Raw genomic sequence first — 72089 nt, forward strand, 5'->3', positions numbered from 1 at the left:
TGTTTGAGTATTAGTAGTTTTAAACATCTTGTGATTCAAAAGTACTTTTGATTCAGTTGGTCTTAACACATATAAGTTGTCTTCTAATTTAGCTGAACAAATAGTTACACCATTTTCATAATGAACATTTCATTTGAATTAAAAGAAACAGAGTATGATTGTTCAATTAAAAAGAAAATAGAAACAAGGTTCCTCCTCATTTTGAGAATAAGGTATAAGTTTTCTAGAAACAAAAATATACGTCCAAAAAACAACTTAGCAGCTCCCACTACATGAGCTAAAATCGCGTCTCTTGTTCCAACCTTGAACATCATTTCACCATCTTCGAGCTGTTGGAAGGAACTAATTCTCTGTAAAGAAGAACAAACGTGATTAGTGGCTCCTAAATTAAGTATCTAGGCATCATGGTCATTTTCCACTAAACAAGTTTCCACAACAAACAAATCATATTTACCTTCTTTCTCTTTTTTCTTCTCAACAACGTACTTGGGGCAATTGAATTTCCAATGACCATCCACATTATAGTGGAAGCATTTGCCCTTGTTAGCCTTAGCTTTGCCCTTGCCTTTTCCAGCAGCGAAAGCCTTCCCCTTCCTTCATTTCTTTTTCTGGATCTTTTTAAAACCAAAGGTCGAAGGAATAGACTCAGTTCCAGAGGATGAACCCTTATGGAGCTTTTTGGAATGGGCAACATTTACCTCTCCTTCTACTGGTCCTTTATCTTTCAAAAAGGAATCAAAGGTCTGTAACTTGTTTAGAAGCGTAGTTAGATTGTACTGTATATTTTTTTTATAACCGCATAGCTATGGAATTGAAGAAAACTCTTCGGAAGAGATTCTAAAATAAAGGACACCTAACTTTGCTCGTCAATGACCGCACCGTTCATTTCAACGACATTGAACTGGACCATCAGGTTGAGAATATGTACTCTCACTGATGGGCTTTCTTTCATGCTCACATTGTAAATGTACTTGAGGGCCTCGTGCCGGATCTGAATGGACGGTTGTCCAAACATCTCCTTGAGGGACTCCATGATCTGACATATAGACATCATGGCTTCATGCTTCTTGGTATTAATGTCAGACAGACTTGCCAAGATCTAGACTCGGGCCTTATTATTGGCCTTCGTCCAATGGTCATAAGCATTATTCAACGCTTGGAATGTATTTCGAGCAAGGACTGGAGGACAATCCTCCGTCAAGACAAATCGCAAATCATCAATAACCAGAATCATATCCAGGTTAGATTTTCATGTGGCATAGCTTTCACCGATTAATTTCTCATTTTTAAGCAAATATATGATTATGGAAGACATGTTGAAACATACAACAATCAATTGACCATATTAGTTATATTTTTCATATCCCATTACTTAATAATCCAATTAATTTAGCAAAAATATATGTAATCGTATAACCCTAATTAAACTATTAATTTTCATTTTTGCAACGATGTTTTAGAGGTTTAGAGCAACAGCTACTGAAGCATGATCGGCTACTCTTCCCCTGAATTGAGACAATCTCAGCCAATCACTAACACTAGAATAACTCTTATTCCTATAGCTTTTAGCTACTGTTGTTTTGATCAAGGATTCATTAATAAGTCCATTAATAGAATTTATTATCTATGAGTTTTAGGGTATAAAACCCAACAATCATATCAACAATTGCTGGAAAAGTTGCAACCCGATTGAATAGACATGTCATACCTTGATTCCCGAGGTGAGAGTGCACATACTCCCCACCAACCAAAAAAAATACAACGAGATGTGTTTGAGTCCAACGAGGTTAGTGTATTACATTAATATTTTACTTGGATTTAAGGTTAATGTTACATATCACTAACAACTTATTCGTTGTTTTGTAGAAACGAGGATCACACTCACACCACTGATCATGTCAGATAGGGAGAGGTGGTTAAGGGACACTAGGGTTGATGAATGACCCGTATACGAGTGCATTAGAGCTAAGACGAGCTCCTTAGAGACACATAGATCTGTAGGGATCGGATCTCTTAGCGAAAACATTTCGATGAGGAACGCCTTGCATCTTACGATTTGATTTTACATTAAACAAAATCGTTACACTAAACAGAATAAATAAACACGTAAATTAGCATGCTTTTAGGGAAAGGATTAGAATGATTCTTACATTTGTAGATTCCTTAATACCATGAATAAGTCTCTCTAAAGTTCCAATGAATGGATCTTCAAATGGGCTTGATCACGAACAACTCCTTGAACAATCTCGAACAATACCAGGAGAGAAACCTCGTTATTCTCTTAGGATTCTAATAGAGGATATGTGGTATCCAACTATTGAGAGAGGGAGGGAGAAGGTGTTTTTTGGGAAGTAGAAAGGCTTCGAGAAATTTCTGCACAATAACACTAGGGAGTTGTATATTGTCAGAGTTTCTCTATAATGAGACTGTATTGTGTGTTTTGTAAAGGGCCATAAAGAGGTCTTTATATAGGGAAAGGCCAAGGTCTTTTCCTAATATGTATTTTCCTTTTTTTTGTAATTAATTAAATAATATTTATTTAATTAATTAGTTCATTTAATTAAATAACACTTATTTAATTAAATAGCACTTATTTAATTTGTACAATTAAATAGAATTTATTTGATTTTAATTTGCACAACAATTAAATAACCAGTTATACATTAATCCCAATTTAATGTATATATTTAATTATCATATACATCATATATATATGTGCAATACCTCTCTATTAATTAATTCTTTATGAATCTAATCATTTGAATTAATTAATTTGAATCTTATTCAAATATTACTATCCAATTTAATTATAGATCATATCCATAATTAATTATATATTAATCACATTAATATATAGTTTCCGTAAATTAATTTGAACAATTCAAATTATCCTTTTTAAGTATCCTCTAGTGAGCTAACGAAGGGACCTGTGGACCTATAGGTCAGAAGCTTCAATGATATGAAGTTAATTGGCTAAACTCATTAACTAAATTAATCAATATTAGTTAACTGTGAGTACACTTAACTAAAGACCCACAACTGCACTCTTCTCACTACAGATATATTTTTGTGTCCACAGATATAGACCAATACCATCAAGTTAGTCCTTCACGAGTGCTTGTAACACCAACTGGGTTAAATTATCGTTTTACCCTTGGGTTACCTCTGACTCCTTAAGTACCAGTGATCCTCTAATGAACAACCTCTTTATGGTCCAACCAATAAACAAGAACCCCTCAGCTAATGAGAGGGTAGGGCCCTTTGTTCAAGTCCCGGATACATTACTTAAGAGAACACTCATCTACTTACCCTTAAGGCAAAAAAGAAGTGAATTCCATCTTGTATCACTATGTTCCTAGCTCCTCACTCGGTCTATTCCCCAAGATGGTAGGCATATTGGGTCGGTGATCTGGCCACCCTCATCTATACAAGTCAAAGGACAATCCCTCCTGAATAGAAGCTTGTAATATACTTAGGATTAAAACTAAGTTGCCTAGGTCATCTAATTGAAATAGGAACCTAACTAATTAATGGTGTTACATTTAGTGGTTACTAGTTTGCGGTTCTGTCTTATGCAAACTCATTGCATAGGATACCCTCACTCTCGTGTCATCTACATAAACGCGTTGGATCATTGCGTTTGTATCAAATGCCAGGTGGGTCATATCTGTAGTGTTACCAAGATAAGGTACCCAACCTTATCCCTATACTATAGACCCTTTAGGTTGTATCTTGAACATGGATCCCTATATGTTTCCACATAGAGTTCAAGACTTATAGGACAACCTTAGATGTTAGTTTATTGGATTTAGGGTAAGACAAAATAGACAAATAACATAAACAATAACCTTTACTGAAGTAACATCAATAACTCTTTATTTATGATGGTCAATTAATAATGTTTACTATCTACGAGTTTTAGGGTATAAAATCCAAAAAAAATCCACTTGAACTAAAACCCTAGTCAGGGGGTTGTACACAATCCAAAAGATGGATTATTGTAAATAAATACAATAAACTAAGGCATCCATATACCCATTACACATCTCCCACTTTCCCTAGATTATACAATATACATTTCTCGTAGACCTAAACTCTTATAGATGACCCTCAAACACTTTAGCCGAAAGAGAGTATTCATAAATGGATCAGCAATGGCTATTGCTCTATTGTTGTCACAGTATAAGGTGATAGGCAAGTCCATATTTAGAACCACTTCCAAATCGATTAGGAACTTCCTTAGCCAAAGTTCTTCATTTTATGCTTCACAAATAGCCACATACTCAGATTCCACAATGGAATTTGCAATGCATCCTTGCTTGGTGCTACACCACACTACAGCTCCCCCGTTGAGGGTAAACACTGATTCTGACTTGGATTTCCTAGAATCCTTGTCAATCTAGAAATTAGAGTCAGTATATCCTGTAATGATTAAATCCTTAGCTTCATACTCTAGCTTGTAGCCCCTCGTTCTCCTAAGATACTTGAGGATGTTCCCAACCGCTGTCCAATGGTCTAACCCTGGATTTGACTGGTACCTACTAATTATTCTCAATGCATAATAAATGTCTGGCCTAGTGTAGAGCATAACATACACTAAGCTGCCCACAGTTGAGACATGTGGAACATATCTCATATCCTCAACTTCTTGAAGCGTCTTAAGACACTATTCTTTAACGTAAGTAACGTACTCTACATCATTCCCAATGAGTAGGATATCTCCACAGGAAAGCTACTTTATCATTGATGAATTTCTTTTAGATACAAGGTTCATCAAATTTAATGTTCTAAGATCTGAACGTTGTATTAAATCTAATGTTCCAAGATCTGGATGCCTGTTTGAACCCATAAATTGATCGATTCGACTTACAAACCTTTTGCTCTTGACCTTGGACTATGAACCCCTTGGGCTAAGACATAAAGATATTCTCCTCAATATTGCTATTCAGAAAAGCAATCTTGACATCCATTTGCCATATCTCATAGTCATAATACGTGGCTATAGACAAGATAATTCTTATACACTTAAGCATCAATAGGGGAAAAAGTTTTCTTATAGTCAACCCCTTCCATTTGGGTATAACCCTTTTTCTACAAGTCTAACTTTGATGGTTTGTACCTTTCCAACTACATTTCTCTTTCTCTTATAGACCCATTTACACCCTATGGGTTTGACCCCTTCAAGAAAATCTACAAGCTCTCATACTAAATTGGAGTACATGGATATTTCAAGGTCCATGGCTTTTACCCATTAGTTCTTGTCTACATCATTCATCGCCTATTTATAGGACAATAGATCCTCAACACCATCATTTGGTATGACAACCTGAGCTACAATCAAACCCAAGTAACGGTCAAGTTGTATCACAACCCTCCCATTTCATCGAGGCACTCTCAATGATTGAGAAGGACGAGACTAATCTGAAGTGTTAGATTCTTCATTAACTCTTGATGAAAAACCAGCTTTATCAACAACCCTGATTGATTCTTGAGTAGCTTCACTTAATACTACTTTGTTACATGGTTTATGATCTTTTATGTGGTATTCTTCTAAAAATGTAGCATTTGTCGATATAAACACTTTATTTTCTTGAGGGTCATAGAACAGTTTCCTTAGGATAACCAACAAATTGGCACAATCTTGAATGAGGTTCTAACTTCTTAGAATTTGTCACTAACACATGTGCAGGACAACCCTAGATTCTGAAATAACGTAAACTCAGTTTATGCCCCTCCATAACTTGAAAGGCGTTTCAGATACACTCTTCGAGGGAACATTATTCAAGATATGAACTGCAGTCTCTACTGCATGCCCCCAAAACGAGTAAGGCAATTGAGCATAGCTCATCATAGAACGAACCATATCTAATAAGGTTCTCTCACTCCTTTCTAATACACTATTTTGTTGAGGTGTACCAGGTATTGAATGTTGGGATTGAATTTCATGTTCTATCAAATAGTCTTGGAATTCTAAATCCATGTACTCTCCACCCTGATCAGATCGAAGTGTTTTAATTGTTTTACCTAATAAGTTTTTAACTTCAACCTTATACTCTTTGAACTTTTCAAAAGATTCAGACTTATGCTCCATTAGGTATAAGTAATCATACCTCGAATAATCATCTACGAAAGAGATGAAGTATTTGCACCCTTCTCTAGCCTTCACATTCACTGGACTACAAAGATCCAAATGTATGAGCTCTAAGGGCTCTTTGGCTCTGTAATATTTTCCACTAAAAGGTCTTTTAGTCATTTTTCCTTCAAGACAGGATTCACATAGAGGCAATGAATCAACTTCTAACTTGCTTAGAAGTCCATTATTTACCTAGCTCCCCATCCTATCGAGATTTATATGGCTTAATCTCAAATGTCAAAGGTATGTATCATTGTTATTTAGATAAGTTCTTTGCCTTTTAGTTGGAGTATTAGCTGTTTTAAACATCTCATGATTTAAAAGTGCTTTTGATTTAGTTGGCCTTAACACATATAAGTTGTCTTCTAGTTTAGATAAACAAATAATCACACCATTTTTCAAAATGAGTGCTTCATTTGAATTAAAAGAAACGGAGTATGATTTTTCAATTAAACAAAAATAAAAACAAGGTTCCTCTTCGTCTTAAGAACAATGTATAAGTTTTCTAAAAGCAAAAATCTATTTCCAAAAGACAACTTAGCAGCTCCCACTACACGAGCTAAAATGGCATCTTCCATTCAGCCTTGAGCGTCTTTTCATCCTTTTCTAACTGCTGGAAGTAACTAATTCCTTATAAAGAAGAATAAACATGATTAGTGGCTCCTGAATCAAGTATGCAGGTGATAACTTGTAGAAATACAAGTCATTTATGCCACCTTATCTAGATATTGCGGCCAAAAAGTTAGTAATTATGCGCCAATTGTATGAAGATTAGCCCAGTATGACAATAATTACAAATGTTTGCGCTTACACTCACTAACGCCAAAAAGATGGAAGACAAGCCAAATTTTACTCTATTTTGCAGGAGACCAAGTCACCGCTTGTGCTCAAGGCTCATGAGAAACTAATTAATGCATCTCTGCCACATTGCGCCCATCAATCAACCATGAAGAGACGATTACTGAAATAATGGCACAATGCAACAGTTGGTCCAGAGATATGCTTCAACCGCATGCGGTAATAAAATCAAACACCGCATGCGAACCTATGATCGAAAGATGAAACTGAGCAATGCGAGAGCAAGGGATTAAGACACGTGTACAACTAACGGTTGTGCAGAATTGATGGTCTGATTGCATAATAGAAGGAATAATATCCCTCCATCTGCGAATTTACCACAACCATCAAGTGGGGACCCCAAGGCCGGAGTCAAAGATCTACTCCTATAAATACCCCATTGATTTCAGAGAAAAGTATGCTATTTTGATACAGGGCTAAGTGCTGCAAGATTTTAGAGAGAAAAGGTTGAGCTGAATGCTGAAGAGAAGAAATCCGGGAAGATAATGAGATAAGGTCGAGAGGTGAATCTCAAATCCGACCTACCATATACCCAATCGAAGCTTTGTGTAGAGACCCCTGCTACCGGTGGAGCAAGCCTGAGAGGGAAGCTTTTCCTGCTATCGAAACCATCCTATCCGACAAGCAGATCTCCATCGAACCTATGCCAAGACATTGGCACTTGTTTGTATATGTTCTATCTCTCTTCCATTGTATTCCATAGTTTCTTTATCTCTTCATTCACACATCATGTATCAAACGCTTAGTAGAAATATTAAATATTTCGATAGATTCCATTTATCATTTTCTGTCTGTTTCCATCCACCCATTAGTCATTTTCTTCATGATGTTTTCTTAATCTTTTGATGAGCAATATGAATCACCAAGAACTTAATCTGTATTAAAGTTATAAATTACGTTTAGCTAAAGCATGCTAGACGGCATCCTCACCTGTGAGAGTGAAGTGAAGATGCCATTTTAATCTATCGAGAGAAGGTCAGAAGAGTGTGTTAACTAAAGGGAGTAGTACTTTCAGACATGGAAGCAACCTTGTGTTCATTATTCTAGACTCTGTTTCACCACAGACATGTGGGGAACACGACCGATCACTGAGAGGTGTACGCCAAGAAAAGAGCAGAACAGTATTTATACCTTCAAATCCAATTAAGGTCTTGCGTTGTTTGTAATACTTATCTTTCTCTTTCTATTCTGTTCATAAGACTTGTCGCCGCATCCCACATCTTTGCACAACCTTCACAGCCAGCCTTAATCCTAGCATCTTGTACATGAAGTTTGTATCTTGTAACATCTAGCTTAGGTTTACTGTATTTTTATGTTTTATTGCATCTTTATTGCTTTCCTTTATTTTACTGTAATTTACTTATCTGTATAAACTCCTTTATAAAGAATTGAAAACTTGGTCGCATATACCATGAACATACCGCAATAACCGAGACCATTTCCCTGTGTTCGACCTCGGATCACACCGAGAAACTTGCGGTGGAATTACACTTGGTTCCATCGTAAGGAAACTTGTGACAACGCAGAGCATACTATATGAACATTTCAAATTAACGCATAAATAGAAGTAGTATCGCATCATCATGAGCACTTAATATCATACATCCCAAAACACATTACAAGTTTATGGCGTCGTTGGAATCTGGTTAACGATTTATTGTTTGAGTGGTTTTTGGTATTTTGCAGGACAGATCTCTTTGTACTGACTGTTCAACGCGGAGAGCAGTTTGACGACTTAGGAGTGCTGGGGGTGATGTGGTAATTCTAAATGGACCTAGAGATCAAGTATATTCTTCGTGGAGAGTTCATCAGGGCTGAATTAATTGGTGAAGAAGTATGGTTGAAGAGAATATGGCACCTGCTGGAAACCTGAAGGGAGATTTGCTAGTGCAAGATCCTATTTTTCTTACCGCTGACCAGAACATCCCTATGAGGGAGTATGCAGCACTAGATTTTTACAATTTTTCACCAGGGATTTCAAGACCAGTAGTTGAGGGGAATGCAAGCTTTGAAATAAAACCTATCATGCTGCAAATGATTCAGAATGAGGGACAATTCGGAGAATTACAGAGAGAAGACCCACACGAACATTTAACTAACTTGCATCAAGTAGCGAGTAACGTGTAAATTTAATCAAGTATCAAATATTTATCAGAATGTCTTTACTTTACAGAATGAACAATATAATGCAGAGTAATAAATTATAAAGTATTTATTAGAATGTTATACATTATTTGACATCGATTGTGTTTGGGTCTCTTGAATCTCGGTCCTTGCCTGTTTGTTGTTTTTTGATGTATCAAGTGGTTCGTCACACTTTTATCTATTATGTCTCGATTGGCTACACTGTCCACATTTTTTTAATGTGACATGTTCTCCAGCAGATGGTATCCTATTTACCTTTCATTTACCAACCTGTACCACTCTTTTCGGTGGGAGTATTTTTACCTTGGTATACCTTGATGACTTTTTCCATTCGAATACATGGCCAAACGGGTTTATTGACTCCGCGTATGCTAGCAATAGAGAATCAACACTATAAAATCTGTTGCATAAGGAATCAGAGCTCTGTCATTTTCATTATCAACAATTGCATATGCCAATTGGTACAATTGGTTATTACCGTCCATTGCAACACTAACTAGCATTGTTCCCTTGTACTTACTCCTTAGATGAGTATCAGTATAATGATCACGGGTCAACAACTCTTAAAATCTCTTAAACTCACACCTAGTGCCATGAACATGTATTTGAAATATTTTGATTCTTCAAGCTCAATCTCAAATACAGTTCCAAGATTTTCTATCTTCAATGCCTCATCATATACATGCAATACCGCATATTATGTTGGGAATGTCCTAGAACTCGCAGTTCGTGTTAAACATTCTATTTATCAATAATAATGACTTGTTGATTTTGCATTTTATTATGGAAATCCAATAAACGTATCCTTGGCTATAGTCTGAGTACTATAACTTTACGTAGTGACATAAACAGGATCAAGTTGACAGTTTATAGCCTAAATAGTAGGGGTGTTCATGGGTTGGGTTGAAATACTTTTTAGACTCAACCCAATTGTTCGGGTTATAAATTTCTTGAACCCAAATAACCCTATTAAAAAATGAACCCAACCCAACCCAACCAAGAAATATTTGGGTTAGTTTGGTTCGGGTTAATCGGGTCCTTTATTTAAAATTTTGTTTTAAAAAGAAACAAAATTTAAATATGTAAAAATCTAGTTGAATTATTTTCATATATTGAATTAAGATTAACTACTCAATTTCAATTTATATAGTGAAAATTTTCTTTCTAAAGTGCACAGAAACTACTTCTAAGAGTTATTGAAGAATAAATTATTCAAAAAATATTGGAATTAGATAAAATTAAAATCAATATATGTATAAATAATTGTGTTATAAGTAACAAAAAATATACGTTTTAAAGTTAATAATAAATTTGGGTTGGTTTGGGTTATATTAGGTGAACCCATGAACCAACCCAACCCATAAAATTTTCATTTATTTGAACCTAACCCTACCGAAATGAGTTGATAACCCAACCCAAACCGCACGGGTGGGTTGGATTGATCGGTTTTTTCGGGTCATCAGGTTTTTTGAACACCCCCTACTAAATGGTCTAACAAGTATATGGATGAAATTGGGTATCCCATCCTGGTAACACTATTGGATGCGGCCCACTCTGTAGTTGTTACAAGAAGTTGTAAAGTGCTACAAACGATGTGATCCACAAATCGTTCATGTTGAGACTTGTGAGTGAAGGCATCCTATGCAATGAGTTTGCATATACACTGGACCACAAAAATAGTCACTTTTCTTTTAACGTCTGTTTACTGTTAAAACTAACTATTTCATTTATCAAATAACCTAGGTTAACTCGATCTTAATCCTAAGCTAGCTATGAACTCCTGTTTGTTCGGGATTATCCTTTGATCTGTAAACGGTGAGAGTAGTCCAACAGCACTGCTCAATAAGCTTCCCATTTTGGGGATAAGACCGGATGAATAGCTGGGGACATAGCCTTGCAAGATGGAATTCACTCCTACCTTATTTAGAGTTAACAGATAGGTTGTTCTTTTAAGTACTGATTTCAGGTCTTGAACAATCGGGGCCCCGCCTTCTCACGATAGAGAAAGGACTTGATTCATAGAGATTATGAATCAGAATTGTTCATTAGAGGGTCAGTAGGAACTTAAGGAACACGATGTATTCACAGGGGTAAAATGGTAACTTTGACCTTGTTGTGATTATGAACAACCTGTGAAGGATCGACTTACTGATTATGGTTATTAAGTGGACATAATATATCTACAGTGAGGGGAGTTCAAATATGAGCTATAGTGGAGTGTCCCATTAGTTAACGAATGGGGGTTAGATCGAATTAATGAGTTTAGCCGATTAATCTCGAATCGTTAGAGCCCATGATTTATAGGTCCGCGAGGTCCCCCTACTAGCTCGTAAATGGTTAAGCTTTAGAGTTGCTTGAGAAATTAATTTGAAACGTTCAAATTAAACGGAGTAGGAGAATATATATTTAAATATGATTTAAATATATGAAGATGATTATTGTGCAAAAATAATTTAATATTTGATATTAAATTAATTAATATTTTAAATTAATTAATGAAATTAATTTTAGAAAATTATTTTTCAATTTTATAAATCAAAATTTTATTTTAAAAGAAAATGGGAAAATCGTTTTGCATGCACCAAAATGGAAAATTTTGATTTTCCAATATCATCTTCTTCATACTCACACAAAGTCCATTTCTTCTTCTTCATTAATACTCCAAGCATGAGCTGTAAGTCATGCATTTCTCTTCTTTGCATGTTCATCTGCAATAAATAAAGAAGTTTGGAGTGAATTGAAGGTATGCCCAATACAAAAAATTTTGAGAGAAAATTTCAGTGAGAAGAAAGTGTTCTTCGAAGTGAGCTGCTGTGAGTATCACTATGTTCTTCATCGTTTCAAGCTGTTATTGAGTCCCATAACTCGGTCTTAAAGCTCCAAGAGGATAGTGGGAAAGATCTTGAGGTAGTTCACAGTGATCTTTGGTGAAGATTGTTGCTGATTGATCAAGTTCTTGAAGAGTTCTTCAAAGGTATGATCTTAAAACACTTTTTTTAGAAGAGCATGCTTTAGTTTTTGCCAAAATTAGTGAATTTGAATGCTTATGGATCCTTGATACTTCCGCTGCATGTTATCTAACTCTTACATATGATTCCTCTAGCGTCCCTCTTACAAGAGCAAAAGCAGTTTCTCTCGCACGATATGCTTTGTCATAACTAATATTGACATTGTACTGATGTCCCATATCCTCAATAATATGGTGTAGGTTGTCCCCCTAACCAACACTAAACTTGTCCTTTTGATTAAGTGACCAATAACAAATGTGTTAGCTTGCCTGTGGTCATGATTAAATACTTCAATCGAGCATGTGTGATTGGGCGTGCATTTTGTGATCTTGAAAATATCACATCTGTCCATTTTAATTGCTCGAACAACCCACTTATATGTCGGGTATAAACACCGAATAGTATATAATTTTTGTTCAATTTTTTAACCCACAACTCAAAGTTGTTCTTAATGGCCAACATTGCTAACCTCATCTTCATGTCATTCTTGCTAAAGAAAATTTAACCTACGTCAACGGTATCCACCAACCCTATGGATGATTGTGGTTGCATGATCAAGTCCCTCGTTCTAGCATTACTACTGGATGGTACATTGCACGGATTTTAGCAAGGCACACTCCTAACAAAATAGTCAAAATCATTTTATAGAATTAGAGTTGGTTGTTCTTCATTCACAATAAAAGGACCACTCCCTAAAACAACCTGGGTTGGATGTTTTTTTATTCCCAGCCTCTTCCCTTTCTATCATCAAATTCTCATTTACACATGTCCCAACCTCTTCTATTGTCACATTCGGATGCAGTACATTCGCTATAAACGTTGATATTGTCATTTTCCAGTGAGACACTCGATGGACAAACATTATGCTCAATGACATCCGCTCCACACATAGGTTGGTCTTCTCTCTCAGTAATCAAATGTTGCCTCACGATGAATTTCTTCAATTTTCTCAAGAGTTACAAATACCTGCAGTCTAGCACGGTCGTACTCCGAGAGGAGAAATTTCATCATCCATTAAGCATACTGGAAGAGAATCAATATACATCTTACATGTCACCCTCATTATAATCTTGAACTCTGTTGAACTAACTTGCATGATCTCATATACTAGATTTACCAGCTCATTATACGTCAATGTGCTCGGAATTAATAAACCCTTCAAACGACCTTCAATATAGTGTTCTTCTGTGTTGTCACATGTACCACAATAATGTAAGAATATATACTTCTCCATCTTTAAAGAAAAATAATACACAAAGTGAGTAGTTAGGAAAATTGGTTACTGTTAAATACTCATTATACTCGATCCTCGCTACACGCTCTTTGCTACGCTCAGTTGAGCTCAGCAATGCTCTTTGCGGTCTATTTTTCAGCTCACCCACAATTTTTCCCATTCGAATTTCAAGATTTCTAATGGATGTAGCTTGATTCTGGAGCACTGATTCGTTTTTCTCAATGTACTACTTCAACAAGCTCTCTAAGGACGAAGATTGCGGTGATTGTGAGCTACTAGTTTGGCTATGCGCTGGACTATTGTCTTGCGGGAAAAACCCGGGTGGCCTTTCTTTTTGTGTCACAGATTGAAAGCTTTGTTGCTGATTTTTCCATGCAAATTTTAGGTGGTTTCGCCACCCGAGGTTATATATGTCGGAATAGGGATTATTTCTTATGAAGCATACCGACTACGGGTTTGTTAGGCATTCTTTCATCGGGTGAGCATCTCCGGAAATGACACAACTTGTGGTCGTTTGAGTAATTGTACTGACCTGCCCTTTCTTCGCTCTCGTGTTATTAATTGCGATGCCTTGTATCAGACTCATCATCGCAGTCATTTGATTTTGCAGGGATGCGATGGCCCCATTGTTTACGTCATCATCTTTTATTCTTAATCTCTGATCACTTTCCCGTCAATCCTTGTGATTTTTGAAAATGTGATCAAGTATACTTTTTGCCTCCTCTTATGTTTTGTCGAGCAGACTACCAGCGGCTGTTGCATTGGTAGCGGTCTGCGAAGAGGGATTCAGTCATTGGTAGAAAATTTCCATTTGTAGGCAGTCTGGTAAGACATTATGTGGACAATCTCTTACCAGCCGCTTGAACCTCGCCCAGGCATCACTTAGCAATTCATCATCTTCTTGTTCAAAATTTGTTATTAATTTTTGTTTCTTAGCATTCTCGGTTGGTGGAAAATACTTCTTTATAAACTTTTCCACCACCTGTTCCCATGAAGTTATCTCTCCGGTTCGAGAGAATATGCCTATTTCCTCGCCTGATAACACAAAGAAAATGGAAACAAAGTTAGTCAAACTTCCTCGATTGAGATATTCGGGAACACAAAAGTGTTGTAGATTTCTATGAAGCTCTGGAGATGGGCGTGCGGGTCTTCGCCACGCCTTCCTCCAAACTGCCCAGTAGCCTGGATCATCTGCAACATTATCGGCTTCATTTCAAACCTCGATCCATCTAACGCCGCCCTCATGATTCCTGGAGAGAAATCATAGAGGTTAGGTGACGCATAGTCTCGGATGGGTCTATTGTGGTCATTCGCCAGAAGGATGAGGTTGGCCATTATATTATTCGTGTTAGCGGCCCTTACGTCTAGTTGCTTCGCCATTCTTGGTGTTCTCTCTTGTTGTTGTTGGCGGTCTCTTAATCTCCGTCTAAACATTATCTCAATCTCCGGGTCGTAATTTGCCAGAGATTGAGAATCTGCAAAGAAATCAAAAAAATTACCGTTAGCACTCTATTTTGTCGAAGTCCCCAGCAATGACACCAAAAACTTGATACTTGATTTTGTTGAGTGAAAATGTGGATGATATGCGATGGTAAAATTGCGTTGTGCACTCAAGTTTCCTCAGCAGAATCCAAGTGTAAATTCCACTGAGTTTCTTGGTAAGTCTAGGGTCGAACTCAGGGACTTGTGAAAACAGGTTGCATTGGTAATTTTTATGGAAACTTTGCGGTAACCGAATAAATAAATTGTTGGTTTATTGTTGATTGCGTTAATGAGAAAATAGACAAATGCGACGGATTTGAGAAAATTTAGTTGTGTGAGAGATGAACTGAGTATGCGATGAACGGGTTGAGAAGATCTTTAGCTAGCGTTACTTGGGAATACATTAGACTATGCGATCATGCTACAACCATGCACAACAAGTCATTTTCCAATGCAAATGTGATGCTCCTAAGTCTAGGACGCATGTGTTGAATGCAAAAGTGTCCATAGCGCTTATCCTAAGTCTCTACTCTTGTCCTATGCGATGATGCAAAATGCATAAAAGCAAGATGACCGCATACAATCATATCCTATCTCTAGGATGCATGCGATGCGTTAATAGCAAACAATGCTTATTCCTAAGCTCCTATCTCTTGCTTATTCGTTCTAATCTGACTCTCCCGAGCCTAGATTCTAATCTGACTTTCCCAAGCCCAGATCCTGTCCTTAGACTACCCTCCCGAGTATCCCTAATGGACGAATGAAGCACTCATAATATAAGATAATCGCATAGAGTGAAGATTCCCTAGTTGTGCTAGCTAAATGCTTCTCAACCCATTCAACTAATTTAGCTACCCATACGTAAATAACAGAGAGTGAACAAATATAGAGAAGTAGATTCCATTTCAATAAATGAGTGGAGTACAAAATAACAATGGAATTTAAAGGTAGAGAGCCTTGTAGCAATTCCTTGCTGACCAAGGCTTTTACACTGTAATCTCTATTCGATTCTAAAGATGTTCCCGCTTCTGCAGGCGTTGGCCCTCTCTCTATCCTTGAAGCTTCTGGCGCTCTCCCAAGCTTACCGGAACGATCTATCGACACAACCTCCTCTCTCACGTCCACCTTAAAATGAAAGAAACTATGAACAAGAACTTGCGAACCGATTAACTCGTTGGAACTGCTCAACCCCTTTTCTGAAGGTCGCCATTGGTATTTATAGAACATCCAAGGTGAACGACGGTTTCTCTCTCATGATTACACGGATGGGACGACTTTAATTCTCCCGATTGATGCGTCGAATAATTGTCATCGAAAAGTTGGATGTACTTGTGATTGTTATCGACTGTCAACTTAATTCGGATTCGACTGTCATCAGCTTTTTGTTCCATCGCGATTAATTAGCCTTTCACCTAGATGCCCACTATGTTGCGCTGATCAAGTTGCGGCGATCCTTCTCGGACGAATGTTTGCGAACATAATCATCGCAAAGGCTTGCGGTGAAGTTGCGCTCGACTAATGATTTCCTATGATCGTAATTTTTGCATTGCGTCAACGCATATTCTGCATAAAAACACTAAAATCAACTGTTCCTATGCGATGAATGCATGCGACCGCAATATTATGAAATTGATGCTTGATGGACGCAATTTAACATGTTTTATCAACGCAATCCAGCATTGTTTAAGAACTTAGCACTATGATAACGTTTATTTCTACCCGTTATCAGCTAACACTTCCTAGGATGCATTCATGCTATGCGATCATGCAACACACATACAATAGTAAACCATCTTTCGGTGTGAATGTTATGGCTTCTAATGCTAGAATGCATGCGATATATGCGATAAGTCTATAGGATCTACACATAAGCCTCTATTCTTATTTATGCGATGACAAAGTGACACACACACCTGTCTCTTATACACATCTAGATGTGTATAAGAGACAGTCTCTAGGGTGCATGCGATGCAGGTTGGCAAACAGAGCTTATCTCTAAGTCCCTATCTCTTGTTTATGCATATCTAATCTTGCTCTCTCGAGTCTAGATTCTAACCTAGCTCTCTCAAGTCTTAGGTTCTTTCTTCAGACTCTCTCTCGAGTAGCTCTAAAGGGGTGTTGGGCACAACATAAAACAAGATAATCACATGCAATGAAGATCTTAGGTCATGTTAGCTTAGTTCTTCTCAACCTATTCGATTAGTTTAGCTACTCATGCGTGCTAAGAGAGTGAACGGATGTAGATTAAGAACTTCCATTGTATAAATATAAAGTTGAAGTATAAAATAACAATACAAGAAGAGAATAAAAAGTCTGGAAGCAATCTCTTGCTTCCCAGGCTTTTATACTGTCTTTTCTACTCTTGTTCAAAAGATAGTCTCGCTCTCACGAGAGTCAGCCCGCTTTCTGCTTTCTACGCCTCCGGGTTCTCTTGAGTTTCCCTGAGTGATCTTCCGGTGTCTCTTCCCTTATCTTGCTCTGCCTTAAAATAAAAGGAAAACTATGGACAAGGCTAAACTATGAACTGAACTAGTTGAACTTCTTTTCTGAAGATTGCCTTCGATATTTTTAGAGCCTTCGGGGTGAAAGACAACTTCTCTCTTATGATTGCACAGATGAGATGGATTTAATTCTCTGATTGATGCGCTGAATATTTGTCATCGAAAAGCTGAGTGTAGTTGTTATCGTTAGCGGCTTGTCAACTTAATTCGGATTCGACCATCATCAACTTTCTGTCCCATCGTGATTAATTATGCCTTTCACCCAGATGCGCCCACCAAGTTACGGCGACTCTATGCGGCAATCCTTCTTGAGTAGATGTTTGCGAGAACAAATCACCGCAAAGCCTTGCGGTAATACTGCGCTCATCCGTTGATTTCTTGTGATTGCGCTTTTCGCCTTGCGTCAACACATATTTTGCATAAAAATACAAAAATTAACTGTTTCTATGCGATGAACGCATGCGACTGCAATGTTATGAACTTAATGCTTTTTGGACGCAATCTAACATATTTTATCAATGTGAGCCAACATTGTTTAAGAACTTATCACTGTAATAACGTGCATTTCTGCCCGTTATCACACATTTACTTACTTGAGGTGTGAAGTAAAATGATTTGAATGCCTTTATAACTTGATCTCTATCAAGAAAAACAAGTTTTGTGAAGTGGGTTTCTTGGAGGAAAAGTGAGCTCGATTTTCTCTTTTGTGTTTTAGTTATATTTATTCTTAGTTAATTAAAACAAAAATACTTCACATTTCAAGAAATTGATTTGAAAGAGTAGTGAGAATTGTCAGAAAATTCCTCATTTTGTGTATGTTTGTATATAAGCATTAACTGTAGAGTAGGCCCTCCGACGGGCACGGGCAATTCAAAATGATCGAGTATCGAGTATGACGTGGTTATGATTGAGTATATACGTGTTGATTGCACATGTATCGAGTGACCATGCATCCGGATATTGAGTGACTGTGCATTGAGGATCGTGTGACGAGCTAACGAGAAACGAGTAACGAGCCATCGAGGATCGAGTTTCTTGGTAGTAGCAGGCGCATCGGGTGCATCTCATGGGCAAAGCGATAAAATCACACGATGATATCATACCACTTTCCATTACTTTTTCTATCGGTGACCATTTTTCATTTGGGCCTCCTAAATGAAGCCATCCCTAATAAAAACCCAATAAATTTCAATACTATGTGTTCTAATGTTAAATTAGCAAACTAGAATATATTCCTATATACGTATTTCCCGCTCGAGTTAGAACGAAACACAGAACACAGTAGAACCTAGACTCCGCCGTGCTCGGAGTTAATTCCGTTCCGATTTCCACCGATCTCCGCTGTTAACTCCACCGGCAATTCGCCGATGGCTCACCAGCCCTACGATCCTTACTATCTCTATAATCAACCGGACCCGACCTACAGTGACCGGAGCAACATCAACACGCTCTTCATCTCCGGTCTCCCTGACGACGTTAAGGCTCGCGAGATTCACAACCTCTTCCGCCGTAGGCCAGGATTCGACTCTTGCCAGCTCAAGTACACTGGACGTGGCAACCAGGTTTCTTTCGTTTCCTTTTCTCTCCCCTTTCTCTCCGTTTTGGCCGTAGAACGCTATTGTTTAACGAGGAATAGGAAGAGGAAATAGAGAAATGCAGAAAAGATGGGACAATTTTTAGGTATGAGTTTAATTGAGTATTGTTTGGAAATGTAAGAGAGGATGCTCTTGACGCTAGGTTTTAATTTGTGATTCTAGCAGTTTTCAGTCGTCTCGAATTTGGATAGAATACAAAAGGATTTGGGATTTTGAGCATCGTCTGAGTTTTTTGTACGACGAGAAAGCCTAATTTTCTTCAATTTGTATGAAGAACATTTACTACTTTGTTACTTCAAAGGAAATCAGTTGTCCTGCCATTCTTTTAGGTTTTGAGATATTACATATCAAATTGGTTGCCGTTTTCAAACAGGTCCTTTTGTTTTCACAGGTTGTGGCATTTGCCACCTTTTACAATCACCAATCAGCTGTGACAGCGCTACATGCATTAAATGTAAGATCATGTATTGCAGATAGTTCCATACTTGAGTCTGATTTCTAATTCGTTGTGGAGCTTAGTTGATTTTGTTTATTTTTCTTTTACATGTTGCATTCTGTTTCCCTAGCAGGTTCTGATAGTAGAATTTTGGTCCGTATTGTCAATTTTTAATGTTGAAACATAACGGTGGTGCTGTATCAGGGCGTCAAATTTGATCCACAAAGTGGATCGGTTCTGCATATTGAACTCGCTAGGTCAAACTCTAGGAGAAAACATAAGCCAGGTGAGGGCTTCAAGATATGGATTTCCTGCTAGAGTCAAGTTATTATGCTAAGATGATCCACTTGTTGTGATCGCTATCCAATGTTGCCCTATACAGGTGGTGGAGCATATGTTGTGATAGATAAAAGGAAAAAAACAGATGCCAATTCCCAGGAAACATCAAGTGATGATGGTGAAATGTTTTCACTCTCTAATATATAACATTTGTTTCTAGTATCATATCTATCTCCTACGTGTTTGAAATGTAATTTTCATGTTAACGTCTGTCTTCTCTCGTATTCATTATGTGGATTTGTATTATCTTTTTGCTTCCCTTTTTTTACATTTCACTTGCATATTTGCTGCCACACAATCTGAAATTTGAGGCTCACGTGCATATTTGATGTACTGATATATATTCAGGAGGCAGTGAACCGGATGAACCATCAAAAAAGGCCGAACAAAGGTTCGAAAAGCATTAAATAAAAGTTTAATTACTCTCCACTATAATATTAGAAGATGTAGCATCACTGGATATCAAATTGAAATGTTATTAATTTCTTGCAAACTGAGTTTATTCTTTTCTAAACAATGCAGTGGTGAGGCTTTGGTGACTCCTGCTAATGCTCTATCTGCTCCATATGTACGTCAATCTATCTTCATTGTTAGGATTTAGGAACTATCCATACAAGAATCAAGAATGCAATCTAATTTTGTATTGTAATGTAAAAGTAGATATTTTTTCTGTGTAGCTGGTAGCCTAATCTAGTCAACATGTGTTTCTGCCAATTCTGTATGCAGTTTATTATTTTTGAAGTTTTGAAAATTTGATTTTTGAATTTTAATGTTTGCCCAAAAATGAATAAGGTGATAGGTATTTAGCAGAAAATTGTTCGATGCTAATTTCAAAGTCGAGATTTTGTAAAAATTTCCTCTTTCAAATTATTGATTGCTTGTTATTAGGGTTTTACCATGCGATACAATATGGTCTTTATTTTATGTTTGATTGGTGCAGGAGCATCATGAAAAGAATGATGGAGGACCATGCTCCACTTTGTTTATCGCAAATCTGGGTCCAAACTGCAATGAAGATGAACTGAAGGAAGTCTTGTGCAAGTGAGTTATACTCTACTCGCTCAGTGGTTATGTAACAACCTTTAGTGAGATTCGTGAATTGTGATAAAGTTAATTGGTGTCTTATTCTCTCCTTTTCCGTGTTCACGATTCTTATTTCAGCAAGGCATTGAAATGATTGTATTACTTGGTTTGATTATGTTAACTTCTTATTGTTAAAACTTTATGAACTATTTCTCTAAACCATTATTAGTTTTACTTGTATTTTGCCCACCACATAATAAAATTGGTTTGCAAAAACTTAAGACGAGATTTTTTTAGAAACAACTTAGATGAGATATCTGTAGACATATTTTGGGGTGATTGGACCATTCCATCTGCCTGTGATGAACTATTTCTTACGTCTCAGACCTAAATTATTCTTCTAGTTTTAAGTACCAAGAAAAATGCTATACGCTGATAGGAGTTTTGTTGTGCCATTGCAGTATATCAAAACAATGAAAATGAAGTAAAAAAAAAATATTGTTTATGATAGAAGTTTTATGGTCACATTTTTACAATGCTAGATATCCTGGATTTAACGTTCTCAAATTGCGTGCCAAAAGTGGAATGCCGGTTGCATTTGCTGATTTTGAGGTATGCAAGATTGCTTCAGGGAATTGTTGAGCTTTTATTATGCTCCAATTGTTCCTTACTCATGGCCAAACATACTCCATTTTGAATTACAAGCACTGGTATGAGGATGAGTGGATTGCATTACCTTCATTCTTCACTAAACCTAGTATTTGATCATATTATTAAGACTAAGATTTTTTTTTTTGTATATGCAATTTTTTTTTCTCTAAATAATATAAACTACTATGTTACCATTGGGGATAAATCTTGCTTTAAATATATATAGATATATATTTGGAAGGAAAAATTTTGCTTCCAAAATTATTTCTTGTTTTTGTTTTTCTTATTATAGCATCATGCTTTATTTTTTTGAGCACTCTCAAATATTCTAATTGATGAGGTTCATCTTGAAATATGACTTTGTTTACCTGATTGTCTTGTTCCAGGATATCGAACAAGCTAGCAAGGTTATGGAGGAGCTTCAGGGAAGCGTGCTACCATCATCAGACCGTGGCGGCATGCATATAGAGTATTTCTATTTGAATTACTTCTCTATCGTAATTGCTAACTTCAGCATATGATGAGTAATTGATTGATCTCGCATGTTATTTTCTAGGTATGCTCGGTCTAAAATGAGGAAGTCTTAGTTGAAAAGCGTTCATCAGTCTGGTAGGGACTCGTTTGCTCCTACCCTGAAATGTTTTGTTGCATTAATCAGTCTGGTATTGTTTCTAGTGTTTGCAAACTACACTTCATATCACTGCCTAAATAATGAAAATAGGCTATGTGGTCATGCACATTTTAATTAAATTATAAAGCAAAGTATTGTAAAGTGTTGGTCGACGTTTTTTTTCTTTTTCTTTTTCTTTCTTTTTAATAAAAAAAATAGTTTGAAGAAGGCTATTGCTATGCAGTAGGTAGTTAATCTCGTAGTGGAAGTGCTATGAGAAGCTTTGCTAGGAGAACCAGGATCTGACTTTAGCTGTGTTAGTCCGAAAAAAAAAGGATGTAGCTAGTCATTAGATAGTAATTGGACAATATTTTTATTTCTCCGATTGAAATAACTATGACGGATATGTCTCACTAATGATAGCTCCAATTAGTTAAGACATTTGCCTTTGATCAAGAGATTGGAGGTTCAAGTTTCCCACTCTCACTAATTGAACTCAAACTGCCAAAGTTGGCTTGTGAGTGGATGACATGCATCCACGTCTACTCCATCACACCTAACTGAAAAATTACGACCTACACAAATCAGTAACTTTGTATTCACCTAAAGGATTTGAGTGTTTTTCATTTGGAAGTAGTAATCGTTAGTGAATCTTGCTGCAATACTCCGTTAACAATCATGTTACAAACTTCCCTGCTAATGGAAAATCCGGTTCTAGAATTTCAATTCTACTAGGATTTCCAAGGCTATTTAGGTAGGACCTTCATCATCTCCATGAAGAAATTTTTATACATCCTTATCGGGTGACTCCTCACCAAATTCATAATCGTTCTTACATCCTCTACTTAGGGCACTCGTTTCCATCAGGGCGTTCACTCGGATTGATGCCCTCGTCGATTGCATTTGTACCTCTTGATTGGAGTTGGCTTAACATAAGAATCACAAAATTTCCCCCTTTCAACAAGTAGGCATGGATTCACCCTTTTAACTTTTGATCTAGAATATAATTTGTTGTGTTGATTTCATTGCTGAAAACTGTGGCAGCTTATAGTTTTCTCCCGTAGGATTTCTTCGAGGAATGAGGATTAGTAATAGTAATTAATTGTTCAATTGTTTTTGGACTAAGTTGAATATCTCAAAGTAATTGCCTCAAATTTCTCCTCCATGTTGTATTATGGGTTGTTTATATCCAACTGCTCCCTCATGGCTTGCTAACGATATTAATTTGTGGACCAACAAAAAAAAATGTCAATATGAACTTCCTTGAATAAAACTTTGTGACCACTGACCACACATCTTGTTTATTTATTTTTATTTTGAAAGGGTAATAGTAACAGTTGTGGCCACCCACTTTTTAATTTAATTTTAATTTTTTTAGTAAAATATAATAATGCTACCAATTGGTTGGTTACCAAGATTTCTGATTTTTTTTTTGTGTTGGCTTTTCCAATCCTACGTATTACGATGCATTTTAGATTACATTTGTAGTAAAATAGGATGAATTAGAACACAATAGTGCATAATCTAAGTTCTTGTTTAATAACCCTTTTATTTTTTTGTTCTGTTTTTGGAAATTAGCTTATAACTTTTTTACCTACCTTTTAAACATGTTTTCAAAAGCCGCAAAATTTTGAAAAACCAAGAAAAATAGGTTTTTTTATTATTAAAAAAAAAAACTTTGATTTTGTTTTTAAATTTTGGTTTAGAATTTAGATGTGTTTATAAGAAAATTGAAAAGTTTACCATTTTGATGAGAAAACAATCATATATTTAAAGATTTAAAAAAAAGAAATATATATTTATTGTGAATATGTTTTAAAAAGAACAAAATGGTTATTCAAACATGCCCTCAAAGTTAATTTTTATAGAAGTTGGTTAAATAATAATAATACTCGTGCATGAAAAAAATATATATTTATTGTGAATATGTTTTAAAAATCTAGTGAAAATGCTAGTAGAATAATGTTTTTTTTTTAAATCAATAATAAACTAGGTATGAGTTAAGGTACATAAGTTAAAGTTAGACATTTAAAATTACATTAACTTAAATTAAACAAGTTTGAAAATATAGAGACTAAAATAGTATTTTAATCTCTCATATATTATTATTTATTAGTAGCTAAAGTGAGTGAGTTTAATTGTAAGTTATAACTTATTGTTTGAATAAATAAAAACAATTATTGGCATATCAAATTCAAGCAGATTGATTCTAATATGAGAATGAAATAATGCAAAGTTGTTTTTGTCCATTAATTACGTCAATCAACATTCACAATTAGGCCTTAAAGAAAATGATTGTTTGGCTATTATATTAATTCTTATTTATGAAAGTAAACGTGGGTAAACTATTTTTGTTTGTTTTTGTTTTTGTTTTTGTTTTTGTTTATTTTTTATTTTTTATTTTTTATTTTGCAAAGGGTGGTATGATTGTTTGATGTGAGTTCAAAGATTTATTTGGCAATTGGGATAAAGACAAACATTGATCTGAATTCCCATTCTGGTCGTATTAAAGGAAATGTGTTGTATTAATTTATATACGTGTTGTGAATTTTAAAAAAGGCCAATTAAAAAAGTTACTCCTGAATTTTGTCATTTAATTACAAAATATTTTTTATTTTGATCCATGATAAAATGGAGTAGTGGTGTTGCTTAAGGATATTCGTGGTTGGGTTGGGTTGAAGAACTCTTTAGACTCAATTCAATTATTCAAGTTGTAAATTTTTTCAACAAAAAAAATTCTCATTAAAAAATGAACCCAACCCAACCATAAAAAAATTTGGTTGGGTTGGTTCGAGTTATTTAGGTCATTTATTTAAATTTTTTTATAAAAGGAAGTAAAATATTAATACGTAAAAATTCGATTTACCTATTTTCATATATAAGTTAAGATTAACACCTCAATTTCAATTTATATAATGTATAATCTTTTTTCAAAGTACAAAAAAAAAATATTTTTAAGAGTTGTTGAAAAATAAATTATCCAAAAAACTTATAAAATTAAATAAAACTAAAATAAATATGGTATATCTAATTGTACATAAGCAAAAAAAAAAAAAAAAAAAATACATTTTAAACTTAATAATAAGTTCGGGTTGGTTTGAGTTATGTTAGGTGACTCATGAACCAACCTAATCCATAAAATTTTCATTTATTCGAATCCAACCTAAAAGAGTTCACAACCCAACCCAAACTGAACGGGTTGGGTTGGATTGATCGGTTTTTTCGATTCATCGGGTTTTTTCGAACACCCCTAGCGTTGCGGTCTCAATTTTCGTTTCAATTTATGTCATAAGTTTATACTATTTCAAGTTTGCATCAAATGCAATTTGAAATATGTATGAAAAGTTAAAGGTAATATTATAATTTTTGAAAGAATAAAGATATTTTCGAACCAAAGAACAAAGTTCAACAATATTTTTTATAGTTTAGCGTTTAAAAATATCGAATAGATCAAAGATGTAGAAGACACAAAAGCTTAGACTAAGAAAAAAAAAATTATTTGGAACCTTGTGATTTTGAAGGATTTCAATTCATAATGGATTTCAAATAAATTTCATTATTTTAGTACTATAGGAAATGTAATGATTTTAAAATGCGAAGTGATTTCGAATCACGTTTTACTTTAAAAAAAAAAATTCATGACTAAAATGTTCGGATTTTGTAGGATTTCATAGCATTTGAAAGTAAATAACTTAAAAATGATTGTAAATTTGTAACTTTCTTTTCTGATTACCATCCAAACACAAAATTTTAAATACGTCAATTTTAAATCTTTCTCGTTTCAAACAAAATAATTAATTTAAAATCATTTTTCGGATTTCAAATTACAAGATTTAAATCATTTTTTAAACTTTATTGAATCCAAACGGAGGGTTAATCTTCTATTTTTCTTTTTCTTCCTTTTTTTTTTTTTGTTTAGTTTGCCACAGATACTAAACCAACTAAAACTGACGACTGACCATGTGGAAATTGTTGGAAATTGAAAGGTCGGTAATCGGCGTCTGTTTTAGCCAAAAATCGACACTGATCAACTTATGAACACCTTACAACTAGTGTAAATTTGAACTTTTGTCACTGAGAAAAAAAAAAACATTTTGATTACCCTTGAACTATACTCACCATGGCTTATTCAATGTGGTTAATTTAATTCTTAGTGTTTGGTAGAAAATCCTCCAAATTATTCCACTTTTTACCATTACATAGGTTTAATAACTTAACAAAAGAAAATTAGAAATAAAAACTCTTTTTTTGGTACAATAAAAATAGGAATGAGAAATCAAATTTTCGATCTTCCGAAATTTAATTCCAAGCTAATTCACTTTACCAAGGAAAAAACACAAATTATCTCAGATATCTGCTAGTATAAAAGTAATGAAAAATTATTAACAAATTTAAAATTTGCTTATGTCAACATATCCATCATTTTTCTGTAAGGTAAATTTAGAAACTATTTTGAAGTTCAGTGTTGGGCTTATTCATCCATTTAATAGAAACCAAACTCGAAATTTGTAGGTTGGAAATATAATTTATTCATTAAAATATAAATATTCATTGATCCCATTTTTTTATTTAATTTGATCAGAAGTCTTTAAGGCAAGTTTATTGCTGACAAGATCGGTAGGCTGATTGAGCTGTACTTTGAAATTTGAATTTTTTTTTCCCTTTCTGATTAAGCTGTAAATATTTATTGGAACAAATATTAATTTATACTTCTAAACGTTAGAAATTGTATCAATTTAAATTTTAAAATAAGAATTATATCAATTTAAATTTTAAATTTTGAATTTTGAGATTTATATAAATTTAAATTCCAAACTAATAATTATATTAATTTAAACCCCTAAATTTTTATAATAGTATCAATTTAAATTCTGCACTTTTATAAATATATCAATTTAAACTATAAACATTCATAATTGTATCCAATTAAAATATAATAGACGGTATAAATTGATACAATTATGAAAGTCTAGGGTTCAAATTGATATACTAAAAAAGTTCAGTGTTTAAATTATACTATTAGTAGTTTGGGGTTTAAGTTGATACAATTTCTCGAAGGTCAGGGTTTAAATTGATACAATTATTAATTTAGAGTTTAAATTCATACAATACTCAAAGTTCAGGAGTATAATTGATATTTATCCTATTTCTTTTATTTGAATGTTTTGAGCATTTTTTTCAATATAGCCTTTGTTTCGTAAAAATTTCTATTAACGTTATTATTTTTAATTTAGTCTCTCATCATGTTAATATTGGTCGATAATATATTTACAAATCATAATATTTGGTAAATTGGTGAAAGTTTTAATTTCTTGTAAGGTTGGGAGAGGAAACTAGAAACTTTCTTCCATACACCTTTTTCTTCATTCTTACAATTTTTTTTTTTTTTGTCAATTCACCAAATGTTATATCTAGTAAGTCTAACATTCACCAAATAGTGAGAAATTAAGTTGAAAAATATTAAAATGTAAAGCAATAAAGACTAAATTAAAAAATACTACACATTATCAACTAATATATATATATATATATAAGAGAGAGAGAGAGATGGCCTTTTTAATTAAGTGGCATGAGAATCAAGAGCAAGTTGGGTAGAGTCCATGCCACTTTAAGCTTCAATCCAAGGTAGGCTACAATAAGAGAAACCAAAATAATGGAACATTATTAAATGAGATTGTTTCTCTTCTCTCTTTCTTTAATTTGTTTTTTTCTAATTAAAATATGAGTAATTGTTTTAAGGTTTTAATACTTATTTGGTTCTTGTATTTTTTGTTTTTGTTCAGTTTGGTTTATCTACTTTCAAAATGTTTATTTTTGTCTCTATACTTTTAATTTTGATTCATTTTGATCCTTATACTTTTAAAATGTTAATTTTGATTCCTGTACTTTCAACTTTTGTTCATTTTGATATTTAAATTTTAGAAAATGTGACCGTTTTTATCTTTTAAAAGTAAAAATGAAGGGACCAAGGTAGTAGTTAAACCTTGTTTCAAATGGCAAAACTATACTTTCAAATATAGCAAAAAGTTACCGTCTATTAGTGACAAACAATTGGTGATGGATAATAAATTTTTAATTTAATCTCTTGAAGTTATTTTATTATTTTTTTTTATCGATTTAGGTTAAATGAAAATAACAATTTTCATAAAATACAATATGTGAATATGTTGCCAAAAATCATAGAAAAATTTATAATAGATAATAATTTTTTTTTATAAAAAAGTTGAATAATAAACTAGCATCGGAGATTAAATTTATGATTTACTAAAAAAATATAGATAAGTTTGAACATTTAAAAGTACAATAAAAAAATGTGAACTGGCCTCAAATTATAAGGATCAAAATAGTAAGTAAAAACTTAGCTAGTAAAGATCAAGAGGTCTTTGATTTAAATCTCTTACTCTTGATTTGTATTTAAAAAAAACAGAGATGAAAATAGTATTTTAATTCTATTTTCCTTTAGCAATTATGAGTTTCTATTTTCAACGATATGGTTGGTGGATTCAAAACTCTGAAAATTGATTCTCTTCCCTACAAATCGTATTTGTTTGTTATAAATAATATTTCGAAAACATTTTACCCAATCAATCTAAGAGCACAATTTGAGTTTTTTTTTTTCTAAAAAATGATTACTGCTATTTTGAATTGTTTAATTATTATTTTATTTAATAGAAAAGAGGACAAACAGACAGAGAAAACAGATAAGTTTATTTATTTTTTTATTTTTTTTAATAAAAAAAAATATATAAAAGGGTAGATTTTTGAGTGAGGCATGCTTCATCCACGTTGGGTGGTCTTCAATCTAGATTTCATCCTTTTTAGATCTTCTCAATTTTTCAATTATTTTATATCATCATCTCTCGATTTCTAATACTTTGTAACTTTGTTTATATTTAATCTTATATTGTCAAATGTCTTTACGTATTTTTAATAAATTTTAAATTTAATTTATAGTATTTTTAATTTATGGATGATTTTTTAAGATTAAATTATACAAAATATTTCTAAATTTTATATTTTTTTGAACTTTCAAAAGTTTTAAAATACTCTTAAAATTTTTAAAATGAGTTAAAAAATACCTTTATTAGCCTTGAATGGAAACCGTTAAATTCAAAGATACTTTTAAAATAAAAAAAATAAAAAAAATATTCTTACTGTTATATGAACAAAGACCGTTAATACATTATTACTTCTCTATTTTCTATTTCCCCTCCTTTCTTCAATATCTTTCTACTCCCCTTTTTGTTAATTATTTGAATATTTTAGAATTTTGTGATTTTATGTTTTAATTCAAAATTTTGGTTGTTGAGAAAATTGGTATAAGCTAAGAATTGGAAAATTAAGAAAAAAAATGAGAGTATCTATATGAAAAAAATGAGAATATTTATACAATTTGCTTTAAAATTGATTTTTTTCGAATTTAAGAAAACTTTAAACAAATTGACCATTATATTAATGGTAGGAGCATTTTATTTTTTATTTTTTTAATTTTAAAGTTATTTTTACAATGAAGTATCACCACTTTCTGTTCATATATTAATGATGAAGGTATATTTTAAACTTTTTTTTAAGCTAGGAATATTTTTGAAACTTTTAAAAGTTTAAAGGTATTTTTTGAAACAAAACTTTTAATTGTTTCCATCCAAAACTAACAACAAGAGCATTTTTTTTAATTCATTTTTTAAAATTTAAGAGTATTTTTTAAACTTCTGAAAGTCTAGGGACAACTTTAGGGATACTTTCATGAGTGACTAAATTTGATATTTATTTCAGATATAAAAACTAAATTGGATATTTAAAAATACAAAAATTAAAATTGAATCAGTCTCAAAGTACATGTACTAAAATAGTATTTTAATTAAGGAATCTTTTCATATATATTATAGTATGTTCTCATATGTACGGGGTGTATATAGGATAATTGTTTTAGATAACAAAAAATATTAGAAAAATGTCATTGTTGATAGACAATGATATTTTATTATATATATATATTAAATAGTATACAATAATTCATTGCGTTTGGTGTCATGTCACATGGGATCGTAGACTTATTACACCATTTTTAATTGGCTTCGAATCTTCCTCTTCGTTAATTAACTGCTCAAATTCCAATCTCACTTCCACTCAAATTCGTTAAATTATAAGTTTGACCCTTCGGATCTATTTTGTTTTTATGTCTTTAAAATATATATTAATGATGAGAATGCTACGGTTTGAAAAAAAATTAAATAATTTCATATTCTTTATAAAATAGATAATTATTTTTATTTTCGATTAATTTTGAGATGAAATTTTATACTATCTATTCTAATAAACAGATCTACAGATTTTTAATATTGTTTTTATCTAAAATTTTTAGATACTAAATACATCTTCCAATATTTAATTTAGTGTCTATAGATCTTTATTATTAAGCCTTTAATTTAACACTTATATCATACACTGACTATATTATTATTTAATTAAAAATTGCGTGTGGCATGCATATTCATTTTAGACGATTTTGAAATGTTTAATAATGAAAATTAAAGTTAAATGGTTGTAGGTAACAATAATAATATATATAAACCAGTGTTGATAATTATTTGACTTTTAATTTTTATTTTTTAAAAATTAAGTTTATAATTACTTTTCTACTTCTAATTTTATTGTTTTTATTATCTACTTTTTACCAATATTTTCAAATGTTAAACTATGTTTTGAAAACTAAAAAAAAAAAAAAAAAAATTACAAATTTGTTTTTACTTTTAGAATTTGATTAAGAATTCTACTCCTTTACTTAGGAAAAAAGGAAACCATTGTAAGAAATTAAGAGAAAAATATACCTAATTTTCAAAATCCAAAAACCAAATAGTTATTGAAGAATAGCTAAAATGTTTATCTATCTATCAATTTTTTTAAGTAAACATAAGTTAAAATAAATATTTTATTATGATACTGTTGTTTAATTTAGTCTTATTCAAATCAAACGAGTGACACATGGGTAATTGTTTAGCAGTTTTTTCTGACAATATAAAAAGGAATTAACAAATAAAATAATTTGTCATAGTTGCCACCATACATTGTATTAATAGAGAAAAATGCAACAATTCTGAGAACTTGTAGTTACATTATTAAATAACTTGAAGTCAAAGCTCAAATCTCAGAGCTTTATTGTCAATATAAAACAGGAAGCCACACAATATAAGGGGAAAAAAAGAAAGAAATAAATAGAAATAAAAAAACAAAAAAACAAAAAAAACAAAAGTAGTTTGTAAAAAGCAGAGAAAGAGATAAGCAGTGGAAGAAAAAGGCAGAGGAAAAGAGAAGAGAGAAAGAAGAAAGAAGAAGGTCATGGGATGGCTAACCTCGGAATTGGTTCAAAAAAGATCTTAGACGATTTCAACTCGGTGAGTCATTATTTTTCTTTTTAAAACTGTTTGAGATAAATGAAAAACTCAGCACCCTTTGATTTTTTTTCTTCTTGTTTGTTTTTCTTTCTTAAATATATTTCACAACCATTTCTTCTTCTTCTTCTTCTTTTTTTTTTTTTTTAAATATCCAAAGAAATTGTGTTGAATTTATTTTTAAATATTTTTGTCCATTTTATTTGTCAAGAATAATAAAATGATATTTTCATTCGTGTGTTAGAAAAAAGCTAGTTATAAACAAGAACAATTTTTTTTTTAATTTTCAAAAAAAAAAAAATCTACACAATTTTGAAAATGTTTTTAAACAGTGAAAAACAACGAGAACCATTAATAAATGCTTTAAATTAAAAAAATTGAAAATGAGAAATGAGAAATAAGAAAAAAAAAAGAAAAAAAAAGGAAATTAGAAAACCCAAATTCTTAGAAGGGGAAAAATGAGAGAAGAAGAAGCATTCAGTTTGTGGAGTGTTTGGAAAATAATAAATTAATGAAGGAAGCGATATAGTTTTAGTTTATGAGGGAAATCAAGATTTGGTGTTAATTATATATAATATGCTTTGATTGGTGATTGACAAAATTGTTTTTTTTTCCAACCATATATGGGATGGGGTATTCCAACTTCAGATCCCTGAATCGATAATTCATATTTTAAGCAAGTTGAATTATGTTTTTATTTAAAAATTTTGTTTTAAATGATAAAACGGTTGAAAATATTTTCAAATATAGTAAGATGTCATAATTTATTAGTGAAAGATATTGATAGACACTACTTAGAAATTTAGTGTTTATCACTGATAAACAATAATATTTTGCAATATTTGTAAATATTTTGATTCATTTTTTAATACTTGAAAACAACCCTTTTATTTAACTAAAAAAACTATTAATACATTAGTTGAATTATTATTTCAACTAAAACCAAAGTGAAATACCTACCACCCAAAATTTGTTTACTTATAAGTATAGAGAGTAAAATTTGACATTTTAAAATATATAGACTAAAATTAAACAAATTTTAAATTACAACAATCATTTAAAAAAAGCTTAACTCATCCAAGTCGAGAATTTTTTGTTTATTTTGGAAATTGTTTATTTATTGAAAACAATGATTCGCTAAATTACAAAGAAAGTGGGTTATTGTTATGTTAACTAAATTTAATTCTTGATTTGGGAAAATGGAATTTGAAGATATTTATATTTACGTGTAAATTAAGCTACAATGACGTATGCGTTATCAAGTTTTCAGTTTTCTGTAAAAAAAAAAAGGTGATATAATTGTGATTTCGATTTATTTGTTAATTAATTTACAACCCCAACTTTAGGGTTACATGAATTTAAACCACAAAATATTAATTTCATTAAACTAAACTCTAAATTGTTCTAAGTTTATCAATCCATACAATCTGTTATGTTTATAGATAATATTATACGAGAATCATAATGTTGTTAATTAAAACCTTAAATTTTTATAAATTAATCAATTTAGACTTTAAATTAAGAGTTTTTTGGATAAATTATCTATGCATCGATCATAATCATCCATTTTATTAATTCAACATTCGAAGAACTTTACACATTTTAAGAATTTAATGCTATAATTCTAAAACATAATATTAATAAAAGGTCTAAATCGATTCACTTAAAACAATTTAGAAGCTTAATTGAAACAATTTTATATTTTACGCAATATTTTCCGAATTTAAAGGGTAAATTGATATAATTGTTAATTTAAAGTTAAAATTAATACAACCACTAAAATTTAGGAGTGCAAATGTTTTATTTCTTTTTTTTTTTTTAGTTCAATAATAGGCATGATGTAAGATTTGAAAAACCTATTGATAAAGAACTCATTCTTTATATCATAGCTATGATAATATTGGGGAAGTGATTATAAAATAGAATTCAAAAGTTTTTACTTTTTAAAACTAGTAATTTTTTGAAAATTCGTTGAAATAGTTTTTCTCAGCGAGATCGAATATCGAAATTTGAATAAAAAGTAAATTTTTTCATTTTATCGATTGTTTTGAATTTTCTATTAAAATCTTGCATGGAGATTCTTCTAATTTTATTAAAAAGATGTTATAAAAACTTTCACGTGCTTATTTTGTGGAGTTGATTTTAAGTTGACTTTTAAGCTATGAGACTTCTAATTAGAACGTTTACGATCTGTAGTGAAATTTAGAGGTCCGATCATGGCGGAACCTTTACTACACAAATGGACTGAAGAATCAGCTGGATCATTCAGTATTCGACAGACTAGTTTCTTTAGCAAACTTTCATTTTCTTGGATTAATTCTTTGCTTACTTTGGGTTACTCGAAAACATTGACCCTTGAGGATGTTCCTCCTCTTGATTCTGAGGATGAAGCAGAATTGGCTTACCAGAAATTTTCCCATGTCTGGGATTCACTCTCAACAGAAAAGGGTTGTTCAAGCTCTGGGAATTTGGCCTTTCAAGCCATTAAAAAAGTGCATTTGAAGGAAAATGTTTTGATAGCATTTTATACTCTTCTCAAAACACTTTCTGTTGTGGTTTCTCCTCTTATTCTCTTTGCTTTTGTTAACTATTCAAATAGTAATGAAAGACATTTGAGAGTGGGTCTTTCTATTGTGGGGTTTTTGATTGTCTGCAAGGTATTTGAATCCTTGGGTCAAAGACATTGTTACTTTGATTCTAGAAGGTCAGGGATGAAAATGAGATCAGCTTTAATGGTGGCAGTGTATAAGAAGTTGTTGAAGCTGTCTAGTTTAGGGAGGACAAGGCACTCTGCTGGAGAGATAGTGAACTATATTGCTGTTGATGCTTATAGAATGGGGGAATTTCCATGGTGGTTTCACTTAGCTTGGGGTTCGTGTCTACAACTTATTCTTTCCATTGTATTGCTATTTTGGGTGGTGGGTATTGGAGCTTTGATTGGTTTAGTTCCTCTTCTCATATGTGGGTTACTAAATGTGCCTTTTGCTAAGTCACTACAAAAGGGTCAATATCATTTCATGCTTGCTCAAGATGAGAGATTGAGGTCAACTTCTGAAGTGCTTAACAACATGAAGATCATTAAGTTGCAATCATGGGAAGAAAAGTTCCAAAGCTTAATCGAAGCGCTTCGTGAAAAGGAGTTCAAATGGTTGAAAGACACACAGATGCAGAAGGCTTATAGTTCCTTGTTGTATTGGATGGCTCCCACTATTGTGTCTGCTGCTGTTTTTGTTGGATGTGTTCTTTTCCAAAGCGCTCCTTTGAATGCAAGCACCATTTTTACTGTTCTAGCAACACTCAGAGTAATGTCCGAACCTGTGAAGATGATACCAGAAGCTCTTTCAATCATGATCCAAGTCAAGGTAGCTTTTGACAGACTGAACAGATTTTTACTTGACAATGAGCTAAAAAAGGATGAATTCACTGAAAACCCATCAATGCATTTGGATAAGACGATTGAAATACAAAATGGTAACTTCAGGTGGGATCCGGAGTCAGTGATTTTAACTTTAAAAGATGTAGATTTAGATATAGAAAGAGGACAGAAAGTTGCTATATGCGGACCAGTTGGAGCTGGGAAATCTTCTCTGCTACATGCCATACTTGGAGAGATACCAAAACTTACTGGAAATGTGAGTTCTAAACACAAATCATATTTGGTATGGCATGAAAATGCATCAAAACTAAGTTTATGTACTCTTTTTATATTGCAGGTTCAAGTAAATGGATCAATAGCCTATGTTTCACAGACAGCTTGGATTCAAAGCGGGACAATCCGCGATAACATACTCAATGGAAAGCAAATGGACACAGATAGGTATAAGAATGCCATAAAAGCTTGTGCTTTGGATGAAGACATCAATAGTTTTGACCATGGAGATCTTACAGAAATAGGAGAGAGAGGCCTTAACATGAGTGGAGGACAGAAACAAAGGATTCAACTTGCAAGAGCTGTCTATAATGATGCTGATATATATCTACTTGATGACCCTTTTAGTGCAGTTGATGCCCATACGGCTACAACACTTTTTGATGTAAGTACATGGAAAATCTTGTTTCTTGTCAACCCATTAAAAAAAATGAAAAAAGAACAGACAATCCTTTTAGTAGAGGTACCATTATCCAACTTGAAGGATGGAAATTTTGCAGGAATGTGTCATGACCGCTCTAGGTAAGAAAACTGTTGTTCTTGTGACGCATCAAGTGGAATTCCTTTCTGAAGTCGATAAAATTCTGGTAAGTTAGTTACTTTTAAACTTCATGTCCATGAAGTAATTGTAGTCTTGTAAACACTTTCTCATCGAAATGTCTTGCTATTTTTTCAGGTAATTGAGGGTGGAGAAATAACTCAATCAGGAAGTTATGAGGACCTGTTGACAGCCGGGACGCCTTTTGAAAAGCTTGTGAGTGCTCACAAAGATGGCATAATAGCATCTGGAACTTCGGGGAGTGAAAACTCGAGAGACTTTGAAACAGTAGACACTGTGAGACGTGAAAAATATGATAAAAAAAATGTAACTGGCAAAAGCTTAGGCGGAGTACAACTAACAGATGAAGAAGAGAAGGAAATAGGGGATGTGGGTTGGAGACCATTCTGGGATTATATCACAGTCTCCAATGCATCTTCTCTCGTGTATTTAAGTGTTATTAGTCTATCTGGTTTCGTTGGTTTTCAAGCAGCTTCAACTTATTGGCTAGCTATTGCCATTGAGTTCCCTCAGATCAGCAGTCGTACAATGATTGGAATCTATGCAGCTATTTCACTTTTTAGTGCAGTATTTGTATATTTCAGGTCCCTTTTAACCGCTCTTTTTGGATTAAGAGCTTCTAAAGCTTTCTTCTGTGGTTTCACAAATTCTATATTCAAAGCTCCAATGGCATTCTTCGATGCGACCCCAATCGGACGAATCTTGACTCGAGTATGATCATTTTGGCTTCATCTTCATTCCTGTTTCTTAGGCATGCATCATGAAGCTAATTCTTTTGTTACATTCACGCTAGCAACTTACTACACCAAAGCTAATGTTGTGGAGATCACAATATTTGCAGGCCTCATCAGATTTGACTGTTGTGGATTTTGACATACCATTTTCCGCCATCTTTGTAATATCTGGTGCTATAGATCTTCTTGTAGTGATTGCAATTGTGGCATCCGTTACGTGGGAAGCTCTTCTTGTTGCCATTCCAGCTATTATAGCTTCAACCTACGTTCAGGTATACAGAGTTTTGTACTTGTTTGTTTTGTATTTTCATATTATATATTTTTCTTCATCATCAAATAGTGGTGCTAACTTTCATCTATTTTTTTCCTTATATTTTGGAAGAGCTATTATCTAGCCACTGCTCGGGAGCTTATTAGAATTAATGGGACGACAAAAGCACCTGTAATGAATTATGCAGCAGAGACATCCCTTGGTGCTGTCACAATCAGAGCTTTCGACATGACGGAACGATTCTTTCAGAAGTTTCTAAAGCTCATCGACACAGATGCAAGTCTTTTTTTCAACTACAATGCAACCACAGAGTGGTTTATTTTGAGGATAGAATCATTGCAAAACTTCACACTTTTCACTGTTGCATTTCTCCTTGTAGTGCTTCCTCAGGGTCAAACCACCAATCCAGGCAAGACAAATTCAACAAGACTTAAGATTCTAATATATTTGCATACCACATTTTGATCGTTTAATCCATTGTGCAGGACTTGTGGGGCTCTCTCTTTCTTATGCTTTATCCTTTTCAAGTATCCATGTTTTCATGGCGAGATTTTATTGTACTCTTTCAAACTACATAATTTCTGTTGAAAGGATCAAGCAATATATGCATTTGCCAGTAGAGCCTCCAGCAATCATGGAGAACAACAGACCACCATTTTCATGGCCTACAAAAGGAAGGATAGAGTTGGAATGTCTAAAGGTAAAGGGGGCTAACTGCAAATGTAGTTCATTCAATTGACTTATGATTTTTCTCGAATGTCATTTTCGATGCTTAATTTTCAAATTTTTTGTTTATTTTAGATAAAATATCGTCCCAATGCTCCTCTCATTCTCAAGGGAATTACATGTACCTTCCAAGAAGGGACTAGAGTAGGAGTTGTAGGAAGAACAGGAAGTGGAAAAACGACTCTTATAAGTGCTTTGTTTCGTTTGGTGGAGCCTGAGAGCGGGAGAATCATCATCGACGGGATTGATATATGTTCCATTGGTTTAAAGGATCTAAGAATGAAGCTGAGCATCATCCCACAAGAGCCAACACTTTTTAGGGGCAGTATTCGCACAAATTTAGACCCGCTTGGCCTTTACTCTGATGATGAAATATGGAAGGTAAATCTTACCATTCAACATGCTTTTGAACTTCACAATATTGTTCTGTTGTGACATTTACTTAAACTTTACCTGTTATTCCAAGTTTCATCTCAAAACCAATTAACCATAAGAGCAAGTCATGTATCTAATAAACATCGTAAGTTCTCTTCATGCATCTTTCTGATATAGGATCCTCAATATGCCCTCTCTTTGGGTCACCTATCCATATAGGCTTCATTGGCTCTAATACCATATTAGATACACATATGGGGTTCCACCTCTTAAACTAATTGGTCATGGGAGGAGTAACTCAAGTATCTTGTAAACATTGTGAGGCCTCCTTTACTACATTTCCGGTACTTTGCTTATTCACCTAATGACTTGGTTATTTGCAGGCATTGGATAAGTGCCAGCTCAAGGCCACTGTCAGCAGTCTGCCGAGTCAGCTCGACTCATCTGGTATGCTCTTTTCATGGAAGCAAACATGTTATAACTTCTTAATGTTTTAGTGTATTGATTTGGTTGGTTCAATAGTGAGTGATGAAGGAGGGAATTGGAGCGTGGGACAACGCCAACTCTTCTGTCTTGGACGAGTGCTACTCAAACGAAACAGAATTCTCGTTCTCGATGAGGCTACAGCTTCAATCGACTCGGCAACTGACACTATTTTGCAAAGAATTATAAGGCAAGAGTTTTCAGAATGCACTGTTGTAACAGTAGCTCACAGAGTTCCTACTGTTATTGACAGTGACAAAGTCATGGTTCTCTCCTTTGGTAAGCTAACCCTTAAGTTTCTCGTTCCTTTTCCTTTGTTGAATTCCATTCATCAATAACTGAACCAACTACAATTTCTTCTATAGGAAATTTGGTTGAGTTTGAAGAACCCTCAAAGTTGATGGAAACCAACTCTTACTTCTCCAAACTTGTAGCCGAGTACTGGGCTAGCTGCAGGAGAGACTCTTCCCGTCATTAAACAACTAGTCTTGAAAACAAATTATTGCTTTTTTTTTTTTAGGACTACAATGGAAAAATGAGAGATCGAACTTTCAACTTCTAAGAAAATAGGTAATACCAATTTTACTTTGGCAAAAACAAATTATTGCTAATAAGGGAAAGAAAACTTAGCAGGAAAGAGTGAAAGTTTGAGACACGAGCAAACAGAGGAGAATATTTAAGGAGAAAAAAAAATCATTCTTAAAAAAGAAATCTTTTTATAATTTCTTACAAGTTTGAAGGAGGATAAGTTGGAAACTTTCTCCCAAAAGACATTTTCCCCTCTTTATTTTTTTAAAAGTTTAATATGCATCTATATTTACTTAAAATTCTAAAATGAAACTTGCTAAACATAATAAGCTATATATTTAGCCTATAATTCTGTCATGAGAGACAATAGCAAGTTCATTAGCGTTCGTGTCTCCTAAGGTTCAATCCATGGCACAAGAACAGAATTTTAAGGTTTCATTGATTTTTTTTGTTTGTTTTTTTTTTTTTTTGTTTTACCCATTTTAGGCTTCAAGTAGATATATTAGGAAACCAAAATAATTGGAAAAGAAAAAAAAAAAAAAGCTCCATTTTGAAATTCTGAAAGATGATCGATTATCTTCTCGACAAATTGTATCAATGGATTATCAAGAGTATTTTATAAAAACTTAACCTATGGTCTGTTCATGGCAGATACCTACTAATCCAAGTCAACAAAGTTGAATTATTATATTGGCTCCACATTTTTAATATTATATTATATGCTCATACGCACATATAATAGTGTCACCTTTTAATGGGGGAAGTCATTAGTTCGAGCTTGATATCTCGTTATTATAGCATGTGATAACAAGTCATATTTGTAGCCACGGTGAATTTAGTTTAGTGGTAAATGACATGACTTTCGTTCCTAGAGGACGGTGATTTTGTCTTTTTGGTATCGCTCCCAAAAGATTAAAAATCAAAAGAAATTTATATAACCGATCCTACACCTAATACTACAATGACGTAACAATAGTGATAAGTCCGGGTCGATCCGTAGGGAGACGCAATATTTGTTTTGTGAAGTTAATTTTATAGCAATAGTGATAAATATGGGGGGTTGGCGTGGATAAGAAATAAGTGTGAAGTTAAAAGCAAGAAAGTAGAGATAAAACATACAAATGTAATTAAGGATAGAGTTTCTAGTCTTGGGAGTAGGTTGAGTTCTTATGCAATTTTCTATTAGTGGACTATTTTTTATTTAACTCATATTTGATCATATTTTGCACAACAACATACTTGACTCGACCTAACTAGCCTTTACTATGGCGAATAACTAGCTAGAACCAAACCAAGCAAGCGACCTAAGTACTAATTAAAACCTCATGCAAAGCTCCAACTAATCTAAATGCAACCAATCCTACAGAATCCTAAGCAATCTTATAGAATCATTTTACACTTGCATTAAGTCCTAGGTTTCCATTGTTGCTTAATAATCGGAAAGCCCACGTTAATTAACCAAATTTCTTTGAGCCTAATCAAATCATGCATTCTAAGATTCGAGATTAGCCTGCAAACCCTAGCGTACAAGATTCAATATTTGCTAGTCGACTTAAGCTAGACGAAGAATGAAGACATCGTGCAAGCCAAATATCTTTGACAACGACATACATTCCAAGGGAGGGGCATTAATCCATCCAAAAAACATACACCAAGAATTTCAACGGATTCAAAGAGGCATGAATCAGAGCACGAAATTAATACAAAATAGTTCTCGAAGAATTTACATAGGTCTACTCCCAAGTGTTGAATTTAGTGTCATAAATCTCGTGAATCATGTATTTTGTAATTTGTAAATACAAATTATTATTTAATAAAATAAATAGTATTTTATTCGACATTAAAAATGTATAAACTCAATCCAATAAATTAAGATCCATGGTTATTTTATGTAGCCTGAACAATATGTAGTAGACACATAAGTGAATCACGTTCAAGTAATAATCTAAAAGATTTGCAATATATGGATAAGATTTGGTACCTTATCTTGGTGACATTGCAGATAGGGCCCACTTTGTAAATGTTACAAACGATTTGATCCAAATTGTTTATGTGGAGACATGTGAGTGTGTGTATCCTATACAAAGAGTTTGTATTGAAGGAACTCCATTTACAGAGAACCTTTGAGCGGAAGCGGATCATTCAAATCCCATTTCGATTGAACGCATATATTTACAGTCATACAAGAACAGATTATGCATAAAACTTAAATTACAACATGCTTTTGAAATCAAAACAAGGTTTAGAGATTATATCTTTGAAGAACCATTCTTCAAGGTAATCCCTCAATCGTACTCGTTCACGAACGCGTCGAACAAGTTACGAACTCCCTCGAACAAGCAGCAAATAACAACTCAATCCTCGAACCAACAGGGACACTACCACTTAGTGACCTTGGTATTCTCGGTGTGAGAATTCAGGAATGGTGAGCTCTGGCTAAATTTTGGTTAGAGGGAAGTTTTGAGTTGAAGGAGGAAGACGATCGAGTAGAAGCAAGGCTATCGTATAGCAAAAGCTCTTGATCGTTTAGAGAAGCGAGTCTATCGCATAGGCTCCCAAGGCTATCGTGTAGTTACTCGATCGTGTATCATTTGTCTGTCCTTAGAATTCTGAAATCAAATTTTATTTATTCGTTTTGCCACAGAAAATAAATAACTTCCCACTAAGGGGTGGTTAGAGAGAAAGAGGGTTAATTATCAAATAATTATTAAATTATAAAGAAATATGATAACTAACTTATCATACTATATTTACAAGCTATGGTTTTAATATTGCATCACATACAATATATAAACCATAGTTCTTTTTCTTTATTTTATGACATTTATTATAAATTATATTTATATTAAATTTAATAACTATGTATCTTATTCATAGAAAATATATTTGAATCATATTCAAATATTAGTTCCTCCCATCAAACAATAATGCATCAAATATATTATATCAATTATATCATATATAATTGAATTAATGTAATTATATCATATATAATCAAATTCTCTCTTATTAATTTGAACATTTCAAATTAACCCAAAAACTGATTCTCAACTTAAATCGATTAAGCTACCAAGGGAACCTTATAGACCTATAGCTTGAAGCTTCAACGGTACGTGAATAACTGATTAAACTCTTTAATCACATTATCCACCATTCGTTAACTATCGGGCACTCCACTAAAGACCGACAGATGCACTCTTCGTACTATAGATATATTTTGGTGTCTATTGAATATAACCAATCAATAATACGATGACCCTCACAAATCGTGCGTAAGTACAGCTGGGCCAAATTACCATTTTCCCCCTGTAGTTACATCTAACTCTTTAAGTACCATTGATCCCTCTAATAAACAATAGATCATTGTCCCACTACGACTAAACCCCTCCCGGCCAAGAAAGGGTGTGATGCCACATTGTTCAAACCCAAAATCAGCCCTTAAGGGAGCAATTTATCTACTTACCCTTGCTTCGGAGAAGGAGTGAATTCCTTCTTGTGTAGCTGAGTTCCTAGCTCCCCAGTCAGACGAATCCCCAAAATGGTTGACTTGTTGATTAGGCGATCTGGCCACTATCACCCATGCAAATCAAAGGACCGTCCTCATAGGTAGGAGTTCACAACTCATTCAGGATTAAGGTTATGTTACCTATGGTCATCCTAGTGAAATGAAAGTCTCAATTATGAACGACGTTATATAACGAGACTAAATATTTCTTGGTCCAGTCTTATACAAACTCCTTTATATAGAATATCTCTGCTCACATGTTTAATATATGAATGATCAGGATCAGATCATTTGTAGCAGTTTACAACATTTGTAACACCTACAAAGCGAGCCATACTCGTAGTGTCACCAGGATAAGGTACCCAGCCCTATCCATATACTACAGACCATTTAGGTTATCACTTAAACATGATCCACTTGTATGACTCCACATATATGTTTAAGTTACAACGATAACTATGAATCTTAGTTTATTGGTTTGTGGTTAATGCAACTAAAATATCATATATTTCATAGACAGAAGTGAATAAAATATCATATATTATTAATCATTGAAAATATTTGTTCATACATGGTTTACAAACTACAGAACCCTACGAGATTTAGGACATCAACCCTAACAATCTCCCACTTGTCTTAAAGCTAGTGGTGTGTACAAGATAATCAAATTACAAGTACACAAAACAATAAATTAGGACAGAAACAAGCCCAGTACAAGATCTCCCACTTGCCTTAGTCCAGCCATGGTCTGTCCCGTAGGCCCATACTCTGCAGGTGACCCTTAAACACTGTAGCCGTGAGGGCCTTCGTAAACAGATCATCAACGTTCTGCTCCGAAGCTATCTTCGTGACAATCACTTTCCTTCGATGCATAATCTCTCATATGAGATGGTATTTTTGCTCAATGTGCTTGCCGCGCTTATAACTCTTAGGCTTAAGGGAATTCACCACAACACTACTATTATCACAATAAAGTGTGATGAACTTAAACATGTATGGAACAACTTCCAGACCAGTCAGGAATTTTCTAAGCCAAACGACCTCCATAGCAGTTTCACAAGCCACTACATACTCAACCTCTATGGTGGAGTCCGCGATGCACCCCTGCTTGGTGCTTTGCCATACTATAGCACATTAATTAAGAGTGAACACTGATCCTAAAGTGAATTTTTGAGAATCCCTATCGGCCTGAAAATTATAGTCTGTGTATCCTATTAGGATCAAATCCTTAAAACCATACACAAACATGTAGTCCCTCGTTCTCCGTAGATATTTGAGGATGTTTTTGACGGCTGTCCAGTGATCATATCCTGGATTAAACTGATATCTACTGACTATCCCCACTGCGTATAGATGTCAGGTTTAGTACATAACATCGCATACATCAAAATGCCTACGGTAAATGCATAAGGGACCCGTCTCATTTCTTCAACCTGTTGAGGTGTCTTAGGACACTGTTCCTTAGACAATGTAACTTCGTGCCTAAAAGGAAATAAACCCTCTTGGAGTTCTGCATCGAAGTACTTGATCAACATCTTGTCTATGTATGATGCCTGAGACAGTGCTAACATTTTGTTCTTTCAATCCTGAAAGATCTGAATACCAAGAACAAACCGAGCCTCTCCCAAATCTTTCATTTGGAATTGGTCGCCAGCCAGTTCTTAACTGTAGTCAATAAGCCTATATCATTGATGGTTGGAAAATGGAGTAAATAAATATGCATTCATTGTTTGTTCTCGCGTTGTTGGTCATGCTTTGGATATGCAATATGCGTCTAAGAATGTATGCAATGACCATACGTTCCTGCCACAAGTTTTCTTGCTCTCTCGCCAAGTATAATGAGATCGCAAGTTTCTCAGGTGATCCGAGGTCGAACTCAGGGACTTGTAGCTAAATTTCGTGAAGTAATGTGTTTGCGGCGAAGAATAAAAGAATATTGAAGTTGAAGGTTTAAGGGCTATGCGCTACTCCTACTCCTAACTAATAGATTAAGTAGAGGAAGTTTAACTGTGAGAGATAGAGACACGACAACTGTTAATGTGTAAAAAGATGTATGGGAAAATAGATAAAATGGTGGGGGATGACTTCACCGCAACACTAAGCTTGATCACAAGAGTAACCTTAGCCAGCACAAGCTATGCGATTATGCTATACACACTTGTCGAAGACGCATGCGATGAATATGCGATAGATATCGATAGGACTTATTTCTAAGTCTCTATTCCTGCTCACGTGCTCTCACACATAAACAAGATGACCGTATACCACCATATCCTACTTCTAGACGCATGCGATGTGACCGCATACATTCATATCCTATCTATAGGGTGCATACGCTGTGTAATAGCAAACAAAACTTATCTCTAAGCTTCCATTCTTGCTTATGCGATCTAATCTGACTCTCTCAAGACTAGATTTGGTTTTTAGACTACTCTCCCAAGTATGCCTAAATGATGAATAATGCGCTCATAAGACAAGGTAACCACATAAAGCATGGATGACATAAGATTATTCCTATCTCTAGGAACACTGCTTACTTTTCTTAATGCGTTCAACTACTTACCCTCTCGAGCAGTTAGTCGCTGCTGATTCTACTCATAGACAAGCATTGCATCCACTTATAGACAAGCGTTGCTACGACTTCACACTAAGAAAATAGGATTTTCTCACAACACTCGCACAACGCATACCTCTCGGTAGTTTGCTACATGCTTCATATGTCTATGCCGCATGATTAAGTATGTGATACTCTAGCAGTCTTACTTAGTTGTGCAATGAAGGTAAATGATGATAAGAAGAGATAAATGAAGATGAAGTCGAAGGAAAATATATAAATGCATTGATCACAAAATGCATTAATCTCTTAAGCCACAATGTAATACAATACATAGATAGAAGAGTTATGGAGGGCCAGATGGAAACAATGTCTTGCTTCCATCAAATGTGTGTCAAGGCTGCCAGTGATGCCATGGATGGGCGGTGGAGTAGTCTCTCTCGAGATCTATCTTCGGAGAAGCTCCGATTGTCACTCGGAATGGTAGAAGGAATGAAGAAATCTCAAGAATATCTTCTCACGCTTTCGTCTGGATCACAAGGATCTACCCGAAGGTAGAAGCTCGGATATTTGAAGTTGTGCTCCAAGGCTTCCATTTATAGAGTTTGATCACCGACAACATTAATAGTCCTTCTCTGAAATTTTGCAGTTAATGACGTGATGGACCTGCTCTGAATCTCTACTGCTAATGGCGTGGTAGGTGAAATGTCAACATCACCTTTTGATACTCCCGAGATATGCGTTCATGCTTGGTTTCCAAAGTATCAACGCATTCCACCACCCTTGCGTTCATCCCTCTATTATGGTTATTACTCTGTAGCCGCAAATTCAATGCGATGGACACATGTGGTTAATGGCTGCAACATCCATGCATCGAACGTATGCATTCGCCTCTGTGACAGAGAGATTCCCCGCATGCGATCGATTCCTGTGTTGGCAACAAAAATAGACAATTGGATACAAAGTAACGCATAATAGTGGGTTAGCCGAGATTCTTAATGCCGATCGACGCAAGCTCATTTTCTCATGAATCTTTAGTATAATCGCCGCATATTCTATTTAACAGCCCTCATAATTCTAAATAAAAGGCTTATAATAACGTATATTTCTGCCTGTCATAAATCATTCCCAATGAGTAGGATATAATCTACATATAACACTAGGAAAACTACTGAACTGTTGATGATTGTTTTGTAGACACAAGACTCATCAACATTCTGACCAAAGCCATAAGATTTGATTGCAGTATCAAACCTTATATTCCAAGATCGAGATGCCCGTTTCAGTCCATAAATGGACCGATTTAGCTTGCAAACCTTTTGCTCTTGATCTTGGACTATGAATCCTTCGGGCTGCACCATATAAATGGTTTCCTCAAGATTGCCATTTAGAAAAGCAGTCTTGACATCCATTTACCATATCTCATAGTCATAATATGAGGCAATGGATAGGAGGATGCGAATAGACTTCAGCATGGCAATAGGCGAGAAAGTCTCCTCATAGTCAACTCCCTCTACCTGGGTATAACTCTTTGCCACCAGTCTAGCATTAAAGATTTGCACCTTCCCATCAACACCCCATTTCCTCTTGTAGATCCATTTACAACCTATAGGTTTAATCCCATCAGGTTGATCTATAAGATCTTAAACTGAATTGAAGTACATAGACTTCATTTCGAGATCCATGGCTTTGATCCATTCATCTTTGCCAACATCCTCCATTGCCTTCTTGTAAGACAATGGATCCTCAACCTCGCCATTAGCTACCATAGCCAGGATTTTAGTTAAACCCATATAACAAATGGGTGGGTTCACAACCCTCCCACTACGTCGAGGTGGATTTGACTTATGTTGAATGGAAAAATGATGGGGTTATGCATGCAATCATGTGTGGTACATGCTTAAGCTATGCATTTATACCCATGCGTCGGAGGTCATGCGTTGGAATAAAAATATGCGTTAATCTAGTATGCAATGACCTCGTGTTCCTATCACAAGTTTTCTTACCTTCTCGCCAAGTATAACGATAATGCAAGTTTTTCGGGTAATCCAAGGTCGAACACAGGGACTCGTCACTCAATAATGCTTGTGAAGTAATGCGTTTGAGGCGAGAAATAAAAGTAAAAAGAAGAAGTTTAATGGATTTACACGCTACTCTTACTCCTAACTAAACAAATTGAGCAATGGAAGACTTACAATAAGAATTGGTAGATACATAGCAACTATTAACGCATAGTAATGTTTATTATCTTAAATCGCTCGAGTAATCCCAACTCGTCACACTAACGCATCGCACACCTCTCGGTAGTCAACTGCATGACTATATCTTTATAGCGCATGGTTGTGTCGAGCATAAGATTGTGCCTATCTCTAAACAATGCATACTTTGCTTTAGTGCATTCCATTTCTTACCTTCTCAGGCAGTTAGACGCGACTAATTAACTTATAGACAAGCATTGCAACAACCCATTGATAAGTGTTGCTACAGCCTTTCACCAAGTAAAGAGGATTGACTCACTATACTTGCACAACGCATACCTCTCGGTGGGTTGCTACATGCGTCCTATCTCTAGACTACATGATTAAGTATGAGATCGCCTTTGATAAATAAACGATGAAGGTAAATGATGATAAAGATAAAGATGATGAAGAAGATGGCATTGAAGGAATCAAGATATGCATTGATTAAAAAATGTCTTAATATCTTAAGCTAAAATGTAATACAATACAGAGGTTAGAGGAGAAATCTGCTGGTGGTGCCATGGATGAATGGTGGAGATGTCTCTCTTGAGCTCTATCTCTGGCGAAAGCTTCGGTCGTCACTCGATCTGGTTTGTGGAGATGAAGAATTCTCACTGAAAATCTCGTTCATGCTCTCATCTGTGATCGCAAACCTCTGTCTTGAGGCAGAAGTTTGGATGTCTTGAAATGAAGGTCCAAAGGGCTATTTATAGAGTTTAAACACCGAAAGCTATCATGATTGCGTTATGTCTCACTGTTGTCTTTGTCGCGGTATGGGCAATGTCACATCATCTTATCTTGTTGATACTCCCAACGTATGCGTCTGAGCCTAATTCAACTGAAGTATCAACGCATTCTACCCATCTTGCGATCGCTCTTCTATTATGGTCATCACTTCGTGGCTGCAATCTCCAAGTGATCACCGTATTCGCTTGATCATCGCAACTTCCATGTGATGGATGCATTCGATCACCGCAACTTTCATGCAATGGATGCATGCGATCACCGCATGCGTTCGTCTATGCTATAACGGCTTTCAGCACATGAATTTGTCTTTGCGGTCGCCTGGCTTCAGCGCATGCGTTTGATTACGATTACTTATTTCCAACGCATGCGTTTGATTCCTGTGATAGCTACAAAAATAGACACTTTGGCACGGAGTAAAGCAGTAAATTGGGTCAGTGAGGATTTAGGTGCTAATCGACGCAAAACTCAATTTTTCACAAATTTCTAAGTATTATCACCGCATTTTCTACTTGTTAGCCCTCATAATTCTAAATAAAAGGCTTATAATAACTGCATTTCTGCCAGTTATCACACCCCCAAACTTAGAATCATGCTTGTCCTCAAGCATTTGTTATACTCAAAAAATTCTTACTCACCTTCCGGCGTTCTTTGTGATGTCAATTTTCTCTCAGAATATAAATTAACTCGTCTTCTAACCATGCCGCAATGCTCTCCTCTACTTTGGCTACTTCTTCAAGAGATCTTTTCTAAGTTGAAGTTGGGCAAGCCTTTGCTCAAAAACTTTTTATTCATTCTCCACAACTTTGCGTTCAGCTCTTGAGAATGCGTTCGTTCAAAACAATTCAAGACTATGCGATTACTTATTTCGAATGCGACGTTGAACCTGGTTATGCTCTTCATTTTAGCTTACCCCCACGTGTGGTCATGCGGGCATCTAACTTCGGTTGCGTTCCATTTTCAACTCAACTCATGTCTTGCTTAATTTGACTTGCGCCCGACAGAGAGAGTTGCGCTTATGCATTGATCCTGGCGACTTACCTTTGTTTTGGCTTGCCCCACGGGTGTCATGTAGACATCCAACTATGGGTAAGTGCCTTTCACAACTTAACTTCTTATCAACATGAGTTTCCCCATTCCGTTGACAGTGGAGTTGTTTGTTTTTTTTTTTTTTTTTGAAGATTAGGAATGATCGCAATGTAATGAACGCAATTCTCCGAGACCGCTGCCACCCCCAAACTTAGAGGTTGGCAGTGTTCTCACCGTAAGCTGAAAGCAAACTCATAGGAATGCGGTAACAAACATTTGAACAAAGGTTTGCGCGTAATAAAACTTAGACTTTCAAAATTTGAAGAATCTATTAAAAGTAAGGAGAGATTTGTGATGCTTAGTTAGCGGATGCGGTGTATTATTTGTACCATCATAGATGCATCGCAAATGACTGCAATCGGACAAAGAGAATTTCAAAAGGATAATGCATAAAAGATAACGATAGAAGAACCTTAAGTAGAATAACGCATGCAACAATGTGTTGGAATTCATACGATCGAAGCTATGCATTGAAAGAGGTGGTGGATTCTTCTATTGTAGCTGTGCACCAAGGAGAGTTATTATCGCACCTACAAGGAGCAGACGCACCACAACTAAGGAAGTAGCCGCACATCCAAAATAACAATAAAAATAAAAACAAACTAAACTATGAAAGCAAGGTAAAGATAGAGTAGAAAACTTCCTTGGAGAAATTGGAGTGTTGTCACTGCAAGGAGTCTTCCATGTAGAAGAGTGCTCTCAACTGCTTAGGTCAAGACTCGTTGTCCTGACCATTGGAGCTTCCAACAATTGTTGGATGCATGATGGTTGACATGCGCCTAAGATTGCTTCTAGCTTATGCGACAGATGGTCTTTCTATCTCAGGGTCAACATTGACTTTCGACGCATCGCCTATACTTCAAATATTGTTTGCAGCTTGGTCATACAAGCTACAATACGCCCAAGACTAAAAGAGTGCTTGTGAAAACACAAAACTTAACAAACCATTAGCTGCCAAGTCCCCGGCAACGGCGCAAAAAACTTGTTGGTTGGAAAAATGATGGGGTTATGCACGCAATCATGTGTGGTACATGCTTAAGCTATGTGTTTATACCCATGTGTCGGAGGTCATGCATTGGAATGAAAATATGCGTCAATCTAGTATGCAATGACCACGCGTTCCTATCACAAGTTTTCTTACCTTCTCACCAAGTATAACGAGAACGCAAGTTTCTCGGGTAATCCAAGGCCAAACACAGGGACTCGTCACTCAATAATGCTTGTGAAGTAATGCGTTTGAGGTGATGAATAAAAGTAAAAAGAAGAAGTTTAATGGATTTACACGTTACTCCTACTTCTAACTAAACAAATTGAGCAATAGAAGACTTGCGATGAGAATTGGTAGATACATAGCAACTATTAATGCATAGTAATATTTATTATCTTAAATTGCTCGAGTAATCCCAGCTCGTCACATTAATGCATCGCACACCTCTCGGTGGTCAACCACATGACTATATCTTTATAGCGTATGGTTGTGTCGAGCATAAGATTATGCCTATCTCTAGGAACAATGCATACTTTGCTTTAGTGCGTTCCATCTCTTACCTTCTCAGGCAGTTAGACGGGGCTAATTAACTTATAGACAAGCATTGCAACAACCCATTGACAAATGTTGCTACAGCCTTTCACCAAGAAAAGAGGATTAACTCATTATACTCGCACAACGCACACTTTTCAGTGGGTTGTTACATGTGTCCTATCTCTAGGGTTAAGATTAAGTATGCGATCGCCTTTGATAAATAAACGATGAAGGTAAATGATGATAAAGATAAAGATGATGAAGAAGATGGCATTGAAGAAATTAAGATATGCATTGATTACAAAATGTCTTAATATCTTAAGCTAAAATGTAATACAATACAAAGTTAGAGGAGAAATGAAAGACTCTGCGCCAAGGCTGCTGGTGGTGCCATGGATGAATGGTGGAGATGTCTCTCTCGAGCTCTATCTCCGGCGAAAGCTCCGGTCGTCACTCAGTCTGGTTTGTGGAGATGAAGAATTCTCACTGAAAATCTCGCTCATGCTCTCATCTGTGATCGCAAACCTCTGCCTTGAGGCAGAAGTTCAGATGTCTTGAAATGAAGGTCCAAAAGGCTATTTATAGAGTTTAACGCTGATAGCTATCATGATTGCGTTATTTCTCACTGCTATCTTTGTTGCGGTATGGGCAATGTCACATCATCTTATCTTGTTGATACTCCCAACGTATGCATCCGAGCCTGATTCAATTGAAGTATCAACGCATTCTACCCATCTTGCTATCGCCCTTCTATTATGGTCATCACTCTGTGGCTGCAATCTCCAAGTGATTATTGCATTCGCTTGATCACTGTAAGTTCCATGCGATGGACGCATTCGATCACCGCAACTTTCATGCGATGGACGCATGTGATCACCACATGCGTTCGTCTATGCGATAATGGCTTTTAGCACATGCGTTTGTCTTTGCGGTCGCCTGACTTCAGCCCATGCATTGATTGTGATTACTTATTTCCAACGCATGCATTTGATTCCTGCGATAGCTACAAAAATAGATACTTTGGCACGGAGTAATGCTTAATATTGAGGTCAATGAGGATTTAGGTGCTAATTGATGCAAAACTCAAATTTTCACAAATTCTAAGTATTATCACCGCATTTTCTACTTGTTAGTCCTCATAATTCTAAATATGACATTTCTGCCAGTTATCAACTTATTAGATGAACCTAAATAAAAAACTCTTGTCTTGTTGAAGATTCAGTAGTTTCTTTGGAAAGCTTCTTCAACACGATTTTGCTTTTAGGTCTATGCTCCCTTATATGATCTTCCTCAAGAAAAGTAGCATTTGTCGATACAAACACTTTTTTTTTTCTTTAGGATCATAAAAATAACCTCCTCTCATTCCCTTGGGGTAGCCTACAAATAGGCATAGCCTCGAACATGATTCCAATTTCTTAGGATTAGCCTCAAGCAAATGTACTGGGCAACCTCAGATACGGAAATGGTGTAAACTAGCTTTACGACCATTCCATAACTCCAAAGGTTTTCTGGCAACACTCATGGAGGGAACACAGTGTTGGGGTTGATGCCCTAAAGTCTCATGTCCTGTAGTTTGTAAACAATTTTGTACGAACGCTTGTGATGTATAATCTATATGATATTTACTTCACTTCTTGACTTTGCACATTTAGATGTTTTTATTTTACCACAAAACAATAAACTTAAAATCCTTGGTTGTCTTTATGTAATTTAAGCATCTATGTAGTGTATGGATATAGGAGGAAACTTTATCCTGGTAACACTATGGACGTGGTTCGCTTTATGGAATAGTTGCAAATGTTATGACTTGTCACAGATGGTCTAATCCTAATCATTCGTGTAAGGGACATGCAAGCGGGGGCGTCCTATACAAAGAGTTTGTATAAGACCTAACCATGAAGTGTTAACGTCTCGTCATATAACTCCGTTCATGACAGAGACTTCACTTCACTAGGATGACCATAGGTAACAATACCTCAATCCTGAGTGAGTTGGTAACTGCTGCCATTGAGGGCAGTCCTTTTATTTGCATGGGTGCGAGTGGCCCGAGCACCGAATCAAACCTACCACTTTGGGGATTCGTCTAATTTGGGAGCTGGGAACTCAGCTTCACAAGATGGAGTTCACTTCTTCCTCGAAGCAGGGGTAAGTAGATAGATTGCTCTCTTAAGGGTTGATCCCGGGGCTTGAACGATGTGGCACCACACATCTTCTCATGGCCCGAGAGGTGTTTACACATAGTAAGACTATGTTGTATTGTTCATTAGAGGGATTAGTGGTACTTAAGGAGTAAGATGTAACTATAGGGGCAAAACGGTAAATTGGCCCAACTGTACTTACGAGCATTTGTGAAGGGTCATCGTACTGATGATTGGTTATATCCAATGGACAGAGAAATATATCTATGATAAGAAGAGATCAATTATCGGTCTTTAGTGGAATGCCTGACAGTTAACGGATGGTGGATATCGTGGCTAAAGAGTTTAGTCAGTTATTGACGTACCGTTGGAGCTTCGAGCCATAGGTCCATAAGGTACTCTTGGTTGCTTGGATACAAGTTGAGAATTAGTTTTTGGGTCAGGTTGAAATGTTCAAATTAACAAGAGGGAGTTCGATTATATATGATATAATTGAACTAGTTAATTATATATGATTTAATTAAATTTATGTATGAGATACATTAATTTGGAGGAAATTGGATATAAATATGATTTATATCTAGTGGAGGAAAAATACTATAGTTAATATATGATATTAATCCATAGGTTATGAATATAATGTGATTATATTTATTGTCTATTAATTGGACAGTTAAGGGATGATTGATCGGTGTCTCTTTTGTTTTCATAACGGATGAGTAAGATGAAGAATCGTTTTGAGATGCTTAAATAGCTCACGGTGTATTAAGCATTGGATGCGCGACATAGTGTTGAAGTGTATCATCGCTTAGTAAAATCAGTGCATATACGATAGTGCTGAATGATCACCTATACGATAGTGCTGAATGATCACCTATATGATAGTGCTGAGCGATCGCTTAACGCTTACACCCGTGTGCGGTATTTACTAAACGATCGTTTACCCTTTTCTAAACGATCGTTTTACGCCCGACATTTACTAAACAATTGTATAGATGATTGCTTAGTTTTCCTACACGATCGTTTAGACGATCGCTTACCTTTTTCTACACAATCGTATACTTCACCTAAACGATCAAGTATTTTGTCTATACGATAGACGAGCCTTTCTCTCACTTGCTTGATCGTTGTACAGGATCTCCTTTTCTCCTCCCCTCTACCGAATCCAAACAAAGCCCATCCTTTGTATTCTCACTCCGAGAATATTGAGGGCTCTGAGTGGTGGTGTTGTCCTCATTTTCTTCTGTTCGTGTGGAAACTGTTCGAGGTAGACGATTGGGATTTGTTGAATGATAGCTTGCCATTCCAGCAAAAACGAGACTTGTTGTGAAGAAAAAGTCTTCAACTGGCATGATCTCTTGGTCTCTTGTTTGTTGTTCCTTTGAGCATACCAGTAATTTAGCGTTATAAATGCATATCTGTTTGTTTGAATGTATATGTGGAAATTCTGTCACAATGAATTGGAAAGATCCACTTCCGCTTGTAGGTGCTCTTGAATAAGAGTTCCTTCAATTAGTATCAGTGCACCAGGTTTCTAATATTCCAATTCATTGCCGTAAAAGAATTACATTTACATTCTCGGTGGGTGCAGCATGTCTACTCTCTGTTTTAATTGTTAATTCATTTGTGGATGTGGATTAATGGAGTTTTCTGGGATGTAACCTCTGTTTGTTAAATTCTCCAGTTTATTGTAAAGTCCACTGTTGAGGTGTACCAGATGATGAGAGTTGGGAAACTATTCCATGTTCTATCATATAGTTCTGGAATTCTGAATCCAAAAACTCTCCACCTTGATCAGATCGAAGTGTTTTAATCGTTTTATCTAGTGCGTTTTCAACTTCAGCCTTGAACTCTTTGAACTTTTCAAAGAACTCAGACTTATGTTGCATTAAATAATGTACCCATACTTTGAATAATCATCAGTAAAAGTGATGAATTATTCAAAGCCTCCCCTGGCTCGCACATTCATCGGACCACAAAGGTTTGAATTTACTAGCTCAAAAGGCTCTTTGTCTCAATAACCTTTTCCAGTAAAAGGTCTTTTAGTCATTTTGCCTTCAAGGCATGATTCACATACAGGTAAAAAATTTTCTTCTAACTCGCTTAGAATTCCATTCTTCACCAACCTCTCAATCCTATTGAGATTAATATGCTTTAAACTTAGATGCCAAAATTGGGCATTTTCTTTAGGAGAAATTTTAAATTGCTTATTTTGAGTTACGACAGTTTTAAACATATCTATGTTATGGAGGGAATTTTTTGCTAATGACCTTATCACATATAAATTATTTTCCAGTTGAGCCGAACATATATCAACACCATTTTTCAAAATAAACACTTTATTAACAGAAAAATTCAGTTGATAATTATATTCGAGTAAAGACTTTGCAGAAATTAAGTTCCTCTTTAACTCGGGAACTACATATACATCATTCAAAATGATAAACCTATTCTGTAAAGTCAATCGGAGACCTTCCACTGCCACAGCCGAAACGATGTGCCCGGTTTCAACTCGCATCGTCATCTCACCAGCATCAAGATGTCGTCAGGAACTAATTCCCTGAAATGAAGAACAAACATGGTTAGTTGCCTCAAAGTCAATAATCTAGGCAAAATCATCTTTCTCCATTAAACAAGTTTCTAAAACTAGTAAATCACATTTACCTTGTTGGCCTTCTTCTTCTCAGCCAAATAACGCGGGCAGTTCCATTTCCAGTGCCTGTTCTGTTGGGTTTTATGTTCTAAAAATCGTGATATGTAAACAATGGAACTTAATCTAGAAATTCAATAAAGGTTTTATTGAATAGATCTATTGTCTGAATAGAAATCCAATAAACCTAAAAGTCCCTTGACTATTGGATGAGTACTTGAACTTTCTGTGGAGACATAAAGGTGGATCAGGTTCGAGTAAATAGTCAAAATGATCTATAGTACATGGATAAGGTTAGGTACCTAATTTTGGTAACACTATTGGATATGGCCTGCTCTAAAGTTGTTACAAGGAGTTGTAAAGTGCTACAAACAAAGTGATCCTAATTCGTTCATGTTGGACCTGAGGAGTGGGGGTGTCCATGTGCAAAAGAGTTTGTACAAGATCGAACCACGAAATGAGTCAATCTTACTTTGTAATGCTGTTTACTGTTTAAGACTGACTACTTCAAAGCGATGACCTAGGTAACTTGACCTTAATCCTGAGTTAACTATGAACTCCTGTTTATTCGGGATTGCCCTTAGATTTTCATAGGTGAGGGTTGGCTCAACAGCGCCGGCTCAATAAGACTGCCATTTCAGGGGTAAGACTGGATAGATAGCTGGAGACATAGGGTGCAAGAGGAAATTCACTCCTACCCGCTTTAGGGATAGTAGAGAGGTTGTTCTCTTAAGTGTTGATTCTAGGGCTTGAACAAGGGATCCCGCCCTCTCATTTGGCATGAGAGGGATTGTGATTGGATCACAAAACAATTGTTCATTAGGGGATGAGTGGGGACTTAAGGAACAAGAGGTAATTTTGAGGGTAACATAGAGATTTGAACCAGTCGTTATTACGAACAACCTGTGAAGGGTTGATTTACTAATCATGGTTATATCGAGTAGACATAATATATCTACAGTGAGGGTAGTTCAACTATGTGCTTTAGTGTAGTAACTCATTAGTTAATGAATGGGGATTAGGTTGGTCTAATGAGTTTAGTCAAATAATCTCAGATCGTTGGAGCCCATGATTTGTAGGTCCATGAAGTCCTCCTACTAGCTCGGAAATGGATTAGCCCTAGAGTAGCGTGATAAGTTAATTTGAAACGTTCAAATTAGAATCAAATGGAATTGGAGAAAATATATTTAAATATGATTTAAATATATGAAGATGAATTTGTGTAAAAATTAATTTAATATTGGATATTAAATTAATTAGAATTATTTAAATTGTTTAAATAATTATTTATTAACTTTATTAGAAAATTAATTTATGAAATTAATTTGTAAAATTAAATTTTGATTTTAGAAATAAAATATGATTTTAAAATCAATTTTAGATTTTGGAAATTGAAAATCACACAAACTTGAAAAATGGGTTTTTCAAGTTCATCTTCAACTAGCTTACAAGGAACCCATCAACTCTTCCTTGATTTACTCTAAGCATGAGCTGCATCTCATACAACACATCTCTTTGCATGATAGTCTGCAATATATTGAAGAGATTGGAGTGAAGAGAAGATTGATGAACCGATTGAATTTTTGCTGAAAAATTCGGATGAAGAAGGTGTTTTTCAATGGGTTGGTTCAGTAAGTTTTTTCCATATTCCCTTTGATTCCAGCTTATTTTGAGTCCCACAACTCAATCTAGAGCACCAAGAGGATAGTAGAGAAAATCTTGTGGTGGTCTGATGACATGTAGAAAAGCATGTCATCTTAGTCCTTTTACTTAGAATTATGAAGGTTGTTAGGCAGAAATTGCGTCGATCATGATAGGAATTCATGAGAAAAGGAGTTTGTGTCGATTAACATGGCGAATCTCAGCTAACCCATTACTTTGCGTTAATTGTGCGTTCAATGTTCTATTTTTGTAGCCAATGCAGGAAATGAACATAAACGCGAAAATCGAACCATCACATAGACGACCGCATGCGGAGAAACACTCCATTGCAAGGAAAACGCATCGATAAATGCATGGATGTTGCGGTAATCAGCCGTATGCGTCCATCGCATGGGAGTTGAGCTAGTCAAGCGATTGCGGTCATCATGTAGAGTTGCAGTGTTAAGTGAATGCGGCCATTGAATGATTGCGGCTATGAGACGACGCATTCTAATGGGATCAACGCAAGGTTGATGGAATGAACGCATCAACGCATCTACCTCGAGAAAATCCAAAGCTAATGCTGACATTTCACCTACGCGCCGTTGGTGGCAGAGGTTCAGAAAGGACTGATGCGTCGAACGTCAGACTCAGAGCAGTCCAATTAATCAAACTCTATAAATAGAAGCCGATGAGCAAAATTCCAAATCATCTGGAGATTATCCCTCAACCGGGGATTTTTCCTGCGATCCAGACGAACTGCGTGAGAAGATGGCTAAGAGTTCTTCACCTCCTTTATCCATTCCAAGTGATGAGCAGAACCTTCGACCGGAGCTAGATCTCGAGAGAGTTAGCTCCTTCACCCATCCACGGCACCACCGACAGCCTTGACGCACATCCGCTGGAAGCAAAGTTTTGCTTCTAGCCAGTCATTTCTTTTTCCTTTCTTTTTCTATATTGTATTTTATGACATTTTGAATTAATAAATTAATACAATGTGTTTTCAATGAATTTCTCTATTCCTTCGACTCCATCTTCTTGCTTAGCATCTTTACTTTCATTGCAACACTTAGTGAGATTGCTTGGATATTGCATACTTAGTCATGTGGATTAGGAATATGAAGCATGTAGCAACCCACCGAGAGGTGTGCGTTGTGCGAGTATGTGAGTAATCTTATTTGCTTAGTGTGAAGTTGCTGCAATGCCTGTCTATAGGCTAACGCATTGCATGTCTATGAGTGAAGTCAGCAACAATCAAGTACCTGAGAGGGTAAGTGGTTGGACGTATTAAGCAAGGTATGCATTGTTCATTAGGGATAGTAACAATCTTAGGTCAGTGAAGTTTATGCGATTGTCTTGTATTATGTATGCTTCATTCGTCCATTAGGGATACTCGGGAGGGTAGTCTAAGGACAGGATCTAGGCTTAGGAAGGTCAGGTCAGAATCTAGGCTTGGGAGAACCAAATTAGAACACATAATACAATAGATAGGTGCTTAAAAATGAGCACTATTTATTATTAACGCATCGCATGCATCCTAGAGATAGGATACGATTGAATGTGGTCACTGTAACGTTGTGTGTATTTTGCATCATCGCATAGGAAAAGAGTAGAGACTAAGGAATAAGCTCTATGGACACTTTTGCATTCAACACATGCGTCCTAGAATTAGGAGCACCACATTTCTATTGGAAAATGACTTGCCATGTATGGTTGTAGCATGATTGCATGGATTGCGTTGACTAGAGTTGCCCTTGCGATCAATCTTAAGTTTTGTACTGAAAACAACTCCACATTTTATCTACTTTCCTATACATTTATTTCATGTTAAGGTTTGTCGCATCTCTACCTTTCATGCATATTCTCATTGCGTTGTCTGTTAGATAGGAGTAGGAGTAGGATTAACTTAACAACATCCCTTCCATTCTTTTATTCAACCACCGCATGCACATCACCGTAAATATATAGTTACAAGCCTGTGTTCGACCTCAGATTACCCAAGAAACTTGCGTTCATGTTATACTTGGCGTGAACGAAAGAAAACTTGTGGCAGGACGCATGGTCATCGCATACATTCGTTAACGCAATTTTCATTCCAACGCATGACCATCGACACATGGCTATCAACGCATATCTTAGGAACATGCATCGCATAATGCATCCACGGGATTTGGTTGTCGAGTAAAATTGACTTCCAATTTTCGCGCACCATGGTCTACACAAGGATTTGGAGGATTTAGCAGCTGAAAATAGAGATTTCAACAATTCGGCCAAGGTATGTTCTTGAAACCCATTATATTCTGTTTTAGCATGTTTTTTTTCAGCCAAAATTAATGAATTAGAATGCTTATGGATCCTGATTTCTTTTGCTGCGTGCTGGTGTCGTTCCAACATGTTTTGGTTGCAATGGAAATACTTTCCTTTGTCAACCCTTGCTGGTTGCCTACCTCTTGGAGCAGCAGGTTGTGGATTAGCAGGCACCTTCGCTTTACCACCCTTCTTCTTCTTCCCCTTTCTGGTGTCGGGAGAAGAAGGTACAGACTTAGTTTCAGAGGTCGAACCTTTATGGAACTTTTTGGAAGATGAGACAATATTTGCCTCACCAACCTTGTTCTCCTTGTTTTTTAGCAAAGATTGGAAAGTCTACAACTTATTGAGTATAGTTGTAAGGTTGTAATCAACCCTGTTTATAACAACATTGCTTACAAAAAAAGGAAGTTTTCTGGTAACGACTCCAGAATAATGCTAACCTGGCTGGCCTTGTCGATGCTCAACCCGTTCATCTCTGCCACGTTGAAGTGGACCATCATATTGAGAACATGTTCTCGAATAGATGTTCCCTTCTTCATGCGTGAGTTGAAGATGTACTTTAGAGCGTCGTGCCTAAGCTGCGCGGATGATTTTTTGAACATTCTCAGGGACTCCATGATTTTGCGTGCAGTGATCATGGGATCATGCTTCTTGGCCAAAACTTCGTTAAGATTGGCCAAGATATACGCTCGAGCCTTTTCATTCGCCCGTGTCCAGCGCTCATATGCGTCTCGAATGTTTCGAGCAGCATTAGGAGGTGGAATAGGAGGATACTTCTCCACAAGGACGAATCTTAGGTCATCGATGATCAAAATTGTATTAATTGTGTTTTTTCAACTAGCGTAATTCTCACCAGTCAGCTTGTCAGCGAAAAGTAAAGATAGAGTAGTGGTAGCCATAATAAAATTGCTGAAAAATGAACAAACTTAATAATTCTACTTGCATTAAACCACTTTTTAGAACCAATCAAGTTTTAGCAAAATAGTTCTAGTGTAACCTAAATGACATCTATTTTGCAATGATGCTCCAGTGAGGCAGGACCAAAGTCATCGTAGGGTGATCAAGTGCCCTTTCACTGGAATGAGACAATCCCAGCCATTAGACAGAAACAACTCATTGTAACTGAATCTAACAGTCACCATTGTTCAGTCCAGAATTTGTTAACATCCTTAATAATTCTGTGTAATTGTAACCCCTCATTTTAGGCCACAGAGTCCTGCCCTAATGAGCCAGCTTTAGGAAAAAGCCGATTAGGACAAGAGAGTAAAGCAACCCTATCCATTTTTGGAGATCAAATAAATAGTTGTACAAAAAAACCATCCTTTAGGGGGACACTCCCAGGGAGCCATGAGGCGATGCACGAAAAATTTATCCAACCTAATGAGAGAGACCGAGGGATCTGTTGCTACACGTTCTGCTCCCACTTACTATGAATATTCTTTCCATTCACTTTGTTATTAACCTACCCAAATGCCATGCGTAGGGGGACACTCTAGAGGTGCCTTGAGGCCGATGATAGATCTCACGGTGTGAACTTTTTAGGGAAAAATGTGTAGAGGTAAAGTGAAGTATCATATATCCCAATTACCTCCCACTGAATGTTCTACCTAGGGATTCGTTAATTTAGAAAATCTGGCTATTGATTTTAACTAAATGGTTTATTTAATTTGCTAAAAAACATCACTTGCTTTTGATGATTAAACAAGTTTGATTCAAGTCTTATTAAACACTTTAACATACTTTCATCAAATTTGCATGCATGTAACAAATCTATCTAATTCACTTTTCTAGGTAGGTTTCCAGGTAGGGGTGCGACGTTTCCATTGACTTAAGTACCCCAGCCTAGCTAGAACCAGCTTTAGCCAAAAGGTCCCTTATAGATACATTTGTTACATATTTAATCTTTTATTAGTAAATTTAATCCTATTAAACTGAATTAAAAGATTAAACTTAGGTTTCTAATCTTATTAGAAATGTGATCTTAGGTCTATCTTAATAAAATTTTAAAACTATTTTAAAACATGATTAAAGCCTAAGGTGTGCATGCAACTCTTTATTATTGATTTTAATTCTAATTTCATTAATTATAACTTTTATAAAAAAATGAAACAACTAAAACCATTCACATTGCTAGCTAGATATACATAAGGTATTTATAACTTTTATAAATAAGCCTAAGGTGTCATGCTTCATACAATGTTCATTCATTACTAATATATAACTTTTATTTATATAACAAAGTAATGAACTAAGCATACATTCCATGCTAACATACAACCTTAGATTATAACATTTATAATATAAATGATGCATGGATATGCTTTAATGCATGCATATATTATAACTCTTATATTATATGATGCATGAGCATGCTTTAAGTAATTTAATCATGCATACTAATATATTATAACACTTATAATATAAAGATGATGCATGAAAAAATGCATAACCTATGGTGGGTTTTAAAACTATATGACATACATTATGGCATATAAGATAAACATACATCACATGCACATTTAATAAAATTTGATAGACCGGGATAGTATATCTAAAAAAACCGGAAAGGAAATGCTAATCTATTACAAAAGTTTGAGTCAATTGATTCGAACAGGTGAACCAGGTCTTGAACCGCCTGCCTTGAAGCCATGTCACTGTATTTGATCATCGAGCAACGAGCCTCGAGTGTAAACGATCGTGTAGTAATGATCGCGTGGCTTAGGACTATGCGATAAGCATGAAAGTCCACATGATGGTGCAAAGTGCTTCGAGTAACGTATGCCATGCGATCGAATAAATAACGACTATGCGATGAGCATGATAGTCTACAAGATCGAGTAGCAAGCGTCGAGTATCATATACTATTCGATTGTGTAGCTAATGACTATGCGATAAGCATGATAGCCTACACGATTGTTTAGCGCACATGCCTTGCATCGAGTATCAAATACCACGCGATTGTTTACCTCTGAGCGTCTAAATGATCATACAACCAACACAACACGATCGAGTAAACACTTTACAAGATCGTGTAGCATTAGCTATGCGATCGTTTAACAAATATGACACGTAGTGAATTGTGATGCGATTATGGTGTGAGTTTGCGGTGAACATGTAAGTTTTTCTAATAAGACCCAAGTATAAGCCTCACTAGATTTCCTGATAAGTCCAGGGTTGAACACAGGGACTACTGAGTAAATATGCGACAGTTACTTTGATTCTCTTGCGGTGGTGAAAAAAAACAAGTTTGACGGTGTTTTGATTAAAAATATTTCCTATGCGACGGAGTTATGAACTAAGAGTTGATGAAATCAAGAGTTACAATGAGTATGTGATGAACGGGTTGATAAGGGGTTTAGCTAACACTTCCTAAGATTACGTACAAGTTATGCGATCATGCTACACACAAAAAACGACACACCATCTCTCAATGCAAATGCCATAATTCCTATTTCTAGGACGCATGCGATGTATACGAAAAAGTCAATCGGACTTATGTCTAAGCCTCTATTGTTGCCTATGCGATGATGAATGTTGCACATATAAAACAAGTTGACCGCATACAATACATCCTATTTCTAGGGTGCATGCGATGTGTAAGTAGCGATAAAACTTATGTCTAAGTTTTTATTTTTTGCTTATGTGGTTCTAATCTGACTCCCTCAAGCCTAGATTCTAATATGACTTTCTCAAGTCTAGATTCTATCTTTAGACTACTCTCTCAAGTATCTTTAAAGAGTGAATGACACATACATAAGACAAGATGATCGCATAAAATGTAAATCTTAGGTCATACTAGCTAAACACTTCTCAACCCATTCAGAAATTTAGCTACTCATGCGAAGTGTGGAGAGATTGAACATAGATTGAAATGAGATTTCCATTTCCTATAAATAAAGTGCTGAATACAAAATAACAAATGGACTTTAGAGATAAGAAGCCTGGTAAGCAATGTCTTGCTTCCCGTGGCCTTTTACACTGTCTTTTTCACTCCAACTCTGTCCAGATGAATATTCTTGCTCTCACAAGTATGGCCCTCTCTCCCTTTGTAGCGCTTTCCGGCAGTCTCGCAATCTGTTCGAGAATGATCTCTCAGTTTCTTCGTCTTCTTACTCGTCTCCGTCTTCTAAATCTAAGTATGAGTATGTACGTGAACAGACTAACGACTCTCTAACTTATTTTTTGATATCTATGATATATCTTATTAACCCCTTTTACACTGGTGGCCTTCGGTATTTATAGAGCTCAAGGTGAAACAACCTTTCTCTCTAATGATTGCAATGATGGGTGGTCATTAAATCCCCTGCTCTGATGTGCCGATTAATGGTCATCAAAAGTTGAGTGTACTTGTTACAGTGTGGCTTTAACGACTTGTCAACTAAATTCGAATTCGACCATCATTAGCTTTCTGTCCCATCATGATTTATTATGTTGTCACCTTGATGCGCAGTCTTTATGCGACCACCTTTTTAAGCGACTTCTCATGATCGCATACGATCACATGACTTTGCGATCGTAACCTTCCAAGGGCGCTGACGTCTAATTCCTTTGGTTCGCAATTTTACTTGCGCCAACGCATTTTTCCTGCACAAAATAAGTAAATTAATTGCTTATATGCGATGGGCGCATGCGATCGCAATTTCTTCAGTTTAGCACTTTTGGACATGATATTGCTTATTTTTACTATCGCATTCTCTCATTGTTTTACTTATTTGAGCTGTAATAACATGTATTTCTACCCGTTATCAAAATACTACACGATCGAGTGGAACAATTCTACATGAATGCATAGCTAAATCTAAACGATCGTCTAACTTGAGCTACACGATGCGACCACTGTTTCGTCTTCTCCATCGAAGCGAACTACAACTCTTGCGTCTGAAGCTTCTTCACGAACGACTAAAAAAGATAAAAGAATACAGACTCGATTGCAAGTGTTTATGCCGAAAGACACAGGGGCTCTTACAATTAACTTTTGTAAAACTAAACAGAAAGCATAAAACAGAGACAACTATCCCGAAACATCCATCAACAACATCCACAAAACATTTAACAGTTAAACGCATTGCAGAAACTTAAAACCCACCAAATTATAAATAAAATTCAATACAACAAATGGAATTTGGAAATCAGAACACAACCTGGCTCTGATACTAATTGAAGAAATTATATTTACAGAGAACCTTTGAGCGGAAGCAGATCGTCCAAATCCCATTTCGATTGAACGTATACATTTACAGTCATACAAGAACAAATTATGCATAAAACTTAAATTACAACATGCTTTTGAAATAAAAACAAATTTTAGGATTATACCTTTGAAGAACAGTTCTTCAAGATAATCCCTCAATCGTACTCGTTGACAAACGCGTTGAACAAGTCACGAACTCCCTCGAACAAGCACCAAATAGCAACTTGATCCTCGAACCAATAGGGATACTACTACTTAGTGACCTTGGTATTCTTGTTGTGAGAATCCAGGAGTGGTGGACTCTGGCTAAATTTTGGTTAGAGGGAATTTTTGAGTTGGAAGAGGAAGACGATCGAGTAGAAATAAGGCTATCGTATAATAAAAGCTCTTGATCCTTTAGATAAGTGAGTCTATCGCATAGGCTCTCAAGGCTATCGTGTAGTTACTCGATTATGTATCGTTCGTCTATCCTTGGAATTATGAAATCAAATTTTATCCGTTTTTCCCAAAAAAAAAAAAAAAAAAAAATCCCACTACGGGGTGGTTAGAGAGAAAAAGGGTTAATTATCAAATAATTAATAAATTATAAATAAATATGAGAACTAACTTATCATACTATATTTATAAGCAATAGTTTTAATATTGCATCATATACAATATATAAACCATAGTTCTTTTTCTTTATTTTATGACATTTAATATAAATAATATTTATATTAAATTTAATAATTATGAATCTTATTCACAGAAAATATATTTGAATCATCTTCAAATATTAGTTCCTCCAATCAAACAATAATGTATCAAATACATTATATCAATTATATCATATATAATCAAATTCCTTCTTATTAATTTGAACATTTCAAATTAGGCCAAAAACTGATTCTTAACTTAAATCCATTGAGCTACCAAGGGGACCTTATGGACTTGTAGCTTGAAGCTCCAACAGTACGTGAATAACTGATTAAACTATTTAATCAGATTATCCACCATCCGTTAATTGTGGGCACTCCACTAAAGACTGACAGCTACACTCTTCGCACTACATATATATTTTTGTGTCCATTGGATATAACCAATCAACAGTACGATGACCCTTCACAAATTGTTCGTAAGTACAGTTGAGCCAAATTACCGTTTTGCCCCTATAGTTACATCTAACTCCTTAAGTACCACTGATCCCTCTAATGGACAATAGATCATAGTCCCACTATGACTAAACACCTCTCGGGCCAAGAGAGGGTGTGGCGCCACATTGTTCAAGACCTGGAATTAGCCCCTAAGGGAGAAATTTATCTACTTAACACTACTTCGTGGTAGGAGTGAATTTCTTCTTGTGTAGCTGAGTTCCCAGCTCCTCAATCAGACGAATCCCCAAAATGGTAGGCTTGTTGAGTCGGCGATTTGGTCTCTCTCACCCATGCAAATCAAAGGACTACTCTCATAGGTAGGAGTTCACAACTTACTTAGGATTAAGGTCATGTTACCTACGGTTATCCTAGTGAAATGAATGCCCAATTATGAATGACGTTATATAACGAGACTAAACATTTCTTTGGTCCGATCTTATACAAACTCCTTTGTATAGAATATCCCCGCTCGCATGTCTAATACATGAATGACCAGGTTCAGATCATTTGTAGCACTTTACAACATTTGTAACACATACAAAGCGAGTCATACTCATAGTGTCACAAGGATAAGGTACCAACCTTATCCATATACTACAGACCATTTAGGTTATTACTTAAACATGATCCACTTGTGTGTCTCCGCATACATGTTCAAGTTACAACGATAACCATGGATCTTAATTTATTGGTTTGTGGTTAATGCAATTAAAATATCATATATTTCATAGACAGAAAGTAAATAAAATATCATATATTATTAATCACTAAAAATATTTATTCATACATGGTTTACAAACTATAGAACCCTACGAGATTTAGGGCATCAACCCCAACATGTATAAGACCGAACCACGAAATGTTTTGTTCTCTCTTTATAACACCGTTAATTGAAGAGACTAACATTTCATAGGATGACCATAGTTAATTTGATCTTAATCTTGACTGGGCTATGGACTCCTGTCTATGAAGGAAATCCTCTGATGTTTATGGGTGAGAGTGGCCCAAGTCACTGAATCAATAAGCCTACCATTTTGGGGATTTGTCCAAGTAGGGAGTTGGGAACATAACTCACAAGATGGAATTTACTCCTTCCCGCTTTCAGGAAAAGTGGATGAATTGCTCTCCTAAGTGCTGACTTCGGGTCTTGAACAAGGGGCCCCTCCTTCTCATTATTTTAAGAGGGATTTATTTATGGTAGGACCATAATCAGGTTGTTCATTAGAGAATCAGTGGGACTTAAGGAGAAAGATGTAATTACAGGGGTCAAATCGTAATTTAGACCAAACTGTACTTTGAGCATTTTGTGAAGGATTGACTTATTGATGACTGGTTATATCCATAGACACAGAAATATATCTACAGTGCGAAAAGTGTAGCTGTGGGACTTTAGTGGAGTGACACACAGTTAATGAATGTTAACTAAGTAAAATAAAAAGTTAAATTAATTTTATTTCGAGCTTCTAATCTGTAGGTTTATTAGGTCCCTTGTTAGCTCACTAAGAGTAAAACAAAGATCAATTAATTTTTGAATAATTTGAATTGTTCAAATTATTTAAAGGAATTTTATATTAATAAGGAGTAATATAAAATATGATGTATAATGACACATCTGTTGGGTTGTATGTCCTATAACTCGCAGTGTGTAAAATTAAATATATTTTATTTGCAATAAAGTAAATCTTGAGGTTTATTCAATAAAACTGTTATTGAATATGTAAATAATTGTAAAAACTAAATCCAATAAACTAAGATTCATGTCTATTACATGAATACTTGGACTTTATATGGAGACATAAGAGTGGATCAAGTTCGAGTAGATAGCCAAAACGGTCTATAGTATACAGATAAGGCTGAGTACCTTATTTTGGAAACACTATTGAATGCGACCCACTTTGTATTTAGTACATACGATGTGATCTTGAATCATTCATGTGGAGACATGCGAGTGGGGGCGTTCTGTGCAAAGAGTTTTCCTAAGACCGGAGTTAAATAAGTCACTCTTACTTTATAATGTTGTTTACTATTTAAGATGATTATCTCAAAGCGATGACCTAGGTAACTTGATCTTAATTCTGAGTTAACTATGAACTTCTGTTTATTTGGGATTATCCTTCGATTTGCATGAGTGAGAATTGGCTCAACAACATCGGCTCAATAAGCCTTCTATTTGAAGGGTAAGACCGAGTAGATAGCTGGTGACACAGGGTGCAAGATGGAACTCACTCCTACCCACTTTAGGGATAGTAAAGATGTTGTTCCTTTAAGTATTGACTCCAGATCTTGAACTAGGGGCCCCACCCTCTCATTGGCTCGAGAGGGACTCGATTTGGTGATTGGATCATAAACCAATTGTTCATTTAGAAGATCAACGAAACTTAAGGAACAAGATGTAATCTTGGGGTAAAACAGCTTTTGACCCAGCCATTATTACGAACAACCTATGAATGGTCGACTTACCGATCATGGTTAAATCAAGTGGACAGAAATTATATCTACAGTGACGGGAGTGTAACTACTGGACTTTAGTGGAGTGACCCGATAGTTAACAAATGTTGATTAATTCAGTTTAAAGAGTTTAGTTAATTAATCTCGGATCATTGGAGCCTATGATTTGTAGATCCATTAGATCCCCCTACTAGCTCATAAATGTACTAAACCTCAAAATAGTGTGATGAGAGAGTTTGAAATGTTTAAATTCGAATTAAGGGAATTATTAATTATATGCGATTTAATTATTGAATTAAACGAAATTGAAGAATTGAAGAATATTTAAATATGATTTAAATATTAATTACATGAACATGGATTCATGTTTTAAGAATTGGTGTTTAAATTAGTTTAATATTTGATATTGAACTAATATAATTAATTAAGAATTAATTATATATAAAATTCATTATAGAATTAATTTTGTTTATAAATTAATATTTCCTTTTTCATTTTTTTTAACTTTGATATTTTGATTCCAAAATTTTTGGATAAATATTTTTTAAATTTAAAAATAGAATTTTAGTTTAAGTGGGTTTTTCCCATATAAGACACCAAAAATTCCGCTAGTTTTAGCATGTCTTCATGTCATGCTGAAATGCTTTTGATATTTGCATGCTTAAGTTGTTTAAAAAAAAACTTATTTGATTGAATAAAGGGTTGAAAAATGAGAAAATCTGAAGAAGAAAAGTTCTTCATGCAAACATAAAAACCCGAAAGTTCTTCCCTATCCTCCTTAAATCATTCTCATTTTGTAATCCACCTTCAAATCTAAGATCCTAGAGAATAGTAGGAAAGATCAAGTGGTAGTCTTCAAGCACTGGAATGAGAATTTCAACCGGATTTGCAGCTGGAAGAGGATTCTTCAAAGGTATGAACTTTAGAAACTCTATTTCTTAACATGAACATGCTTACTTGTTTGCTAAAATTGATGGAATAAGAGTGTTTAAGATCTTAATTGCTTCCGCATATTGAATGTCAACATCATCAGGGTATTAAAGCATGATTTAAGCACTCAATTCACGTTAATTTTAGCTTGGTGGGTAACTTTCATAGGTTGTATGAAAATGGATGCTTATATGGATAATTTCAGTTTTGACATTAGATTTCTCTTCAATTTAGTATTAATTGTTGTAATTGACTCTTTTTTTATGGGCTTTAATGTGTGATTAAGTGTCTTAAATTTGTTAGAGTCAATAGAGTTACAATTAGGTTGTAATTGAATAAAATTCGAAGCAAGCTTAGCAGCTGGTAGCAGCAGAAGAAGCTACTGCCTTGCAGCAGCTTGGAGCGTTGCAACATTGTTCTTCAGCTAGCCCAAAAATGAAGCATATTCCTATGGCGTTGCAACACTGGGATGAAGCATTGTAACGTTGTTCATCCCAGCCCAGAAGGCACGCATGTGAATGGACCGACGATTTAAGTGGACTGGTTCAACCAGTTCGAGTCAAATAGGCTCGATTCAGCAAGTTTTAGACTGGTTCGACGCTTTTTGGAGCTTTGAAGGTTCGATTCGGATGGTTCGGGTCCAATTCGGGTCGGTTTGTGATGTCCAGAGGCTTTTAGAGGCTGTTTTTAATTATTATTGTAATAATTAAGACTGTCTGCTTACTTAGGATGCCAGAATTGGTCCATATCAGTGTATATTTAATTATTTATGCATTATGAATGTATGCCATGTAGATTTAAAATCCCACCATAGGAAGCATGTATCATGCATTGAAAATATGTTATAATTTGTTATAATATATAGTATGCATGATTTAGGGTTTCATATTTTTAATATAAATAGTTATATAAAATGTTGAAATGCTTGGTGTTTGTTATGGATGAAAAACATGTCTACAGTTTTATAAATTGTTATAATAATGGTTTAAACATTCAAAATCCATAACATAGATAAGATGCATGCTCACCTAGGGTTAACAAATAACAACTTGTTTTAATTACTTAAAATAGGTCGTTATCTCATAAAACTTTGGTTACAAACTCACTCGGGCTAAAATCCTATCTAAGGCTGGAGGTACTTAAGTTGACAGTTTACGGAACACCTGCTACTTGGGGATTTTAGTCGGTTTTTTAGTGTTGTTAACTCGATTTTATGAGCATGCATGAGCGATGCGATGTTTTAAGATTTGTTTATCACCTAGATATCGTAGGTTAAATCCAAATATAAACGTTATACTTGAAAAATCACCTAGGCTTAGGTTGTTTTATTAGCCGAAGTATACATAAGTAAATATTTACCCAAAACAAATAGAACACTTCAGTGGAAGATTAATAACATATACGATATGTTGTTCTTAGCTCTCACATCCCTAAGGGTTCACATTGTGAGATTCATGCTCGGCTTCGTATCCCTAGGAGTGACCTCCATTTGGAAAGTATTTACATGAGTCAAAATTAAGATGAATAGGGGAAGTAGTTCATAGTAAGTGGGCCAAGAACGTTGGTGTGCGGTAGATTGGAAGTCAATTTTACTCGACAACCAAAATCCCATGGACGCAGTATGCGATGCATGTTCCTAAAATATGCGTTGATAGTCATGCGTCGATGGTCATGCGTTGGAATGAAAAATGCGTTAACGAATGTATGCGGTGACCATGCATCCTGCCACAAGTTTTCTTGCGCTCACGCTAAGTATAACATGAACGCAAGGTTCTCGGGTAATCTGAGGTCGAACACAGGGACTTGTAACTATATGTTTGCGGTGATGTGCATGCGGCAGTTTAAATAAAAGAATGAAGGGGATATTGCTAAGTTAATCCTACTCCTACTCTTATCTAACAGACAATGAGAGTATACATGAAAGGTAGAGATGCGACAAATCTTGAAATGAAATAAATGAATGGAAAAATAGATAAAATGCGGAGATGTTTTCATTGCAAAACTTAAGAGTGATCACAAGGGCAACCCTAGTCAACGCAAGCCATGTGATCATGCAACCCACATACAATAGTAAACCACCTCTCGGTGCGAATGCTACGACTTCTATTGCTAGAACACATGCGATATATGCGTTAAGTCTACAGAGCCTACACATAAGCCTCTATTCCATTTTATGCGATGACAAAATGACATCCACACAAATATGCGACCACATAATATCATTCCTATTCCTAGGGGTGCATGCGATGCAATGTTGACAAACAGAGCTTATATCTAAGTCCCTATCTCTTGCTTATACCGATCTAATCTTACTCTCTCGAGTCTAGATTCTAACCTAGCTCTCTCGAGTCATTAGGTTCTTTTTTTAGACTCTCTCTCGAGTAACTCTAAAAGGGTGTTGGGCACAACATAAAACATGAAAAATTCATGAACTTGGTTGATGCAAGGTTGTTACTATCCCTAGTGAACAACGTATACCTTGCTTAATGCGTCCAACCACTTACCCTCGCGAGCAGTTGATTGTTGCTAACTTTACTCATAGACAAGTAATAAGGTTACTCATACACTCGCGCAATGCATACCTCTTGGTAGGTTGCTACATGCTTCATATCCCTAATCCACATGACTAAGTATGCAATACTCAAGCAATCTCACTAAGTGTTGCAATGAAAGTAAAGATGCTAAGCAAGAAGATAGAGATGGAGTTGAAGGAATAGAGAAATGCATTGAAAAACCATTGTACTAATTTCTTAATTCAAAATGTCATACAATACAATATAAGAAAAGAAAGGAAAAAGAAATGATCGACTGGAAGCAAAACTTTTCTTCTAGCGGATGTGCGTCAAGGCTGTCGATGGTGCCATGGATGGGCGGAGAAGTTGACTCTCTCGAGATCTAGCTCTGGTCGAAGGCTCCGATCATCATTCGGAATGAATGAAGGAGGTGAAGAACTTTCAACCATCTTCTCATGCAATTTGTTTGGATCACGGGGAAAATCCCCGGTTCAGGGATAATCTCCAGATCCAAGGATCCTCCCCAGATTACTTGGAATTTTTCTCATCAAATTTTATTTATAGAGTTTAAACCGCCGACAACATTAATTGGACTGCTCTGAGTCTGACGTTCGGCGCGTTAGTTCTTTCTGAACCTCTACCACCAACAGCGCGGTAGGTGAAAATGTCAGCATCAACTTTGGATTTTCTCGAGTAGATGCGTTGATGCGTTTATTCCACCAACCTTACATTGATCCCATTAGAATGCATTG

The 72089-nt window shown here is 35.2% G+C and overlaps 2 protein-coding genes and 1 non-coding gene across 4 annotated transcripts; all 3 read left to right on the forward strand.

Moving 5' to 3' along the window:
- The first annotated feature begins 14205 nt into the window (after nucleotides 1–14205).
- Nucleotides 14206–14311, forward strand: LOC120087455. Its single transcript, XR_005484596.1, has one exon. It is a non-coding gene; the product is annotated as a small nucleolar RNA R71 (small nucleolar RNA).
- Nucleotides 14312–18566: 4255 nt separating this feature from the next.
- Nucleotides 18567–22188, forward strand: LOC120086284 (protein WHI4). Of its 2 annotated transcripts, XM_039042843.1 has the most exons (10): nucleotides 18569–18923; nucleotides 19348–19410; nucleotides 19597–19678; nucleotides 19775–19849; nucleotides 20080–20122; nucleotides 20254–20299; nucleotides 20672–20772; nucleotides 21297–21366; nucleotides 21792–21874; nucleotides 21962–22188. In XM_039042843.1, exons 1-10 carry the CDS (start codon nucleotides 18729–18731, stop codon nucleotides 21990–21992), a joined length of 789 nt encoding a protein of 262 aa, XP_038898771.1. In that variant the 5' UTR covers nucleotides 18569–18728; the 3' UTR covers nucleotides 21993–22188. The 2 variants fall into 2 exon arrangements, with proteins under 2 accessions (XP_038898772.1, XP_038898771.1); XM_039042844.1 differs by lacking the exon at nucleotides 21297–21366 and having other exon boundaries at nucleotides 18567–18923.
- Nucleotides 22189–31241: 9053 nt separating this feature from the next.
- On the forward strand, nucleotides 31242–38873 carry LOC120085479 (ABC transporter C family member 8). The gene is made up of 12 exons (XM_039041456.1): nucleotides 31242–31407; nucleotides 33601–35036; nucleotides 35118–35438; nucleotides 35554–35640; nucleotides 35730–36323; nucleotides 36454–36618; nucleotides 36729–37026; nucleotides 37103–37317; nucleotides 37419–37724; nucleotides 38102–38165; nucleotides 38241–38480; nucleotides 38567–38873. Exons 2-12 carry the CDS (start codon nucleotides 33621–33623, stop codon nucleotides 38677–38679), a joined length of 3819 nt encoding a protein of 1272 aa, XP_038897384.1. The 5' UTR covers nucleotides 31242–31407; nucleotides 33601–33620; the 3' UTR covers nucleotides 38680–38873.
- The last annotated feature ends 33216 nt before the right edge of the window (nucleotides 38874–72089 follow it).

This window comes from Benincasa hispida, chromosome 9, assembly GCF_009727055.1.
Source record: "Benincasa hispida cultivar B227 chromosome 9, ASM972705v1, whole genome shotgun sequence".
Classification (NCBI taxonomy): Eukaryota; Viridiplantae; Streptophyta; class Magnoliopsida; order Cucurbitales; family Cucurbitaceae; genus Benincasa; species Benincasa hispida.

Bases quoted from the DNA above. Each gene is read 5' to 3' on its own strand.
- LOC120085479 (XM_039041456.1), top strand. From the start codon at position 33,621: ATGGCGGAACCTTTACTACACAAATGGACTGAAGAATCAGCTGGATCA. The intron at 35,037-35,117 runs GTGAGTTCTAAA...TTTATATTGCAG, and splicing joins TACCAAAACTTACTGGAAAT to GTTCAAGTAAATGGATCAAT. The intron at 36,324-36,453 runs GTATGATCATTT...CAATATTTGCAG, and splicing joins TCGGACGAATCTTGACTCGA to GCCTCATCAGATTTGACTGT.
- LOC120086284 (XM_039042843.1), top strand. From the start codon at position 18,729: ATGGCTCACCAGCCCTACGATCCTTACTATCTCTATAATCAACCGGAC. The intron at 19,679-19,774 runs GTGAGGGCTTCA...TGCCCTATACAG, and splicing joins TAGGAGAAAACATAAGCCAG to GTGGTGGAGCATATGTTGTG. The intron at 20,123-20,253 runs GTTCGAAAAGCA...TAAACAATGCAG, and splicing joins TCAAAAAAGGCCGAACAAAG to TGGTGAGGCTTTGGTGACTC.